The 72,089-nt window shown below is 41.2% G+C and overlaps 2 protein-coding genes and 1 non-coding gene across 3 annotated transcripts; 2 read left to right on the forward strand and 1 right to left on the reverse strand.

The window, feature by feature from the left end:
• Positions 1–505: 505 nt before the first annotated feature.
• On the reverse strand, positions 506–577 carry TRNAT-CGU (transfer RNA threonine (anticodon CGU)). Its single transcript has one exon. It is a non-coding gene; the product is annotated as a tRNA-Thr (tRNA).
• Positions 578–6,569: 5,992 nt separating this feature from the next.
• On the forward strand, positions 6,570–7,334 carry HSPB3 (heat shock protein family B (small) member 3). The gene has a single exon (XM_063456886.1). The coding sequence runs from the start codon at positions 6,578–6,580 to the stop codon at positions 6,995–6,997; it is 420 nt and encodes a 139-aa protein (XP_063312956.1). The 5' UTR covers positions 6,570–6,577; the 3' UTR covers positions 6,998–7,334.
• A 6,627-nt stretch (positions 7,335–13,961) lies between these two features.
• On the forward strand, positions 13,962–47,843 carry SNX18 (sorting nexin 18). The gene is made up of 2 exons (XM_063454033.1): positions 13,962–15,589; positions 45,299–47,843. The coding sequence occupies exons 1-2, from the start codon at positions 14,047–14,049 to the stop codon at positions 45,550–45,552; spliced, it is 1,797 nt and encodes a 598-aa protein (XP_063310103.1). The 5' UTR covers positions 13,962–14,046; the 3' UTR covers positions 45,553–47,843.
• Positions 47,844–72,089: the final 24,246 nt, after the last annotated feature.

A 72,089-nucleotide genomic window follows, 5' to 3' on the forward strand; every position in this document is an offset into this window, starting at 1 on the left:
AGCTTATAAGAATAATTCATAAAGTTAATGGTATTTCATCAAAGTAACACATAATTCATCCTATATACACCAACTATGTACAAATATCTATCTAGACACAGTATCCTCCTATGTGTAATGAGTAGTTCAATAAGCTCAAAAAATGAAAAATAATGAAACGAAATGAACAAAAGAGAAAAAGTGAAAAAATATATTTGAAAAAATATAGAAAATCTATATTGAAAAAATGAGAAAAAGAGAAAAAAAGAAGAAAGGAAAAAAATGAAAAAATGAAAAATATGAAACAAAATACAAAAAATGAGAGAAATGGAAAAAATGTAAAAACTATCTTATAGTTAGGATAGCCTTATGCCTATCCCACGCATGCTTAACCCCTTAAGGACACATGACATGTGGGACATGTCATGATTCCCCTTTATTCCAGAAGTTTGGTCCTTAAGGGGTTAAACTATAAATGAGGTGCTGTTGAGTTAATTACTAAGGACAAATATTTTCCAACTTATTTAGGCCCAGATTGGGATTGAACCCATGATCTTTGGTTTACGAGACCAACGCCTTACCACTTGGCCACTGCGCCTTCTTGGTCAAATAGTCATAAAAACCCACTGAATATAACTTAGCACAATATTTAAGGAATTGCAAAAATACTAATTAGTCTCTTCAGGTGACGTGATGCTTTACCAGAAAAAGGCAGAACTTAATAAAGTTAGAAATATATCACGTGATTTTTATTGTATGCTGCTAATAAAGGTTTGAAAAATATCCAGCTGCTGTCCTGCCTATAATATCGTGGTCCTGCATTCTGATATTTTCTGGGCTATTTCAGTGAGAGCAGACTTCTACTGCTCCACTTTTGTGAGTTGATTGGTTTATTTTTTATACCACTACTTCGCTTTTTTGTCAGTTTTACACTATGTTTCTTTTTCTTATCTCCTCCGTTTTACCTCCTGAGTTATACATCTGGCAAGATATGTCCCCCCTTTTTTTAAAAGTTGTCTATGTAAGTACTTTGTATTTTTTGCACTTTATTGTATCACTTGGTCCCTTTGTTAATACACTATATAGTGTATAAAGTTTTCACATTTGCAAAACTTTTTTGTATGAGTATATGCACATCAATGTATGCACTAATCACTTAAAGGCACAGCGCACTTTTTTTCTTTTCTATTGGTATACAGAGTGTTTTCTTGAGCTATTTTACACTTAATTAGTGCTGCTTGCCTTTTATATTTTTTCACTTGTAATTATTCACTAGCGCCTTTAATTACTTGATATTTTTTTGCACTTAGAACTTAATAAAGGAATATTTATTATTAGCAAAAAAAATAGTCACAGTGCATACAAAAATATAGATGACCAACGATGGTGCGACTACACAGCAAAAATCACACACCCACCGTAGCCTACTTTGCACAAATTTACTACTTTGCACAAGCAGAGGACTACACGATTGTACACAATATATGAGTTGGAGACAGGAAATGAGCAAAAATGTATAAAACTGTGAAGATGAAACACAATATGTTTGTAAATAATGAAATGTTGCTGTCTAGAGAACCATATGATATCTGCATACATTTTTGTACCCCACCCCTTCTTTCCTTCTGTACCCCGCCCCCCCCCCCCCCATAAGGTTAATTTGAAAACTCAATAAAACACGAATTTGAAAAAAAAATAGAGATGACGAGCAAATTACTTACACCAACAACAGATAATAACAAAAGGGATAAAATAACAGAAAGTCCTAATCACTTACTCAGCTCTTCTAAGTAAATGCTTCTGCCCCAGGGGGTCTCTTGTAGGAAAGATGGTGACTCACTTAGAATTAGATTCTGGCACTGAGCAAGTACAATGCACCCTTCAGGATCATCATTACTATGCCTCACCCAGAGGTGCAGTTAAGGCGTATCTATAGAGCCACTAAGTGACCACCCCTTGTGTCCAGACCCACATCAATCCAAATGGAAACATTTGGTTCTATCTTCTCTTATGTACCCACCACAGAAATAATAATTGCACCTACAAATGTATTATTTTCCCATTCCATAGACATGTCACACTTATTTGTGACCCGATATAGCAGACATCACAATACCTTCCAAACGTACCAGGAGATGTATTGTAGGAAAAGCAGATAAAAAGGTGCTAGTGATTATTATGTTCAATAGAATACACAATGTCTCTTAAAATGAGTAGTATGTGTTCACATAATACATCAAAACTCTCAAGAGGTATAGCCAGGAAAAGAATGAAAACAAGTGGGGCACATCAACTAAGTAGTGGATTGAAAATAGAAGCTGAAATAATAAAAACAAGATGCTCTAAAAATATTGCATGCAAGTGTGCTCAAATGATAAATATAAACATGATGTAAATGAATAAATATGCAGTTGAAACACAGTCCATAAAAGATATGAGAAAAAAAACAGTCTTTGGAATGTCTATATTGCAACAATGTCTCAACTGTCTGGATAAAGTAACGTAACATAAATTACAAATCATCCAAAACTGATGTATAATATACTCTGCAATATAGAGTATGCAGTCTATGTCCTGTTCTCAAATGGTATATCTTGCTGGAACAGCTGTACAAAAAAAAATATATTAATCACTTATAGGTCAGAGTAATAGATCTAAAGTGGCTGGATCTTCACTGTAATCTGAAAAATAAATGGGGAAGCCATAGTGCTCTCTGTAAAACAATTGGTTTATTTGAAAAGAATAAAAACACTCATAGAAATTCAAATAAAAAATTGTGGCTGCAGGATATGGAGACACGTTGGTTAGATGGAGTCCCCCTCTGGCCGACTGAGAGGAGGTAATCTGCCGAGATTGGTGTTGCTGATCTTGGCGTGCGTTCCAATTAGTCCCAAGCCTGCATTCTACTCCAACACGAAAAAGACTGCTTTTTTTCTCATATCTTTTATGGACTGTGTTTCAACTGCATATTTATTCATTTACATCATGTTTATATTTATCATTTGAGCACACTTGAATGCAATATTTTTAGAGCATCTTGTTTTTATTATTTCAGTTTCTATTATCAATCCACTACTTAGTTAATGTGCCCAACTTGTTTTCAGCCTAAGGCAGCACTTTTCCTGGCTATACCTCTTGAGAGTTTTGATGTATTATGTGAACACTTACTACTCATTTTAAGAGACATTGTGTATTCTATTGAACATAATAATCACTACTACCTTATTATTATTGAACATAATAATCACTAGTACCTTTTTATCTGCTTTTCCTACAATATATCTCTTGGAACGTTTAGGATTTATCTAAATTCTGTCTTTTACTTGGTTCATTTATAGCTACTATTGCTTAGCTATACCAGTTGAGATATTTTGTGGATTTGCACGCCTCCTTATTCTTGTATCCTACCAATTGCGTAGGGAGTTACCCAAACATTTAGTCTCTATTCTGTTATAATTTTTTCCACTCTATTAGGTCAGTTTTTTTCTGTCCACCTATCACAATACCTATGCCTATACCTATGGTTAAGTTATGCCAGTCATGTTTGGGCTTGTTTAGAAGATGGCGCTTGTCACATTCCAAATATAATAAAAAGGAGGCTTAATTTTTTTATTCTGTGGGTAAATATTAATGTTTTTTTCTTTTTGATATGATACTGGAACAAGGCTAATGGCCATTAACATATCAAAGAAATTGATTTAACAATTAAGAGGTACAGGCCACATGCTTTAAACCAGATCTTCAGGCTTTTCAAGAGTGTAATCTCACACCTTGCATGGTCTTTGATTAACCACATAATGTCTTTTTCTTTTCACAGTCCTATGCAATTTACATTACCCCTTCTGTCATCTTACCTCTGTGGGAGTCCCAGCTTCAAAAGGAATTAAGGCTATAAACCTTCCATGCAATCAAATTAACCCCTTTTGACATTGACAATACCACCTGTACAAGGCAGGCAGATTATATATGCACTACACAAATTACATTACAAAGGACAATATTCCATAGTGCAATTATGAATTATGCACCCTTTCCATGACAGACAGTGCCAGACATACTTAGAAAAACACATAGGCCAATACACGTTGTGACTGCACGTTTGTATGGGGGAGAGGGGAGAAGCAAGCAGGTAAGTTAAACATCATCCAGGAAGAGAAGTTTTATCAGTAAGGGAACGGATAGAGGACCCGTTGTCACGACAGTGACCCCTTCTCGCAGAGTGTAACCTAACTATAGAACGTATACCGGACCTTAGAATGGCCGGACTCACGTTAGAGTAGTCAAATGGGATAGCCAGAGGTCAAGGAATAACAGAAGACGGGATAACGATAAGCAAGCCAAAGTACAGGGAACCAGAGAGTAGAGTAGTCGAATAGAGAAGCCAAAAGTCAAATACCAGGGTAGAATACAAATATCACAGAAAGTAGCACTAGGGGAACCAGGCGAGGGGCGTGAACATCAGAAGCGTTCACCCACGAACGATCCTCAGGACCATAACCCTTCCAGTCTAAAAGGTATTGAAGTTTACCCCTAGAAAAACGAGAACCCAAAATAGACCTCACTTCATATTCGTTTTGTCCCTCCACAACTTCAGGAAGAGGAGGAGAGGTACTACGAGTAAACCGATTACAAATTAATGGCTTGAGAAGTGAGACATGAAACGAATTCGGTATTTTCATATTAGAGGGTAAACGAAGACTGTAACAAACAGGGTTGACACGTTTGAGAACCTGAAACGGGCCAATGAATCTGGGAGCAAATTTCATAGATGGGACCTTAAGTTTAATGTTTCGGGTACTTAACCACACTTTATCCCCGACCATGAACGTGGGGGCAGGTCTCCGATGCCTGTCCATTTAGCTTTGTACACACTAGCCCTTTGAGTCAAGATTTGTTTAACCCCTAGCCAAGTCTCCCTCATATTCCGGACAGTGTCATCCACACTTGGCAGTCCCGTAGAAGGGACGGAACTTGGTAGAGTAGTAGGGTTAAACCCATAATTGATAAAAAAAGGGGCTGTGTAAAGTGGATTCATGGACATGATGGTTGTGAGCAAATTCTGCCCATGGTAACAACTCCACCCAGTCATCTTGATGAACCGAAGTGAAACAGCGGATGTATTGTTCCAGGCATTCATTCATCCTTTCCGTAAGGAGAGGGGAGGAGGCAGGTTGTTAAGCACTTTGTATCTATTTAACTTAATTAAGCTATATTTATGTCAGGATCCCGCGGGCGGCTGCGAGGGGAGGCTGCAGTCCGCTCGCGGCACTCACCCTCCAGCCGTCCGCGGGTCCTTTCCCGGCATACGCTCGCTGGGCGGCATCCTCTCAGTCTCGGATGCCGCCCGCGTCCTCCTCTCCGTCCCCCAGCGGCAGCATGCATGAGGCTGAACGCTGGGGGACCGCCCACTATTATACACGCCGCGGTCAGCCACCTGACCCGGCGTTAAAGACACAGTATGACAATCACAGTGGGAGACATAGCTATCTCCCACGTGTGATTGTTAATTCTGATTGGAAGTTATCCAATCAGAATTAACCACAGGGTTTAAATACATACCTTTCCTGTTCCTCCCTGCCCTGTTGTGGTCTTTGCTTTATAGTATTGATTCTGAACGTGTGATTTCTGGTTACGTACTCTCTGGCTTGTTATACTGACTTTGTGACTTTCTCCTACCCTTTGACCTCGGCTTGTTTCTCGTTATTCTGTTTTCTGGTTCCCCTTACTCGGCTTGTCTCCTGACTATTCTGTGTGTGCTTAGCCCGGCCACTCTAAGGACCGGTACTGCACACTTTCTGTGTGTGTGTCTGTGTTAGCGTGTTGGGTTCCCCGAATCGTGACAATTTAACTGTGGAAGCCCGTTTGTTTTGCAATTTTTAGGTATTTCTACTAAATTGTTTAATATTGGAATGTGATGGACAATACCTGTAACAAGCAGCTTCTGGATCAGTGACTACCTAAGGACATTTGGGTACATATTCTATAGTAGCTTTATACCCACAGTACATTGGACAATTTTAAAGTTTAAAAGTTTAAAAGTCTTTTTTCATTTATCAGTTATATGTTTTTTAATAAATGTTTTCTAAAAGGTTTATATATAATTTGTTAAACATACATATGTTATGTTTTCCTTTGTTTTTTTAACATCGTTCAGGCTCTTTGACCTATTCCGGACACTAATATCATTACCGAAATAGGCCCTAATTAATTTATTAATATCAATGGCAAATAATTTTTTAATTTATTTTTTCTTTTTGATCTTTTTTCTTTTTTTTTTTAACTGGTGGGGAGCTTCCACTACCAAAAGTTATCCAGATAATTTGGATATTTTTTTCTGGCACGGCCATATTGCCATAACTCTTTGTTTATTAAAAAGATCCAGGTGCAGTTCTTCAGTTACCCATCTTCTATAAATGGCCTATTTTTTTTTATTAGCAGAGCTATTTCCAAAGCACTATGATTCATGCCTGAAAAAGACATTGGATTAGCCAGAACAAATATAGATTCTTGTAATACCATCTGACCACAATGCTATACCAGGTTATTTTTAATTTCTGAGCTGAGATGAGCACAATCATTGTCTGCTTTTTTTTGTACCATGGAAGGAGTAACAGTTCGGCACTGGGTAGAAACCCCAGCACGCTATCAAGAAAGGTTTGCAGCAAATGACCTTGATGAATGTGCTCTAGAACATTCACTATATGCACTTCCAGGTCCCCAATTCAATGGAAAATGTTCCAGAAATGAAGAAAAACTGGAGGAAAAACATACAACCGAAGAAGACAAACACTTTAAAGTTATGATGGATGTGGTGCAATTCCGTCCAGAAGATATAATTATCCAGATTTTCGAAGGATGGCTCATAATCAAGGGTGAACATCAACACAGGATGGATGAACATGGCTTCATTTCACGGAGCTTTACAAGAACCTATAAGTTACCATATGGAATTGAGACAAAGGACTTGTCTGCTATCTTCTGTCATGACGGTATCTTGGTTGTTGAGATGCATACATGAGTAAGAAATAACTACTAAGAAATGGTCTGTCTGCTTTTAATTAAGTAGCTTGAAGGATACATGGAAAAATGATAAGGAAAAAAATAAGAATGATAAACCAAATATTCAAGAGTTGCTTTGGTTGATGAAGTGAAGTGATTTGATTGATTTTGACGTTTGAAGAAGACTGCAAAGTCTCAGAACAATATGTTTTTTTTTAGTTTTACATGAAAGAAAGATGTGTTAAATTTTGCTTAGTGATTCTGACACTAAATACTCATACTCTCATATTGCTTACAATAAATGCTTTCAGGATGGAAAACCATCTGCAATAATACATTAAATAAATCGTATACTGAAAACCTTAGTTATGTGAGTATTATGGAAAATTATTCGCCATATATACATTAAATATTGTATGCTGAAAATGGTATATGTGTTTTTATTGAGCCAAGGGTGAGTTATAGTGTAATGCAGTGTTTCTCAACATTTTACAGAAAAGCTCCCCTGCAGGTCTAAAAAAGTATTTGTGCCCCTGACTCAAGAAAGTAATTTCTATTGAGTTAATTTCCAAATGAAACTTGTAGACACTGATATTTAAGTTAATCCCATATTGAGGAACAAGTCTGATTAAAGGTACTAAAGAATACTTTTAAAATAAATGACATAATGTGAATATTGTGTATGTAAGAAGGTGTGTATACCACATACAATATCATAGTTATAGCTGTTGTTTCTATCCCTCTTTATTGATGGCATAAAATACCATTTAAGTAATTTAAAGATTTTGGCAACATACAAGATCCAGTGCACTCTTACTAAACAGCTGCTTCAAAGCTCACAAAATGTGATATATATTATTTTTAAAATATCTATTTTAGGCATAAATAATGGGGCGGGGGGGGGGGGGGGGTTAGTTACAGTATATGACAGTGGTTTCCAAACCATTCCTCAAGGGATGCCTACCAGTCCAGGATTTAGGGATTAGTCAGTTGTGTCAAGACTTTTTTTTTCGTTTCTAAAAACACCTTAGACACAGCTGGGTAATCCCTAAATCCTGGCAGGAGTGCCTAAAGGACTGGTGTGGAAACCATTAGTATAAGATTATACATACCTTAAAAACATTGTCCGCATCTGCCCCTTTCTTACGCTACTAAGGAGCTTATCCATGCTCTAGTACAGTGGTTCCCAAACCAGTCCTCATGACCCACCAACAATCCAGGATTTATGTATTTCCCTGTTTTATTCCAATGGGGATACTAACAAAACCTGCACTGTTGGTGGGTCTTGAGGACTGGTTTGGAAAACGCTGCTCTAGTAATCTCTTGCATTGACTATTGTATCTCTCTCCTAATTCCCAGAAGTCGTACTGCCCCGCTAAGGTCTGTAATGAATGCTGCCGCTAGACTGATTTTCCTCTCCTGTCTCCTCTCACACCTCTCCCCTCTGTCAGTTCTTACATTGGCTTTATGTATCCTATAGGAGTCAATTCAAAGTGCTAATCCGCTTAGTGCAGAGACATTCACCACCATTTCTTCTGTAAAAGATGAAGTCACACTCCCTGGTTTTCCCCCTTTCCTTTACCTGGCACAGCCCTGAAGAGCACCTTCACTCCAACCCACCTGGTAACCGAGCCTCGTATGGAAAGGCGCGAGTCTCCTATTGGTCATTCTGACTAAGACTTTAACCTGCTGGTGATTCAATAATGTGAGTGTGACAATAGCGTTCTTTTGAACGAAGCAGGTGGAACACTACCAGGGGATATAAGACATGTGGGCGCTATGTGTGTCATTTCCTATGTTGCGGGAACCAAAGAAAAGAAAGTTACCTGCACTCTCTCCTTAATCCCTATGTATATTTAGACAAATAGAGGTAATTTAGTTGCTCCAATGGCCATTGGAGGGAATGCCCGCCTGCCAACATCAAGGCAGAGGGGGGACGGGGGCAGTATTATGGAGGCAGGCATGGGCGTAAGAACTCCCACAAATCTATCTGAGGGAAAGCATTTTTACTCGCCGGCCGCCGGGTATATTCTTATTCAGTAAACTGGGAGTTGTTTTGTAATGTTAAATGTTAAGTGTGTGTGTGTGAAATTTCTCACAACAAAAAAATATGCAAAAGGAACTGTTCTTTATTTATCAGGTCACATAAATTAACCAAAAGTTAACCAAGTTTTGTGATTGACTGAGTCAGCCAAAGGCTTCCTGATTCAAGCCTCAATCTGCAGTGGACGTAGTGAAAACCAAAACAAAAGAAAAGGTTCCTTACCTGAAAGAGATGAAATGAAATGAGAGGGACCACACGATTGGGTGTCCAACCAGTCCAGTGTCCATGCAGACAGGAGCAGATTGAAAAGGAGACTGAGAGATGGTTCATTTGTCCATATAATCTGATGGCTACCTTCGTCCTTCACAGGCTTTTTCTATGTGTATGCAGCATGGACGTTCAGCATCTCCATGCTGTACATGGAAATGCAGAACGCTCCTCATTGATTGAGGAGATGCTGATTGGCGCAGGGTGGCATTTTGCCACGCATGTGCAATAGCCTTCCAGTGCTTTCCATGGGAAGGCGAAGCAGGATGAGCCGCAGGGATACCGGTGCTGAAAATAAGGGCAAGACAACTATTTTTACAACTATACTGTCAACAATACATGTTTGTATTCCTGACAGTATAGTGTTCCTTTCAGCAAACTAAAGAACATTCTGGTCACTTTAACAACTGGATCTAAATGAAGATGTTATGGCACCAGGAGGCCCCTGGGCGCTGTCTTTACTTTAACCCCTTAAGGACACATGACATGTGTGACATGTCATGATTCCCTTTTATTCCAGAAGTTTGGTCCTTAATGGGTTAAGGGGTTGAACTGCTCTCAAATGGTTTAATACCAAAGGCGTTTCAGGAAGCACAGATTGCAGGTGAGCAGGGGTGTCATTGATTGGCTAGAGAGGTCACCTGAGGCTCTAAGCCAATCAGTAACGCTTTCCCATACCCAACCTGCGGCGCCATTACACAGCGGCCCTCTGACCTTTCTGAAACTCAGTTTCAGAAGCTGGATCCTGCTGGGGGACCTAAAGATCTAGGATAGGTTTTAACTCATTAAGTTAATAGAGTGCCTGGGGGCCTACTGGCACGACATCAACTTAATTTAAATTGTTATGGTGAACAGTGTTCCTTTAACCCCTTAAGGACACATGACGTGTGTGACATGTCATGATTCCCTTTTATTCCAGAAGTTTGGTCCTTAAGGGGTTAAAATCAACCAATATGTCTACATCTCACATAATCAAAAAAGTAAATACATTGATAGTTTTGTTTTTTTTATTTTACCTGGGATGATGAGAGGGTCCAAAGTCTTCCTGTCAAGTACCAAAGCCTCAGCCCAGTGTCCATGAAGTGGAGGGATCACTTGTCGTCCACGTTGCTCTTTCTGTTCCAATCTCCTTTTCTTTGCCTTCTTCTGACACAGTCTTTTCCTCCTTGACTCCTTCTCTCCCCTTCTTTTCTTCGGGTCTCCAATCTTTTCCGTTTGCTCTCCTTCTGCTCTGCTCTCCTTCTGCTATCCCCTCCTTTTCTTTTGCTCTTCTTCTGCTTTCCCCTCCAGAAGGTTAGAGTGCAGAAGGAGGACCCAGGGGGTATTAGTAGCGCCTGCACCGCAGTAATGCAGAAGCAACATGAAAACAGGGTTCCATGCCCCCAGTTAATTTTGGCATATATCGTTTTACAGAGGCAGCAAAACAATATATGCCAAATTAAACTGGGGGGATTTCTCCATTACCTGTCCCCCCGCATTATTTGCTGGGGGGAATGCGTCTCCCTCATTCCCCCTGGTTCCTACCCCCATTGAGACAGGGGCTGTAGAGCGGGGCAGGGGCTGTATGTAGTGTGCACAGCATCTCATTGAAAATGCAAGGCCCAAAATTGACTGCATCACTTTTGTCTGCATAAACCAAATCAAAGTAGAGATACTCCTGTGTAAATTTACATTTTTTTTTTTTTATGTGGTTGCTTTTTTCTTTTCTATCTTGTATAGTGGTAAACTTTTTTTCATTTCTTTTAAAGAACAAAAGTATTTACATTGCATTACCTGCATAGGTCACCAATGTTAAAAAAATGTTCATTAGGCTTTCAAAGCTCTAACAAATGTTTTATGGACTCGCTTAAGCAGCAGTCCAGACAAAAATTATGAACTATTGATTTAGAATTGTTTTTTTAAATACAAGGAAGAAAAAAAATTGCACATGATGTATATGTGCTTTACTCAAGCATACCCTGTTGTTTACCAAGCGTATGGCTTTATAAAGAAAAAACAGGGAAAAAAAGCAGAAAAAAAACATCTAAAAGGTATGGCCCCCCCCAGCCCACCCAAGGCTTACCTTGGTCCAGGGAGGGTGGATCCTACCCCTGGTGGTCAGGTGGGACCAGACAGGAGCTGGAGGCAGGAGATTCACAAGACCGCTGGGGAGTCTGAGAGCAGTGGAGGTCGGCTGACTTCACTGCCAGTTTCCTGCTCTGTGCTGGCTGCAGAAAGAGCGAGGTGAGTTAAAAAATCTGAGTCCCCAGCCAGTCAGGGGATTCAGATTTTTGCGCCCTATGGCGGCTGCCTGTGCCGCCTTATGGACGCATCAGCCCTGTCTACCAACATAGAATGCCTGTCCTTTTTTGAACTATTTATAATGTAATTTTCCACAGAAATACACTAGGTGTCACTGCATAGTAAAGAAAATGTGTTTGCCTTTATGTAAACACTGAGAGATATGTTGGTTATTTTGCATCTTACTTACCATTTGACTGACGTTTGACTTGCTGGGCTTTACCCATGTGACCCCATGTTCTCAACCCCTGACCCAATGATATGTGATGCCCACTTCAACACCAAACTCCTACAGATTGACATATTTTGCAAAAAAGCAATCACTTTAACCCCTTAAGGACACATGACATGTGTGACATGTCATGATTCCCTTTTATTCCAGAAGTTTGGTCCTTAAGGGGTTAAAGAAGCTTGATTTCACCCCTAAATGCTGTTAAGTAAGGAGAACCCTAGATGACAAGACAATGTGCAGACCTGTCTTTTGAAGGTGTTTGAAATCTGTCAGCCAAATAGAAATTCAAAAAGGGATTAAAAAATCTTGACAGAGCAAATAAAACATGTCTAAGAGGTCTGTACCTAGGCAATGATGGTACTTGGTAGCTACCATTAGCTCTTCTGTGCTTAGCAACACAGCGCAGGGCTAGCTCACTGGATGAGAATGTCGGGCAGGCGGATACATAGTGAGCATCATCATGGGGTTTGATGGAGCAGAGGCCAGTGGATAAGGATCGGGTAGGATTTGCAGCAGATGTGCGAGCCGTAGGTGAGGTGCAGGGCAGACCACGCTGTTTGATCAGCGGGAAGCGTAGCGAGGCATTTTGCGGCAGGAATTTTGGGGTATAAAGGCGCCTAAATTCATTTACCTCAACTTGTGCCAGACAATTAGAAAGGTTAGCTGCTCTAAAGTATATTTGAGCTGCACCGTTCCCACCCCCTCCTTCATTTATAACTTTATGTCATGATCTTCTAATGGGATATAAGTCACACTCCTGGGCATCACAGGAGGGTAGATTGGTTTATTTGGTTTTAATATATATGGTTCCTGGCATTAGGGGGCAGAGCCTGGAAAGGGTTAATGGTTTATTTTGGTTTTGGTCAAAAGTTATGGTTAATCAAAATAAACAACTGAATGAAGGAGTTGTTTGGTGTTTTATTATATTACGTATCATTAAAGAATGCAACATTCAAACCCCATGTCAATTGACTGCTTTCAGCTAACTAGCTAAGCCCTGCACTGCACTTACTGAGCTGTAGTAGAGGCGGGGAGAGGCGCCCATCAGACCCCAGGTAAGAAGTAAGCCTTTTCTAAAATTGTTTGACTACTTACAATGAGGGGTGCCAGGGCTTTTCTGGCACATAACCACTACGGCACGTGAAGTCTCTTCCCGGTTTCCTACAACTACGCTGACATGGTAACCCAGACGACAGTGACATTGGATCCACATAAATACTCAACATATGCACTACCATTATATTCACTAGAACACACATACATACACACACATATAGTGAGATGGCTTATCAATGTGTTGTGTTCTTAAAGTGGTGCAAATATGTAAAAGGGAAGAAGTCCCCAATGAAAAAGTGCATGCTGGTTTCGCTGGTTACCATGTTGATTACTCCCATGGAGAACGTAACGTAAATACACAATAACATACATACATATATACATAGTGACCTTGCACACTCACCTACAGAGAAATACCAATTTATGCATACAGGAAATCTGACACACACCCATACATAAATTATACACATGAATAAACACTGACCCCACATACAAACACACCAGCATAAAAACACAGTCATTTCACACACTGGAAAACCAATCTATATACATGCTGACATTTTACACATACAGAAAGGGACAGTGAAATCCAGATACACCTTGACACTGCGATATACAGTGCAGTGAGAAACAATAACATACATTTACACTACTTCTACACCTAAACCCCCCACATGCACCAACAGTGCACAATCTATAGAAATGGTTCTGTTTATTCATCCATCTAAAGACATTATTATCACACTTTGCTAACCTGGCACGGTGTGTGTGTCAGTGATAGACTGTATGTCTTACTATTCATCATTAATATTAGCAGGTATTCACTAAAGTGAGAACCCAAAATTGAATTTCCAATTTAAGGTAAAAGCAGCCGAACTGGAAACATTTTCCAATTCAGCTTTGCTTTCAGCTCGGCTACTCTGGCCTGGAATGAGACATTCTCTCCGAATTCTCCGTTTAGTGAGCAGCCCTGTGACTGACGGCTCCTGCAGGCGGTGACCCCATCCTGTCTGTCGGTGCTCGGTCTGGGGGTGGGAGGAGGAGGAGGCCGTCCCGGGCTGGCAGAGGAGTTGGAGGCCGTCCCGGGGAGGAGCCAGGGCTGCGGCCAGGGCTGGCTGTGTGCTCTCCCCAGCCCAGATTAGATGATCGCGGAGGCAGCGGCGGGTCGTGCTGCTCCCCGGGTGTCGCCATGTCGCTGCGGGCCCGCGCCCTCTATGACTTCCGAGCGGAGAACCCGGGGGAGGTGTCCCTGCGGGAGGCCGAGGTGCTCAGCCTGTGCAGCGAGCAGGACATCGAGGGCTGGCTGGAGGGGGTGAACAGCCGTGGGGAGCGCGGTCTGTTCCCGGCTTCCTACGTGGAGGTGATCCGCAGCGAGCCGGCTTCCCCCCCTCCGCCGCCGCCGCCGCCCCCCCCGGCCCCGGACTCCCGCTACTCCAACCTGCCGACCGGGGGGTACTCCCCGCCGCAGCCCTCCGCCCAGGCTCCTCCCCAGCTGGCCTTCTCCTTCCCCGCGGGAGCCGCGCAGCCCCGGCCGAGCGCCCTCCACTACCAGCAGAGCCAGCCCAGCGACGACGACTGGGACGACGAGTGGGATGACAGCAGCTCCACGGCGGCCGACGAGCCCGGGGGTACTCCGACTCCCGGTTACTATGGCGGCGGCGGTTTCCATGACTACGACGGGTCCAGCTCCCGCTACCGAATGTCCACCCGCTCCGAGCTGCCCCCGGGCTCCTACTCCACCACCGCCTCCTCGTCCTCCGCCTCCCAGGCCGCCAAGGGCTCGGCCACCGTCAGCCGCAACCTCAACCGCTTCTCCGCCTTCGTCAAGACCGGCGGCGAGGCGTTCGTGCTGGGCGAGGCGGCCGGGTTCGTGCGGGATGGCGACAAGCTGTGCGTGGTGCAGGGCCCGCACGGGCCGGAGTGGCAGGAGAACCCGTACCCGTTCGGCTGCTCCATCGACGAGCCCACCAAGCAGACCAAGTTCAAGGGGATGAAGAGCTACATCTCGTACCGGCTGCTCCCCAGCCACACCGGCCTGCAGGTCTACCGCCGGTACAAGCACTTCGACTGGCTCTACACCCGCCTGCTGGAGAAGTTCCCGGTCATATCGGTACCCCGCATCCCTGAGAAACAGGCCACCGGCCGCTTCGAGGAGGACTTCATCTCCAAGCGGAGGAAGGGTCTGATCTGGTGGATGGACCACATGTGCAGCCACCCGGTGCTCTCACGGTGCGACGCCTTCCAGCACTTCCTGACCTGCACCGACGAGAAGGCCTGGAAACAGGGCAAGAGGAAATGCGAGAAGGATGACATGGTTGGAGCCAACTTCTTCCTCACCCTCAGCACCCCACCAGGGGCCCCAGTGCTGGACCCCCACGATGTGGAAGGCAAGCTGGACTCATTCAAGGCGTTCGCCAAGAGGATGGATGAGGGAGTCCTTCAGCTCAACCAGACAGCCGGAGAGTTTGCCCGAAAACAAGCTTCAGGTTTCAAGAAGGAGTACCAGAAGGTGGGCATGGCCTTCAAAGGCTTGGGACAAGCTTTCGAGATAGACCAGCAGCCCTTCTCGGTGGGATTCAACCGGGCTATGGCCTTCACTGGGGATGCCTATGATGCTATTGGGGAAATGTTTGCAGAGCAGCCTCGACAGGACCTGGATCCCATCATGGACCTGCTGGCAGTCTACCAGGGCCACCTGGCCAACTTCCCAGACATCATCCACGTCCAGAGAGGTAACCACACAAAGGGGGTGCTCTGGTGTATTGGGGGTTGCTGTCACTGAGATGCAGGATACTAAGGCCACAGAGTATGACGGTTTCCCATAAATTAGATTGACATATGTGCATTAATAATACATTACAACATTCCATTATTGTAACAATGGAATATTGTGGACCCTGGATGTAATTACTTGGGAAGACCCCATGTATGTAGGAGGTGAAAGGCAGACAAATGTGTAGAAAACACTTTGACTCAATTAGATTAATTCTTACTCAATATGTAACTGTAAAACCACAAATCCTCTAGCAATCGTTTGATAATTTTATGCCATTATAATAGAAGAAAACTTTTTCATTGTTTCATATTTCATGTTGGTAACAAAACAAGCTTGATCCTTGTGTTTGAAATAGCAATACCTATTTGTAATGCCTTCTAACATAATAGTTTAAGATTATGTCAGAGATCACTCAGTTGGGGAGGGGGTTTCACAGTGACACCATTCTGAACTTTGCATTAGAAATGGAGCATAATATCCAGTCTATTCTAGTCAATTCTTCTGGCAGTCTTAACGTCTTATTGCTATGTGTTTGTCGGAACACCTGATATTGAACTATTCAGAATAGGTATTCGAAGAAATTAGGTATTCCATAAGATATATGTATAAAAATCAGTGCTTTCTATTTTGTGGGCTAGTATCTCCTTAAAACTACAAATGTCTTGGAACAATGCTTTGAAACTTTTATGCCATTGCCTTGGTCTAAGTATTTGAATAAAAAAAAAAAATATTATGGCACTGCTTACACACATCATACAAACTACATAATAATCTCTAATAGTTTTGTCAGCAGCTGTGCACATGCAATCCTATAAGTTTCTTTCATTCATTCATTCATTGGTACACTTGGGGATACTGATTTTGCCTTTTTCCCATAGGCCAACACTGGGCAGGGGTGTATGTAGTGTGCACAGCATCTCATTGAAAATGCATGTCCCAATGTTGACTTCATCACTTTTGTCTGCATAAACCAAATCAAAGTAGAGATACTCCTTTCTAAATTTACATTTTTATGTGGTTGCTTTTTTTTTTCTATCAAGTAGTGGTTAACTTTTTTCATTTCTTTCAAAGAACAAAAGTATTTACATTGCATTACCTGCATAGGCCACCAATGTTAACAAATGTTCATTAGGCTTTCAAAGCTCTAACAAATGTTTTATGGACTCGCTTAAGCAAAAATTATGAACCATTGATTCAGAGATTTTTTGTTCTTTAAATACAAGGAAGAAAAAAATTGCACATGATGATGTATATATGCTTTACTCAAGCATACCCTGTTCCTTACCAAACGTATGGTGGCAAAACATTTTAACCTATTAATTGGAAAGAAGTGTGTATTAAATAAGGAAATGATACAGGAAATTAATTCTATATTTTATTTTAAGGGATGTTCTCAATTTTGACTTTCCTTGTTGGCAATTTTACATTGCGAAATCTCCAGTGACTCACTGTACAAAGCTTTCTTGAGTTGCAATACTTAAAGTATAATATCTCGAAAGCTTACAATGTATAACATCCCAGCACACTGAAGACATTTTGCCAAACCTTAGCACCCTAGATATTAATGTGCCTTTCACGTGATACTCAGCCTGCCAATTGTTTTTGGCTTGCTGAACATGATGGGAAATGTATTTTTCAAACATCTGGGATGCTGGAGTGATTCATCACCATTGTAAAGTGAGCATATGAGGTGTCAAGTATTCAGAATGAAGTACAAAGAGCTGAGAGATTTATGAAAGTGTCTTATTCTGAAAAGTGGTACAAAGTTAAAAGTGGAATCACCAGTGGAATGTGATTTTGGTTTCCGTGGTGATAACACCGCTTTTCTTATACTTTAATAAATCTCTTCCAATGCGACTTCTAGGTAATACATTGCATGCTAGTATTATCCAATCATTTGTTTACTGCAGAAATAAGACGTTTTTCTTGGTAAACTCTGGACACACTTTCTTGAAATAAGCAATCTGGCTTTTTCTTTTTTCAGTAGGGGCTTGTGAGAGATTCAGCACTTGGTCGTAGTTTTGGTTATGGGAAAACCTGAATTATTGATTTTTCTCAACTTTTATTGGCTTACATATTAAATAGTTGAAGAGAGCACACCATGTACGCAAACATATAATAAAGGATCTGTACTGTTGTGGATGAAAACTGATGGGGGCATTTCCAGAATAAATTAACAAGTAATAAATGGTGAAACAGATCAATTTTTTTTTTTAAAAAAGTGCTATCTTATTAAACATTGCAGTTTTAGAAATTAAAACATCTATTTCTAAAGTTGTAGTGTTTATGTTGTAGTCTAGATTTAGAGTAGTCACCCCCCTCCCCCATCAAAACCATAAATAAATGTTAACTCAAATCAAGACTTTCCTTCCGGGAGATTTACTTTAGTGTTGCTAAAGTGCTTTAGTTTGGAGTGTTCCTTTAAACTACACAAAGTACATCACGTTAAATGGTATACTGCCACCACACATTGAAATTATGTAATATTTATATTCACCTTCAATGTGTGATTATAAATATTATCTATGTTCAGGTTATTCTGGTGTCAAGTTATTTGTATTTTACTTATTTATGCTTTGGGTGTAATATAATAAATTACTACTCCTTGTAATTAAATGAGATGCAAAGACTGTAGTGTAATGGAGAATCATAATCAAGCAGGTTTGTGTTACAATGGAAAAAATATTAATTTGTGTGTGCATGTATTCATCAAATCTTATTTTAATTTTTAACTTTATTTGGGCTAACCTCTTCATCAAATCATGAGGCAATACTGAAACTCCAATTATGCTGTAAGCCAATGTTTAATCTATTTATGGAGCACTTTTCTACCCCAAGGGGATGTCAAGCACTTAGCTAAAACTTCATGACCTGCTGACATAGCTGTATCATACGAAGGAGTGCAGTATGGATGCCATATGGAATGGTCTATAAGCCAAAGGGTAGTTTATCTTCTGTGACTGACAATTCTATATGAAAATGTCTTGACATTGCCTTGTCTATTTCAGAATATGGTATTTTAGTTAAATAAAAAATGTGATCATTTAACGCTGCAAAATGGTCTTGTGATGCTGAGATTTCTTCTGTGACAAGCGGGCGATGCGGTCAAAACGCGGCGGAAACATGAAAACGTAGATCCTTCTAGCCTTGTGTTCGTGGTTCAGAGTGGTAGTGTAGTAAATATGTTTTAGCACACATTGGGTCTCTTAATACTACCTGAGCTCTGTATGAATGCTACAACCTTACCCAAAGTATTGTTGTTGTCCACAATTATATTTTTATGGCCACATTCCACCTTATGGCTACCTATGTCTGGATAATGTGTTTTGTCACAAAGCACATGTCCTCTCGAACTGATTTCACTATATTCAAATGAGCTCAGCAGTGACCTGATCACTATCCAGTAGGGCATTGGGATATAATGACATGGGAGATTTGTAGCATGAATGTACAGCTGACATTTGCAACAATGAATTGATGCTGTCATGGCAACCTGGATCTTAATTTCTAAGTAAGGAAATAAAACTAATATTTTTTTTTCATTTTCCGCACCCCCCCCCCCCCCCCGCCCCAAAACCTCGAAATTGTTCAAATAACACTATAGCTTTAGAAAAACATGTTTGTATTCCTTAAGTTATAGTGTATCTTAAATACGTTTCAGTACGTAGTCCTTCACAGTACTAATAGAAATGTTCAAAAATTAGTTTTAGGTGATTAGTCAGAAAATGTTTTTTCTTTGCAGTCATCAAATAAATCAAACCAAGTCAGAATCCTCTGAATTTAGCAGGAACTGTTAGTTTAGCATGACTTGTGTTGATGTTGATAACTTCTAATGACATGGTTTAGCATTAATTCCAAAATGCTTTCCCTTTGACTCCAACTCCAACAACTTTAATTTGCCAACCACAATTGTTAATCTCACTGATTTGTAATTTCAGGGTAGAGATTTTGTTCCTTTGTTAATTATGGGCACCATGTCATTTTCTCCAATCCTCTGATATGATTCCTGCAAAAAAATAAATCCTGTATAATGCGAAACATTGGGAGCTTAGATTAGAAATAGCAAAACCAAAGTACTAGTGATTATATACCACCTGGCCCTTGGGCTTTATCAACTTTATTTACTCGATTGCCCATGGCACTTTGCTGTCACCCCCATCTGCAGTACTGTAAGCAGGACACTTTGTTCCAATGATTGTCCTGCTTACTTAGCTTTTGGCTCTCCATCTATCCCCACAGTTTTACATCATGTAGGCCATTCCATTTTGGAATAGAATATTTAGTTTAAAGGAACACTATAGGGTCTGGAACCCCTGAGTGTTAAAACCCCTGATCTGCCTGCTTGGATGACATCATCATAAGTGGTGTTATGAACCAATCACAATGCTTTCAGATAGGAAAACATTACCTATGGTAATGTTTACCTATTACCTGACCATTTTGTGATTTATCCCCCGCCTCCCTTTCAAAACTAGTAAGAAAAGAAAAAAAAAAAGCAGCTTTAAAGCGTACCTGTGCTGATCTCCACACCCCGTCCAAAGTCATCCCTGCACTTCAAATGAAGAAGCCTTTGATTTGAATGTTTTGCAGGCTTAGAGTGCAGTGAGGAGAGTGAGGAATTTAATTCAATGGAAGGAGGTGGGAGCTTCTCCTTGCTGCCTACATAGGAGAGCTCATTACATCTGTTGCTAGCGCACAGTGTGTGCTTGTCAAGAAGGCAGATCAGGGGCAAAGCCAGCACAAGCCAAACACAGCCCTGGCCAATCGGCAAATCTTCATATAAATGCATTAAATCCATGCATCTCTATGAGGCTTGTTCAGCGTCTCCATGCTGGTGCACACTGTGCAGCACTGACCCAGGAAGCACCTCTAGCAGCCATAGAGGCCAGTGGATGTATCCCTAGGCTGTAATGTAAACATTGCATTTTCCCAGGGTTTACTGCAAAAAGCATTAAGGGAATGATTACACTCACCAGAACAAATCCAATAAGCTGTAGTTGTTCTGGTGACTATAGTGTCCCTTTAACACATTGATTGACCGCATATACCCTAATTGGTCTTTAAAGGATTGATCCTCCCTCGGCTACCATTTGTCACCCATCTTTCTATGGGTTCCTTAAATGGATTATATTCTGCCACAATTATACTCCCTTCATTCATAAAGTCAGGACATTCTCTGATGGCACTAACCTATATTATGACATATACCTATTTCTTCCAGACATTCTGACCCTGTATGAACCTAATATCTTGTTCTACTCTACACTATGTCCAAACTCTTAAATTCTTTTGACCCTTTATTTATTTTGGGAACCTGTCTCTCTGTATAGATTCACTTGACAAGAGTTCTGTGATGACACACAGCACAGTTTATAAGCCCGAGTCATTTGATTCTGGGCTATACAGAACTTATATACATTTGGGGAAATTAACTATGTATGCAATTAAATTTTTTCATATCAACCTCTTTAATACTGGGGTATGCTGTATCAATAGTCATTTGCACTTCAGCAACTTACTTGGTACCTTTCAACTGATATTAATAGTGTAATACTATTTTTTCTGCACTGGTCCATGTTTGTCCAGTAGGTTATAATACCCTGATTCCTACCTATTTCCATATACAGCAATTACAATTAATTTAGAACTAATAAGATCCTCTTTACATTTTGTAATTGACTTTGTATAAATAATGTTTGGATCGTTCCCCAGTATTGAATACTATCGTTGTTATTTCTTGTAAATGAGACATCATCATTGCATTACTATATTGTATCCAGCATTGGCTTCCCCACTATACATTTATTCTCCCAGTTACACGGGTTTCAATATGGGTCTGAACGATATGGAAGGGGTTAACCGGCACATCCGTTCGCCCCTCCCACCAACCAATCAATTTGTTTGGCGCCCTATTTAAATCGAACACACGAGGGCATCATCCACCCCTTGAAATGCCGCTCACAGACGAAACGCGTGTCGGGGCTTTCTTCCGTGTAGCTCTTTGCAAGTTGTGCCACATGATTTAGCTAGACTTAGATATTGGAGCACTAGTTAATTCCTTAGAATCGATTTTGGTTCTTCAGTCTTAGACTTCTCGTAGGTCTGGGATTCGGCAATTGAAGTTATAGACCAGCGTTCTTGGATAGTTAGACGCTATTATCTAGTAAACTCAGTATCTCTAGGACTTTTATTATTTTTGGGATGTTCTAGCTTAGCCACTTGCAACTATCTGACGAATTTCTAGGCTGTAGCAGGGATTCTTTGCCAAGCCAGCTACACTTTCATTGTCAGCCCAGGCTAGTTCAGCTATTTGCTCTGACAGGGCTATATATATTTCTTGCTGTTTCTATCACATACATTTTAACTGTCCTGGGCTACTATCTTACACCTATTCTGTCTCTACTCCTTTTTTGCTCTTGGCATATCGCTGAGGTCTGTTAATATTTTATGTAGCTAATTGTTAGCCAGTTTTTCTATACGATTTTATAGTCAGACCTAGCATTTACCTTTTTATAGTTCTGTCTATGTATCATTATATTTGATACTTTGTACAGATATATATATATATATATATATATATATATTTCTACATTTTTTTTTCTCCTTTCCCTTCAACCACTTGGATACTCTGTGTAGATGACCTATGGTTAGACACATTGTAATCTTGCACCATCTTACAGTTCAGTAATATTGGGCTTGTTTGCACCCAGGAAAGGTGATACTTAACAGTTAGGTAGGGACACTACTAAGTGTATAGTGATTCATAACTTCCCATTTTCCTCCCCCTCTCCGATTTTTTTTTTTTTTTTTTTTTTTTTTATGTGATGTTCGTCTTGAGCTAGGTATCTCTCCAGCTCTTTTTATATTTTGAATCCATTAACCCCTTAATGACACAACTTCTGGAATAAAAGGGAATCATGACGGAATATATCCGTCGTCTGTCCTTAAGGGGTTAAAAGTAAATTTTTATCATACTTTGTGGTCACTGGACAGTCCAGTTTTTTTGTTTATCATTTTGTTCTATGGGTTAACCCCTATTATCTCTGTCCAGTTATTTATTGCTTCATCCCATTTTCTGTATTCATATTCTGCCACATCACTAGTTGTAGCTAAACTCTGGTCAGTGAGCAGCAAAGCAATTTTAAGATGTTCACACTGTCTCAGTGTTGCAATTTGCTTCTCCAGATCTCAAATCTGAACTTCCAGGAAAGCCATTCACCCACACTTTATGCAGAAGTAATACTTCTAAAACGCCTACAAAGTTTGCAGTGCTGTACAATAGGTGGACTAACAGACTAGTATTTGCAATAGGACAAGTTAGACACATCGGAACTAAGAGTGTAGAATATAATTGTGTAAAACAAAATTTACCTGCTTTTCTCGAACTCCTGTTTAAAATATTCTACCTTGCAATACACCTTGAGTAAGCTATTGTGATCAAGCTCTTTTTAAATAGGTACTTGGTTAGAAAGAGTGCACAGAGAAAAAGAAAAGGTATAAACCATTACTTATGGGAAATTGTCAGCAGCACTATAGAAAGTATATAATATGTGTCGTCCACTTCCTGGTCTGTTTAGAGCGTATTGCAAATCCTATTTAGACTGCAGTTTTGCAGTTTCTACTGTGAACGTTTAAAAATGTTTTATATTAATTGAGAGTGACTTGCAAGCTCTGTTTACGTTGAGGTTTAACAGCGGCAACATTTGATAGGTCCTTATTGAAAGGTGAACAAACCGTATTGCAAAGGTTTTTTTTCTTTTATTGTATTCTAAATGTTTACCTATTACTTAACCATTTTGTGATTTATCCCCCGCCTCCCCTTCAAAACTAGTAAAAAACAAACAAAAAAAACAGCTTTAAAGCTTACCTGTGCTGATCTCCACACCCCGTCCAAAGTCATCCCTGCACTTCAAATGAAGAAGCCTTTGATTTGAATGTTTTGCAGGCTTAGAGTGCAGTGAGGAATGTAATTCAATGGAAGGAGGTGGGAGCTTCTCCTTGCTGCCTACATAGGAGAGCTCATTACATGTGTTGCTAGCGCACCGTATGTGCCGACGACAGACGTAAATTTTGCACCAAAGTGACATTTGTCATTCTGAATAGGGCTTGGGGCTGCCAAAGTCATGTGCCCAGGGGTGTAACTTGCCCCCAGCACACCTGCAAATCTCTCTGAATTTGAAGCGCTTGATGCAGAAATGTTGCATGTATAGACTCCTACCACTATAACCAATTCAAATCACTAAAGTGGTGATGGTGGATGGAGTAACACTTTAACGGACCCCTGAATCTACTTCCATAATAACTTTAAGCAAAGGTTCAGACAGTTGATAGATCTTCCTATTTCCATAATTCATTGGGTCAACCCATTTCAAAAAGGAGATATTATACCATCTCAAGACAAGCGTTTAGTGCTTCAGCTACTGATGTCTGGGATTTGTTTAAATCTCGCAACCACAAGATGGATTTGTGGAGGAATCAACTCAGCCTTCTGTTTATAGATAGAGTGATAACCATTCATTTGGTACCTAAGGCTTTTTGGAACAAGGAGTTTTTAAGTTTGGTATATACTTCATGGTAGAAAAGTTGTGATCAATCTGGATCTGCCTGAAAAGGGTGATCTTTGGGAGAACTTTTATGACTGCCCTATGTGTGGAAGTATCCTTTCTGTCAGAGAGACCGTAGAATTTAGTCTGTAATACAGTAGACCGTCTGTGACCAGATTGTCTTCAAAATGCATAGAAATTGTACAGGACATTAAAGAAGCTGTAAAACACCAAAGCCACTAGAGTTTTTTTTTTTTTTTTTTGTGTGACTATTTTGCTAAGAAGTTGAGGGCATTGATTGACTGCATGTGTCAGTTGATGTTTTCAGCCATAAATGGTCATCCAAATTTGGCGGGAAATTACTTTGCTATTCTGGGAGGGAGGGACTGGGGTTCAGTGCTGTGGAGATCCCAAAGTTGCTCAGGTAGTTTGACACAGAAATACAACATAGCACCTGCAGTCTCCTAGCACCATACCCACTACAACTTAGTGTGCCCTTTTATAAAGGTCTAAAAATCACCATAGAAACCAGTAGAATAATGAAAAGTCATTCGTTTGTTTCTGTGCTGTTTGCAAACATTAAAATACTTCGATTTTAATTTATTGAATCTATAAATCTGCCACTGGTTTCTTATGACAAACTCCATTAAATATAATTCATTAGAGGAATATGTAAATTGAAAATAGTGGTTTAAATTGTGCATTACAGTTTGAGAAACCCTGTCTTACTTATGTCTGCATCCTGGTGATGGCTGAATTGTGCAATTTTAAAAATAATTCTGACACATGCAAATTACTTTTTAGTTTGCGTAATTGCAGCTCATAGCTATTGTTTGATGATCTGTTAATGACTTTGCAGTTTCTTTGTCTTTGTGGAAAAGCTGTGCTTTTTATGCAGCTTTGATTGGAGCCAGAATTGTCCAGCATGAGTCCTGTTTCTAAACAGACGGATAAAGGTTTCTAGTGCAACACTAACGGACTACAAAATACTCAGACAGGACACGATTCATACAAGCCAATTATTACATAGAGAATAGAGGAACAGTGACAAATGACACAGGATGGACCTTGAACTATCTGACAGCCTATCAGAGCAGTTCATAAAATAAAAACCTAATAAAACAAAACCTATTGCTGCAATTAAAACAAGAGACTTAAAATTGTTATAAAGAACACATGCTGATAACATTCCTTTGACCTCTACAAAGTAATAAAATAAAATGTTGTTGTTCCTTGTCCCCCGTGTTTGATATATTTGTATTTAATGTATACAAGGAATGGACTACTCAGTCTTCTAAAAATCATTAAATTGTGGGGAGGACAGATATTTAACTGTTTTAGTAGAATATATGTAGAAATAACTGGACATTGCTATTTACTTTAAAGGGTTAATCCAACTCTTTATTGTAGTATGAAATATTGCCATTAATTACTAGGTCCCCCACTGTTATAGGTTTAAAAAAGGGGGGGGGGGGGGAGGTAAAAACGTTTGTGCGATCCAGTGCCTGGCAAAGCTTCCTTGGTTACTTTCCACGCCCTGTGTGACTTCACTCCTTTCCTTTAAGGTCCAATCATATGCTTCTCATATAGAACCCCTCGGAGCATGCGTGCACCTTGAGCCAGGGAGGTGAGGTAGAAGGGGTGGACACGAGGGAAGGAGGAACAAATAAAATAATTGTCAATAGGAGGTGGGGAGGCGACAATTTAGCTTCCCCCTTGCAGGCAAACGCCCAACTTAGTCGCCAGAGTGCAATTGCCTTTTTTGCGCAGAGTTAATATTGGGCCTGCTGCCTAAGTCATGGTTACCTTTGATGTAACTAGCCCCCAGCAAGTGAAAATATCTCTGTATGTGCAGCATTTTAAGCAAAAAGTCTTAACATACAAATCAAGATCATTATGACCACTTCTTTTTTTTTTTTTTTTTATTTTAAATTCTTTATTTTTGTGTGCAAGTAATAACAATGCATCTTACACTGCCACGACAGCATATGCAAGCATAGTTCTGACATAGTTGTACATTTACATGACAGTTTGGTTTCTGCACATTTTTAAGTGATAAAGATAGACAGGCTATTATAACACGTTTGCTGCAGGTCTTGACCATTTCTAGCATTCAGCGTTGCACAAAGAAAAGAGGTAATAGGTGTGACCTGCATAAAGTAATGATTAGCACTCTATTTAAACATTGCTGTAGCAGTGACATTTAAATTAAAGTATCAGAGACACTGGAGCATGAGTCTGGCGTTTAAACTTGAGATGCAGTGACATGCTGCTATCACATGAAAAAGGATACCAAGTTATACCAAAGAGTTAACATTAGTCTGGGTCTGTACCCCAGGATCATATTAACAAAAAACATGCCAGGGCTGATTAGCTAAATTAAGTAGCACATATCATGATATCTGGAAAGTTTACGCAGCTTAAAACATCTAAAGCAGATCATGCTAGTGACATCAATACTGAGGGCAAGTTTCGCTTGTCTGAAATGTCCACCCCATGCTAGCCCAATATCAGCCGGTTGATGGTCCGTAGTGGCTTGTCGGGCGGCCCGTCCGTATGCTGTGCAGTCTGCCAAGATGGGACAGAGGGCATGTTGACTCCGGTAGCAGGCATACTTCCATTCGATATTGGTTTATTGAGGCAGTATTCCCTCTGTGGGGGAGCACTGTCCCCTTGTTTTCCGTCTCAGACGATGGGAGAGTCCCTGTATGGTGACTTTAGGGTGTTTGGCTGTTCGTTTCTGCCCTCCCATAGGAGGTGAAGCGGCACGGCAGGGTAAACCAGGGACTGGTAGTGATGTCCCGTTTTGGGGATCATTACCCTCCAGGACTTCTCGTATGTGCGGGCTTTTGGCGTTAAATCCTTGGAGCCGTGTCATGCAGGGTGCGGCATCATGAGGGGAAGGTATGTCCTGTTGCTTTCGCGCCCGGGCTATTTGCCATGCGGTCTCCGCCATCTTGGGAGCCGGTGCTCGTTGGTGTCGTGGCGCTCCGCGGGATCACAGGGTGGAGGGCCGGGATCACCCCCGCCGGCCTGGGGGGGGGGACAGGGCCGGACCCCCTAGCTTCCCGGTTCAGCCGCTCCGCTGGTGGGCAGGATAGCTGGGCAGCGGCCGTCCACCCCACTCACCGCCCGAGCGGTCCCCATCTTCCTTGACGTGGATCGCCCCACCGAGGGACTAGAACCTCGCGGCAAGCCTCTCCTCGGGACCAGGGCTGCTGCTTGCACCGGTGTTAAGCTTTTAGTCGTCGGGTTATAGTTTTGTAGGCTTATTAAGGGCTTAAAGTTTGTAAATTTTCAGGAGCTCTTCTCCTGTGCGTCCGTTCAGCACGGCGGCCGGCCCCGCCCCCCATGACCACTTCTAAAAACAGACGTAGACATGGTGGTTTGCGTAACTCTAGTAGTTAAAAACTATATAGAACAATGAGAATTCAGCCACTTCTTCAAAATCGTTTGCCAGACATATGTATAGGGTGGAGTGAACACAAGTTCATTCATCATCCTCCTATATATAGATATCCAGGGAAATATAAAATTAAGTGTTACTCACAACAAAATGAATGCGTTGCTTCCCTGACTTCACTGATCTTAACTTAAAAAAAAAAAGTTACTCCACAGAAAGTCTGCTTGCCATGCAACATTCAGGCCTAGGTAGTAGCATAGTAATTGCATTTTTTAGCCCTGTTTGAAACCTATGCAGTTAGTGCCAAATATCACTTAAACCTTGGAGCCAAATGTAAATTTTGAGATGTATATGTGAATGGTGAAAAGTTAATCATACAAAAATAACGCCAATGATTGGATTTCTCAAACATTACTCTAATCTGTGAGGCCGTAATTGGCTAATGTATTTGGATCCCCAAGTTGGTTGGTGGGATTTACACTCCTAGGTAAGCAGATGTCACCTTTTTATTATCCTTTTCCTAGTAGTAATATTTAAGATAAACAATATACACCGTATAGATAGCCCCTCGGACCCGGACTCCTCAAGTCCAAAACCCTTACCACGTAGCCCCGGCCAGAAATATGAGGGGTAATGGGAAGGCACGAGTGACCCAGCGGGAGGGGAAGGAGGACGCGACTCGTATGGGGAGAAGAGGCAGTAGACACCATACTATAAGATGCACTACACAAAAAGCCAGGTTACAAGACCCCCCCTAAGCAGCTTAGTATATATCCCAGATGAGTATGTAAATGAGGTGGAGCGGGAACAAGGAAGGCAAAGCGAGACATATAAGACATACAGCCGTCACATGCATACAGACGGCTAGGCTACAACTAGGATTACAACAGTAGTGTTCATCTACGCGCAAATACCAGAATAGCCCCTAGCAGCGACGGGATATAAGGTATAGAAAACTGACAGCCTAAAGCAGCCACACTATGACTCAAGAAAAACTTGACAGCTTTACCCGCTCACCCACAACCAGGTATCGACTCCCAAACTGACCTTAAGACGCTCAAACCTAAGAAATTATTATTTTCGCATGTTTAAACCATTACTTTAATATACTGACCTATTATGTACGAACGCAGCAGCCTGCATAACAAAGACAACTGTTCACAAAACCACGAGTAGCCGTTTATTACTAACCAATATCTGTAATACAGTATGAGTTGTATCGACTAGATACCATTCTAAAATGTGCAATTTAAACCTATGACATGACATTGTATGCCTTGAACAGCCAGCAGCTGCTGTCGCGGCACTGTGGGCATGTATGTTAACCTTATTGCACTTTCAAAATAAAGAATTAAAAAAAAAAAAAAGATAAGCAATATAGTGCCCCTTTAATGTTGTGTACATTACTGTAACTATTGCCATAAAAATACCCTTTTTCAGGCTGCACTTGTCTATTTGTTTATTTTTTTTCTACTTGTTTATCAGGTTTGTCAGGAGTGTGAAACCTGTATGCAATTAAGAGCCTATGTGTTGATTTATTTATTTTTATTGGTTTTGTGCCCAGGCATTGTAACAAAAGCTCAGGAGGACATTATAAACATCATATGTTGCATTTAGAATCTCCAAATATTTTATAATCTGCTAACCCACTTGACGGTTATTCACAAACTGGTCATTTGAAATTAATACAGCTAAGTTGGAAATCAAAATATCTGTGGAGACTTTAGGCAGGGATAGGCAACTTTCCAGGTGTTGTGGACTACACGTCCCTTCATGCTAGCAAAGCATCAAGGGAGATGTATTCCACGATTTCTGGAGTGCCTAAGGTTCCCTACCCCTGCTTAAGGGTATGTTGGTTTAGAATTTGCAATTCTCTAGTTTATTTCCAGTTTCATGCTTGTAAGAAATCCTGCATGCATGCAATTGTAACTATTTTGTTAATATATAATTATAGAATGTTTTACACTGTAATGATGCAATTCTAGTATAGTCGTGAAATAAAAAAAAAATAGATTCATAAAGAAAAAAGGCTGGCATCAAACTCTAACAGAGAATGTTTAGTTGTGAGTAGATTATACGAAAAGTGAAACCTTTATATATCTAGCATACAGCTGCTATATGAAGCTGTAAGTGTGATTGGTGGCAGTGATGTATTAATTATATTGTGTATAAGACAATTACAGATAAGAAGGCACTTTTAATTGGTGTACAAATAATGAGGCAGCTGTGTTTGTACATCACATGGCGATGATTACTTTTCAGCACGGCCTTCTTCACCTCTTGTTCATATTCTGTATGTCAGTTACTTGTTGCCAAAACCTCCTTTTCTATCATTTCAAAGACCTGTCATATAAACAATAGTACTAGGATTCAGTAACTATCACTATGAATTTACAGTTTAAAAAACAAGATATACACGAAACAAAGTAGCTTATCTTAGTCAGAAGATTTTCACTAAGGCCTTGTTGGCCAAGAAAAGTTATCATTGTGTAAATATACCTCTAAATCTGCATCCTTTTTACCCTATTCCCTTTTATATAACAATACGTACATTTGTGTAGTAGCTGCAGGCTGGGCAAGCCCTCCTATCAGCCTCCGAGAGAATTCAAGGCACCGCGTCCTATCCATTATTCACCATGGGTTTTTGTGGTTCACCATTAGGAATTGACTTAAGATAACTTGTCATGTTTTATCTCATTTGGTGTTTGTGTTTTTTTTTTTTTTTTTTTTTATTGCAATACAAAGCCAACTGTATTAGAATAACCTCTATCTTCAAGGGAAACTATAGTCACCAAAACAACTTTAACTTAATCAGTTTTGGTATATAGATCATGCCCCTGCAGCCTCACTGCTCAATCCTCTGCCATTTAGGAGTTAAATAACTTTGTTAATGAACCCTAGTCACACCTCCCTGCATGTGACTTGCACAACCTTCCTAAACACTTTCTGTAAAGAGTCATCTAAAGTTTATCCTTCCTTTATTGCAAGTTCTGTTTAAATTAGATTTTCTTATCCCCTGCTATGTTAATAGCTTGCTAGACCCTGCAAGAGCCTTCTGTATGTGATTAAAGTTCAATTTACAGAGCAGGAGATTAAATTGTTTAAGGTAAATTAAATCTGATTGAAAGTGAAACCAGTTTTTTTTTTCCATGCAGGCTGTGTCAATCCTAGCCAGGGGAGGTGTGGCTAGTGCTGCATAAACAGAAACAAAGTGAATTAACTCCTAAAGGGTAGTGAATTGAGCAGTAAAACCTGAGGCATGATCTATACGCGAAATCTGCTTCATTCAGCTAAAGTTGTTTAGGTGACTATAGTGTTTCTTTCATGTTCACTGCTGTGCTTTGCCCCTCCCTTTAGCTGACAAATGTCTCCGCAGAGGGGCTGTGAATTATAATTCCTATTACCCTCCTTAACTGTAAAAAGAAACACCCCCCCCCCCCCTCCCCCACATTTCTAGATCACTGCAGTGAAAATCGTCATAATCTTAGGTACTCCCTATGCACCCAAGGTTTCAAATGTTGGGCTACGTTTTTACATGTATTAATTGGCTTAGCTATAGTCAGCATCAGTCATATTGTGCACGTTTATGCTCTGGTATGTCTCTGGTTAAAATTGTAATGCCAACAACTTGAAGAACTGCGTTCTAGATATTTTTCCTCAGTGATGTGATTTTATTTATTTTTTTCTGATTTTTTTTTTTTTCTTTTTTTTTTTTTCACCCTGTTCTACTCAGTGGCAGCTCTTTGCAGCAGCATAGGACAAGTAGGCAGATGCCTAACGGGACACAAGTATATTGTTAAATTGTTTGACTACTCACTCTGGGAGTAAGCGCGTTCCTGGCACTATAACTATTACAGCAGGTTGTAGTGGTTATAGTGCTTGGCATGTTTCTTTAAGTTCTGATCCACTTGACCGATGCCAATCGAGTGTCCAAATTTGGTATTAGAACACTCGATTGAGGTTAGTCTGAGGAGTGAACCAGGCCAGGTTTACAGCTTGATTATTCTGGCAAGCTCCCTCTTGGTATCTTTAGTGACAATAGTAACAAATTCACATTAAAGGATCACTATAGTGTCAGGAAAACAAATCGGTTCTCCTGACACTATAGTACCCTGAGGGTGCCCCCACCCTCAGGGCTCCCCTCCTGTGGTGCTGAAGGGGTTAAAACCCCTTAAGTTACTCATCTTATTCCACCGCCGGGCTCCCTTACCTCTCCTCCCCTGCTAACGTCCGCTCCCTCGTCCCCCGTCTTTTTCAATGCTTTCCTATGGATGCTCTGCGTGATGGAGGCATAATATGCCTCCAGCGTTGCAGATGCGCCTCTAGTGGCTGTCCGGAAGACAGCCACTAGAGGCTGGCATAACCACAAATGTAAACATACCAGTTTCTCTGAAACTGCTATTTTTGCATCTGAAGGGTTACAACCTGAGGGACCTGGCACCCAGACCACTTCATTGAGCTGAAGTGGTCTGGGTGACTATAGTGTCCCTTTAATTGCATGTCTCTATACTTTACTGCTGGTTCTTGCAGAGTTAAGTTAATAATTTTCATCATTATGGCTTTTAAGGTTTTTGATAGAATGGTTTAATATATTCATATAAAAGCTTTAGTTTTTATATGCTTAATGAAGTAGTTTTGCTGCAGAGACCCTGTCCTGTTTGTGCAGAAATGTAAAGCATGGCAGTTTCTCTGAAATGGTAATGTTCCTTTTTAGTCATAACTACACATCTAGAGCTGGACAGAGTGACAGCCAGTAAAGTCATTTCCTAGTGAAGTTTTTACATAATTGAAAGTTTTCTCATTCTGCGTCATTGAGCCCAGCAGGATGCCGATAAACCCTGGGAATGCTTCTTACAGACAAGCTTTGGTTTTAGTGCTTCTCTATGCAAAGTGCTTTGGTACATGCACTTGACTGTTTGTGACTACACAATAGAGCAGGGGTAGGCAACCTACGGCACTAGTGCCATGCACGGCACTCGAGGTGTCTTTCCACGGCACTCAAGGCTGCTAGAGCCAAACAGGGTCTGGCCTATCAGGAGTCTCAGTGAAACTTCAGATATCTGCTAATACAAAGAGGTAGTGAAGGACAATCCTCAATTTATGTATTGCAGCACTAAGAGGAAGTGATCTCAGATCACTTCCTCCCAGCACTTGTGAATGGGAATCCACACTGTAGTAGAGCAGCCCACAGATGTTGCAGCTCCTGTCCTTGACCTGTACCTGCCCAGGCTGGTCCCCACTGGAACCCAGGGAAGCCACCCACACTGCTAGATATACACAGACCTGCAGAATAAGCCTCCCCTCATACAAATAATATGAACAGCCCACACACAAACATACACACAATCCCCACAAACGCAACACCACTAACAATCTACATACATGCACACAATCCCACATGCAGCCTCTCACGTGCAAAACCCCAAACAGCCCCCATACACTACACACAATGTGACATATCCATCTACACACAATTCCACAAGCAGCCCTCATACACAGCCCACATTCATATGTATCATGCACGATACCATAAACTACTAATGAACATATACAATATAATAGCTCATATACGCACAAATACAACGATACAAAGCAATTACAGTATAAATAACACAGGCAGAATACGGCAGCACACACACCTCAATTTAAAAAAATAGGATCGGCAGGGCCGTTTGAAGGAATTTGGGGGCCCCACGCAAAATGGACATGGTACCCCCCCCTCGCACGCAAAGCCTACAGGAACCACAGCCACCGCATAGCCATACAGTTTAAGTTCACCCACACTTTATATAAATAAAGTTTTACAGTGCAAATACTGCTGTGGCATATAATGTGCATAAAACTTGAACATTTTCAACAATTGAAAATTCCATGTGTTCTCCTCATCTCCCCTTCTCCTCACCCCCTCCCTGTGTTCTCCTCACCCCCCCTCCCTGTGTTCTCCTCATCTCCCCTTCTCCTCACCCCCCTCCCTGTGTTCTCCTCATCTCCCCTTCTCCTCACCCCCCTCCCTGTGTTATCCTCATCTCCCCTTCTCCTCACCCCCTCCCTGTGTTCTCCTCACCCCCCCTCCCTGTGTTCTCCTCATCTCCCCTTCTCCTCACCCCCCTCCCTGTGTTCTCCTCATCTCCCCTTCTCCTCACCCCCTTCCCTGTGTTCTCCTCATCTCCCCTTCTCCTCACCCCCCTCCCTGTGTTATCCTCATCTCCCCTTCTCCTCACCCCCTCCCTGTGTTCTCCTCATCTCCCCTTCTCCTCACCCCCCTCCCTGTGTTATCCTCATCTCCCCTTCTCCTCACCCCCTTCCCTGTGTTATCCTCATCTCCCCTTCTCCTCACCCCCTCCCTGTGTTCTCCTCACCCCCCCTCCCTGTGTTCTCCTCATCTCCCCTTCTCCTCACCCCCCTCCCTGTGTTCTCCTCATCTCCCCTTCTCCTCACCCCCCTCCCTGTGTTATCCTCATCTCCCCTTCTCCTCACCCCCTCCCTGTGTTCTCCTCACCCCCCCTCCCTGTGTTCTCCTCATCTCCCCTTCTCCTCACCCCCCTCCCTGTGTTCTCCTCATCTCCCCTTCTCCTCACCCCCCTCCCTGTGTTATCCTCATCTCCCCTTCTCCTCACCCCCTCCCTGTGTTCTCCTCACCCCCCCTCCCTGTGTTCTCCTCATCTCCCCTTCTCCTCACCCCCCTCCCTGTGTTCTCCTCATCTCCCCTTCTCCTCACCCCCTTCCCTGTGTTCTCCTCATCTCCCCTTCTCCTCACCCCCCTCCCTGTGTTATCCTCATCTCCCCTTCTCCTCACCCCCTCCCTGTGTTCTCCTCATCTCCCCTTCTCCTCACCCCCCTCCCTGTGTTATCCTCATCTCCCCTTCTCCTCACCCCCTTCCCTGTGTTCTCCTCATCTCCCCTTCTCCTCACCCCCCTCCCTGTGTTCTCCTCATCTCCCCTTCTCCTCACCCCCCTCCCTGTGTTCTCCTCATCTCCCCTTCTCCTCACCCCCCTCCCTGTGTTCTCCTCATCTCCCCTTCTCCTCACCCCCTCCCTGTGTTCTCCTCATCTCCCCTACTCCTCATCCCCTCCCTGTGTTCTCCTCATCTCCCCTTCTCCTCACCCCCCTCCCTGTGTTCTCCTCATCTCCCCTTCTCCTCACCCCCCCTCCCTGTGTTCTCCTCATCTCCCCTTCTCCTCACCCCCCTCCCTGTGTTCTCCTCATCTCCCCTTCTCCTCACCCCCCTCCCTGTGTTCTCCTCATCTCCCCTTCTCCTCACCCCCCTCCCTGTGTTATCCTCATCTCCCCTTCTCCTCACCCCCTCCCTGTGTTCTCCTCACCCCCCCTCCCTGTGTTCTCCTCATCTCCCCTTCTCCTCACCCCCCCTCCCTGTGTTCTCCTCATCTCCCCTTCTCCTCACCCCCTTCCCTGTGTTCTCCTCATCTCCCCTTCTCCTCACCCCCCTCCCTGTGTTATCCTCATCTCCCCTTCTCCTCACCCCCTCCCTGTGTTCTCCTCATCTCCCCTTCTCCTCACCCCCCTCCCTGTGTTATCCTCATCTCCCCTTCTCCTCACCCCCTCCCTGTGTTCTCCTCATCTCCCCTTCTCCTCACCCCCCTCCCTGTGTTATCCTCATCTCCCCTTCTCCTCACCCCCTTCCCTGTGTTCTCCTCATCTCCCCTTCTCCTCACCCCCCTCCCTGTGTTCTCCTCATCTCCCCTTCTCCTCACCCCCCTCCCTGTGTTCTCCTCATCTCCCCTTCTCCTCACCCCCCTCCCTGTGTTATCCTCATCTCCCCTTCTCCTCACCCCCTCCCTGTGTTCTCCTCATCTCCCCTTCTCCTCACCCCCCTCCCTGTGTTATCCTCATCTCCCCTTCTCCTCACCCCCTTCCCTGTGTTCTCCTCATCTCCCCTTCTCCTCACCCCCCTCCCTGTGTTCTCCTCATCTCCCCTTCTCCTCACCCCCCTCCCTGTGTTCTCCTCATCTCCCCTTCTCCTCACCCCCCTCCCTGTGTTCTCCTCATCTCCCCTTCTCCTCACCCCCTCCCTGTGTTCTCCTCATCTCCCCTACTCCTCATCCCCTCCCTGTGTTCTCCTCATCTCCCCTTCTCCTCACCCCCCTCCCTGTGTTCTCCTCATCTCCCCTTCTCCTCACCCCCTCCCTGTGTTCTCCTCATCTCCCCTTCTCCTCACCCCCCCTCCCTGTGTTCTCCTCATCTCCCCTTCTCCTCACCCCCTCCCTGTGTTCTCTTCATCTCCCCTTCTCCTCACCCCCCTGACTGTGTTCTCCTCCTAACCCCCTCCCTGTATTCCCCTCACCCCCCTCCCTGTGTTCTCCTCATCTCCCCTTCTCCTCACCCCCTCCCTGTGTTCTCCTAATCTCCCCTTCTCCTGACCCCCTCCCTGTGTTCTCTTAATCTCCCCTTCTCCTCACCATCCCCCTCCCTGTGTTCTCCTAATCTCCCCTTCTCCTCACCTCCCCCCTCCCTGTGTTCTCCTAATCTCCCCTTCTCCTCACCTCCCCCTCCCTGTGTTCTCCTCATCTCCTCACCCCCCCCGTGTTCTTCTTACTCCTCCCCCCTCAGTGTTCTTCTTGCTTCTGCCCCGTGTTCTTCTTACTCTTCCCCCCTCCCTATGTTCTTCTTACTACTCCCCCCTATGTCCTTCTTACTCCCCTCCCACCCTCCCTGTGTCCTTCTTATTCCCCTCCCTGTGTCCTTCTTATTCCCCTCCCTGTGTCCTTCTTATTCCCCTCCCCCTGTGTCCTTCTTATTCCCCTCCCCCTGTGTCCTTCTTATTCCCCTCCCCCTGTGTCCTTCTTATTCCCCTCCCCCTGTGTCCTTCTTATTCCCCTCCCCCTGTGTCCTTCTTATTCCCCTCCCCCTGTGTCCTTCTTATTCCCCTCCCCCTGTGTCCTTCTTATTCCCCTCCCCCTGTGTCCTTTTTACTCCCCTCCCCCGTGTCCTTCTTACTCCCCCGCCTATGTTCTTTTTACTCCCCCCCCCCCCTCCCTCCCTATGTTCTTCTCACCTCCCCTTCCCTGTAGCGTGGCCGAGCTCAGGGTGCACTTCCTGTCAGTCCGTCCGGGAACAGGAAACTAAATCTCCTGTACCGCGTGGTACCAGCCGGACTGACAGTAGGAAGAGGAGCTCGGCCACGCTACAGGGAAGGGGAGATGACGAGAGAGGCAGTGCTGCAGCTGCCTGAGGCTCTCTATAGAGCGCTCAGGCGGCTGCAGCCTTATAGAAATGGCCGGCCCTGCTTGGGGGCCCAGGCCAGCTCGGGGCCCCAAGCAATTGCTTGGTTAGCTTGCCTGGTAGCGACGGGCCTGAGGATCGGCACGCTACGGGACATCACAATCCTATATCGGCACAGTGCTGCTAAAAGGTTGCCTACCCCTGCAATAGATCATGAAAGTGCACTGTAGTGGTTATGGTGCCAGGAGTGCTACTTCTATTGTAAGTAGTAAAACTGTTTTAGTACAGTGTGACGTCTTACCTGGGGTCTCCCGGGCACTGCTCTCCATCTCTTCTTAGCCTGCAGGAGAACCAGGAGCTTTCATTAGCTCCTGATCAAAGACCTGCGGTGTAGAACCAGCGCATTGGCTGGGAGTGTCCTGCACTGCACTAGAGGGGCTTGGATCACACAGCTTGCCTGGAGGCTGCATGGGAGGTAATAAGCAGCAGCTGAAGGACTCCAATCAAGAAGACAAACCATTCTAAGAGGTTTGACTTTTTACAAAGAGCACTCCTGGCACCATAACTACTACAGTGCACCAAAGTGTGTATAATGCTTTAAAGGGAAACTCCAGTGCCAGGAAAACAATCAGTTTTCCTGGCACTGCAGGTCCCCTCTCCCTCCCACCCCCCAATCCCCGGTTGCTGAAGGGGTGAAAACCCCTTCAGTAACTTACCAGAGGCGGCAACGATGTCCCACGTCGCTGCTTCTTCCGCCGCTCCTCCCAGGGATTGCGTATCCTGTGGGCGGGATCAGTCTCTCCCACCGGCCGGGGAGACCTAATGCGCGGCATGTGCATTAGAGCTCGCCATAGGAAAGCATTGAAAATGCTTTTCAATGCTTTCCTATGGGGAAATGAGCGACGCTGGAGGTCCTCACACAGCGTGAGGACGTCCAGCGACTCTCTAGCACAGGTTTCCTGTGCTAGGGACACGGACATGCCCTCTAGGGGCTGTCTAGTAGACGGCCAGTAGAGGTGGAGTTAACCCTGCAAGGTAATTATTGCAGTTTATAAAATACTGCAATAATTACACTTGCAGGGTTAAGAGTAGTGGGAGTTGGCACCCAGACCACTCCAATGGGCAGAAGTGGTCTGGGTGCCTGGAGTGTCCTTTTAAGTGTTCGGTTTAATAGAATGGATTTTGGTCTTATAAGCTGCACTTCCAACCTACGAGGATATAATAATAGCTGCCACCCAATAAGCAAGGTTAAGCCATGACCGAAAAGTCATAATACACAGGGTTATTTACTAAATTGTGAATTCAAAATTAATGATATGATGACTGTTTTAATCACAATGTGGTGTATTGGAGTATACCAATCTCCCCATCCATCAAAAAAAAAAAACAAACACTTGTATGAGTAGTTTAGAGGACAGTATTACTAAAGCATGTGTTGATTCCTTTATGTAGAGGGTGTGCTTTGTAGTCATGGGTTCCAGGAAAGAGCGGAGTCAAGCTAATGTCACCTGAGAGGAAAGGACTTGATATGGATGTTTGTGTTATTTATACTTTTGCTCTTTGCTTCCTACATCAGTTTTTAATGCTGTATCACTTGATGCAATGCCAGATGGGGGCCAAGTGCACTCCCAGGGTTTTTTACGAAGTGGGAATTCAAAGTAAAGGCTAGAGTAGTTGAACTGAAAGCATAGCTTACCTACAAGAATCTTTCCAGTTTGGCTATTTTGACCTTAAATTTTAAATTCACTTTGCATCTTCTTTGAATTTTGACTTTTAGTGAATAACCCAGTCCGTATGAATTAGAATGGAGGAATTTGGAAAGATATCAGATTTCTATGGGACTAGCACTGTACTCGCTCAAATAAGATGTTGGTGTTCTTCTTCCATGGTTTTAAATGGAACTTGTGATACACAGGGTATAGTTAAAGTAATGAGATGTAAGTCTCCAGTGAATTCTATGAAAACACTATGTAATAATGCATACACAGACCTCTTATAGACTTTAATGGTAATCTGCCATCTGTACAAAAGATGTCTGACTAAGCTAAGAGGTTATGACCTTAACAAACTTCAAAGGTACTGACTCCCCAAGTTATTCATCCACTATAATGTAAAATTATTTTTCCCCCTTGTTTCCTTCTGTGAGAGTTTGTAGAATACAAGGTGTGAGTTGGGCCCAGGCACCTTGTTAATGAACAATTTAACACCACACTTTGTAAGACGGTGCCTCACCCTTTTCCCCAGCTACTTCCTTTCTTTGTGTGGTGCTGTTGATAGGCTGAGACTTGAGTCAACCTATCACAATATACATACCTTTTGCACTCTGTTTTCTACGTGGGGTGCCAATAAAAAATTGAGAGCACCCGCTGACACTCTCAATGCAAAGGTGTGGATAGAATATATGAATATATATATACACACACACACACACACCCCTATCCAAGAGACTAAATTGGTATCTCAATTGACATGTCCTGACACAAAATTAATAATTAGAACATTTAGAGACCCTGCCTTCACATGCATATTCGCAGGGTTATCTAAACTAAAAAAAAAAAAAAAAAAAAGAGAACAAAATAGATGATCTGGAAAAATACTTCAACCCAACAGGCTGTTTCATTCAGATTTAATCCATTAAGGACACAACTTCTGGAATGAAAGGGAATCATGATGGAATATTTCCATCATATGTCCTTAAGGGGTTACTGTACAAAATGTTGCCGTTTTAACTGTCTTGTCCTCTGTCCTCCCCAACAGTGTGAGGGGGTGGTTACCGTATATACTAGAGTATAAGCCGACCCGAATATAAGCAGAGGCCCCTAATTTTATCCCAAAAAACTGGGAAAACGTATTGACTCGAGTATAAGACTAGGGTGGGAAATGCAGCAGCTACTGGTAAATTTCTAAATAAAATTAGATCCTAAAAAAAATATATTAATTGAATATTTATTTACAGTGTGTGTATAATGAATGCAGTGTGTGCGTATGTGTGTGTATGAGTGCAGTGTGTGTGTGCATGAGTGCAGTGTGTGTGTGTGAATGCAGTGTGTGCAGGGCCGGTGCAAGGATCTTTGCCGCCGTAGGCAAAACATTTTTTGCCGCCCCCTCCCCCCCCCATATGTCCTGACTTCCCCTCCTCCTCCCTCAGTGGTCCTTACCTCCCCACCCCCGTGTTCCTTCACTCCCCCCCCCCCAGTGGTCCTGACTCACCCCTCCCCTAGTGGTCCTTACCCTCCCCTCCCCTAGTGGTCCTTACTTCCCCCTCCCCTCCCATAGTGGTCCTTATCCCACCCCCTCCCTCTCATAGTGGTCCTTATCCCCCTTCTCCCTCCCATAGTGGTCCATATCCCCCCCCATCCCTCCCATAGTGGTCCATATACCCCCCCCTCCCTCCCATAGTGGTCCTTATACCCCCCCTCCCTCCCATAGTGGTCCTTATCCCACCCCCTCCCATAGTGGTCCTTATACCCCCCCTCCCTCCCATAGTGGTCCTTATACCCCCCTCCCTCCCATAGTGGTCCTTATACCCCCCTCCCTCCCATAGTGGTCCTTATCCCCCCCCTCCCTCCCATAGTGGTCCTTATCCCCCCCCTCCCTCCCATAGTGGTCCTTATCCCCCCCCTCCCTCCCATAGTGGTCCTTATCCCCCCCCTCCCTCCCATAGTGGTCCTTATACCCCCCTCCCTCCCATAGTGGTCCTTATACCCCCCTCCCTCCCATAGTGGTCCTTATACCCCCCCTCCCTCCCATAGCGGTCCTTATACCCCCCTCCCTCCCATAGTGGTCCTTAACCCACCCCCTCCCTCCCATAGTGGTCCTTAACCCACCCCCTCCCTCCCATAGTGGTCCTTAACCCACCCCCTCCCTCCCATAGTGGTCCTTAACCCACCCCCCCCCTCCCATAGTGGTCCTTATACCCCCCCCCCCTCCCATAGTGGTCCTTATACCCCCCCCCCCTCCCATAGTGGTCCTTATACCCCCCCCCCCCTCCCATAGTGGTCCTTATACCCCCCTCCCATAGTGGTCCTTATACCCCCCTCCCATAGTGGTCCTTATACCCCCCCTCCCATAGTGGTCCTTATACCCCCCCCCCTCCCATAGTGGTCCTTATACCCCCCCCCCTCCCATAGTGGTCCTTATACCCCTTTTTTTGTTATTATTAATTTTTTTATTATTATTATTTTTATATCATTATTTCTTATTTTATTAATATATTTTTTTTCGTCCCCCCTCCCTGCTTGATATATGGCAGGGAGGGGGGCTCTCCTTCCCTGGTGGTCCATTGGCAGTTCAGTGGGGGGGAGAGGGGGGCTGGCAGAGCTGTAACTTACCTGTTCTGCAGCTCCTGTCAGCTCTCTCCTCCTCTGCGCCGTCCGTTCTGCTCTTCTGTCAGCTCCCAGTGTAAATCTCGCGAGAGCCGCGGCTCTCGCGAGATTTACACTGGGAGCTGACCGAGGTGCTGACCGGACGGCGCAGAGGAGGAGAGAGCTGACAGGAGCTGCAGGAAAGTAAGTTACAGCTCTGCCAGCCCCCCTCTCCCCCCAGTCTGTATTATGGCAATACAAATTGCCATAATACAGACCTTGACTCGAGTATAAGCCGAGTTGGGGTTTTTCAGCCCAAAAAATGGGCTGAAAAACTCGGCTTATACTAGAGTATATACGGTACTTCACAGTGCTTCATAGGAGGTCTATACACAATGCCCTACCAATTTCCTTTGTTGTCTTACTTTCAACCATCTACTTAACATTGACAGCCAGCCTCTTACTAGTCTTTCTCTTTTTGCTGCCACAGTCTAACTGCTTCCTTGATGTCTAGCAAAATGTCCCTTGTGCTTGTGCACACCTGTGTTAATCAATGGTGCCAAAAGGATGTTCAAGCACTTCATACTGAGTCAGTGCAGTGCACAGGGCTGCAAGAGAGTCCTGATGTTGTCGTCGCTGCTATAGTGCACAGTGGCAATGTACAGTAAGGGAAGATCAGGTTTTAGTGCAACAAATTTGCTTTGAATCTAGGAGCCAGCTAAAAATGTTAGAAGACAGGTTTTGTTAAACTAACAAAGCTTCATTTTCAACACCTAAAATACAATTCTTAAAGGGACACAGCTTAACGTAGTGGTTCTGGTGTCTATATCCTGTCCCTGTAGGCTTTTCAGAGAAAAGGCAGTGTTGACATTGCTGCCTAGTGACAACTGTAGTACATTCTCTCAGGTACAGGTACATTCTCTCTCAAATTGGGCAGACTAGATGGGCCGAATGGTTCTTATCTGCCGTCACATTCTATGTTTCTATGTAAATTCACCAATAATTCTTTTTTGATTTTAAATTTATGTCCACCCAGTCTTGGGAGAGCTGAAGTGGATCATTTCCTTTAAGTCCAGTGGGGTTTGTGTAATTTTAAGCTTTTCTTGCTCTGCTCCCTTGCGCACTGTTTAGCGACGTGGGGGCCGGAGTGACATCATATTGCTGCTCCCAGTGTTCTGTCAGATTTCCTTACCCTTCTCATATCCAGTGAGGCGGACCAGCTGTTGCCTGTGCTACACATGCATGCTAGCACTCCTAATGGATAGGAAACTGATGCAGTTTGGAAGAGTGTGCAAGACCACCGCACCACTGCCAATGACAAGGCATCAGCTGGAATGGTAACTTCTCGTCAGCATGGAGGGAAGTTTAGTGTTTGTTTATTTTTTTTTATTTAAGTTTGGAGGGGCGGACCATCTTGAAAGCGTTACTCTAATAAAAATCACTGTTTTCGCTCCCCAAGTGAAAATTTAGTCCAGAGGAATGAGACAATTTACCTCAAGTTACTTTTCAGAAACCAATGATTTACACTGTAGTGAAAAACCAATTATTTACATTTTAACAAGATTACTCTCAAATGTGTAACTAAAAAGTTATTTGCATTTTATTTTTCTGATGTCAAACTCCATTGGTAGGTTTGTGAAGAATTCTGTTATAGAATCTATAGGCGGCTAAGCAACGCATCCTATAATTCTTAGTATGCAGTCAGTGCTCAGAAATGTTTGTGCACAAGTTATTTGAGAGCTGATTGGCTGTGCATGGTACTGCCCTATCTATACACTTTGGTCGTGTTGCAAGAAGAGGTTTGCAGCAGCAAGTACCTTTTTAGTTTGAGACATTAAAGTATTTGTAAAAGCAAAATAAAAGTTTTTTTGCATAATTTTAGGCGTGGGAACTGTTAATATTTATTGTGCTATAGGTTGTTAGAAACCTTCCAGCCATACACAATACATTTTGTATAAAATATGCAAATATATTGTAGGGATAGACTTGTCTGTTCCGCTGGTTAGAGCCGATATTCAGCATCTGATTATTGGTTATCTGCCTTGTAATTTACCGATATTACCAATTCACTCACCTCTCCTATTCACCAAACGTTGTCTTCGGAATCTGGAAACTCTAGCCTCCAGCCATCGAAGTACCATGTAGTGACCTTGCGTCACCCTTTTCTGTGAGTCCCCCACATGCAGTGAATAACCTACTATAATGTACTGGTCAGGCTGACAGAGTGATAGGAGTGTGTGATTACAGCAATTCCACACCTACCTGTAACAGCAGTGTACATGCCAATATCCCACTGACCTCAGCATGTACTGGCTACATGAGTGATAGGAGTTTTATTGCTCACAGTATGTTCAGTTAATGCCAGATTTCAGTAGAAATTGTGTTGCTTTTTCTAAACTTGAAATGTACAGAATATCTGCACCCGTTATCGACAATAGTCTCGAAAGGTGACCACTAATCTCTAATGCATTGTGCTTTTATTTGGTAGAAATATGGAATAAATAATTCACATGTGAAAAATGATATATGCGAATGTGGGTTATTGCTTTACTTGAGGTTGAAGCCTTTTAGTATCCCAGTAGTTAACAAAATACAGGCAAAAATGTATTGTTCCTAAAAATGTCATCTTACCCAACTAGTATCCTCCTTCCAGATAATCTTATAGGAAGAAATGCTACACACAGTGACACTGACTATTTTAAAGCACCTGTCATGACATGTGATGTGTCACATTAAAGGGATCACATTTATGAATTATGTGACATATTTTTCTAGCGCATACATATTTACAGATTATCATTTCTTACTGCAAATCCAAATTATCTATCTTAAAGGGGTACTGCAACTGATTTTGTTTTTCACATTCCGATGTTTGGAGTGCCACGTGATATGAAAATATTGTGGCATATTGAAGCCACCCTTTGCCCTCCTGATATTAGATGGGGGATCTATTCTGTTCTAAATTAATTAAAGGGACACTATAGTCACCTGAACAACTTTAGCTTAATGAAGCAGTTTTGGTGTATAGAACATTCCCCATGCAGCCTCACTGCTCAATCCTCTGCCATTTAGGAGTTAAATCCCTTTGTTTATGAACCCTAGTCACACCTCCCTGCATGTGACTTGCACAGCCTTCCATAAACACTTCCTGTAAAGAGAGCCGAATTTAGGCTTTCTTTATTGCAAGTTCTGTTTAAGATTTTCTTATCCCCTGCCATGTTAATAGCTTGCTAGACCCTGCAAGAGCCTCATGTATGTGATTGAAGTTTAATTTAGAGATTGAGATACAATTATTTAATGTAAATTACATCTGTTTGAAAGTGAAACCAGTTTTTGTTTTTTCATGCAGGCTTTGTCAATCATAGCCAGGGGAGGTGTGGCTAGGGCTGCATAAACAGAAACAAAGTGATTTAACTCCTAAATGACAGTGAATTGAGCAGTGAAATTGCAATGGAATGATCTATACACTAAAACTGCTTTATTTAGCTAAAGTAATTTAGGTGACTCTAGTGTTCCTTTAAATATGCTGTATTCTGGCTAATTTAAAAAGAGCCTTTGTAGTAGTTATATGCACATTCAGATACAAGACACTGTTTTCATTAGTTAGTGATTTCATTGATATTATAAATTGAGAACTCTGAGGTCTTGGCATTTTTTGCCCTGCAGAGTTATGAGGAATTATCTATATTCTGGTGCAGTTTGACATGCAGTGAAATTATCAAATGCTCCATTATTCCTTGCATTTAGTTCATACAGACTATGCCTATGGCCCATGTCGCTCTTCACTAGGATTGCAGTGACAATTCTCCAAACATGTAGTAGAATTGCAAATGTTTCTGCAAATCTCTGCTGCATTCCCTACCCCACTGACTGTGTCCTCCATGTTTGCTAAAGTAAAAACTAAGGAATGTAAAGGTCACCATGATTTAAGAGTCTGTTTTTATTTAAAGTTTTGTTTAGTGATCAGACTATGGTAGACTCGGAGCTACGTGGGAATTTTTATGTTAAATTTAAACTGACCAGGGGGGGGGGAGTAGGCTGCTGCCCTTCTAGAGATTCTTAAAATGATCCCCCATACTTACATCTTCTCCGTTACGTTTTAACCTTCAGTGCCAGCGTACACTATTCAAAAGCTATTTTGAGTATCACGTAGACCAGCTATTTTTAAACTAGATAACAGGAATCTGCTCACTTTCTCGAAGTGATTTAAATTTTCTTTTTTGTTTCTCCGTAGGTGCACTGACCAAAGTACGAGAGAGTAAGAAGCATGTAGAAGAAGGGAAGATGGAGCTTCAGAAAGCAAGTGATATCCAAGAACGCTGTAACATTATTTCCTATGCTAGCCTAGCAGAAATACAGCACTTTCACAAAATCCGAGTGAGAGACTTCAAGTCACAAATGCAACATTTCTTACAACAACAGATCACATTCTTCCAAAAAGTGACGCTAAAACTGGAGGAAGCTCTACAAAAATATGATGCTGCCTAGGAATGACATGGGGAAACCCTCAGCTTATTCTCCTCGTTTTGGGGATGGTATATTAACCCTGGGGAAATATTCACCCCTACAAAATTACAACCTGTTGCCAATAATTGGCGGTGGTACACGAATGGTCGTACATCTACTTTTTTTTTTTTTAGTATACTGTGATGCAGAAATGTGGAACCCTAAGATAGTTCCACATAGTTCCAGCATAGCACATTTGTATTTAAATTATATCAACTATTCCTACACTACCATTGTACCAATTTTTCTGGTGTATCAAGTATGCAAATTGCCTTATTGTTTCCTGAAGTATGTTGTTAAGGTGCATACACAAAAAAACGACTAACACGTTACTTCAGTTGCCTTTTTTTATTCTTACACCTGGATTTAACATATCCTCTGTTTACAAATCTTCTACTTGAGCAACTGTTCAATTTTGTGCCTTCTTAAACTTTTTTTTTTTTCAGTAATAAATTCATATTTTACCATGGAGAAACTGTTGATCCAATGTAAACTTTACAAGTCTGCTAAATATTGTTTTCTCCTCTATTGCCCACAGTGCTCTATTTTACTAGGAAAACATGGGCTTCCGTGACATTCTGTCCTGTAGACAAGGAGACGATGGGATTAACCTATTGTTTGTTTAGGTTACTGTACGCCCATGTCAGGAAAAGATTCACTTGTTACATAGAACTGTAAAACAACGCTGAAGAGGAACTGGCTATTTTAACATCAATTAGTGAAAATTCACAGGACAACGCAATTACGGCTTATTGCCCGGTACAGTCTTATTGGTTTTCAGCAGTTGTTTACTTGTATGATGGTTAGTGGATGGGTTAGTGAAGTGTGCTATTGAAGTGTACCAGCAAGGAGCGGTTAACTATTTGATGTGACTCGAAAAGACACTTTAACTGGGATTTTGGAGACTCTGCAATCATCGATTAAGTAATGAAATAAAATTGCATTGCTGGCAATAAAGCACATATCCTTCTACAGACTAGTTTACACAGCATGTCTGTTCACATCTTATCCATCTAGGGGAGACCAGTAGCATGTTAAAATTAATACTGTGTATGCATACAATTATATTTAATGCACTCATTTTATTTATTATTTTGTAGCCAATCTTTTTCAGTTTTAATATTAACCTTTTCTCTGGAATATTTACATATTGACAATATCTAGTGAAATACTAGCAATTGTGTAATGCTGCATTTTGAGATACTGAAGCAGCTCTGATATATTAGTAACCCCTGATATATCATGGATACTTGTTGGATTTTTTTTAATGCTTTATATTATTGACACTGGTCTTTAAATTCCTGAAGTTAGTGTCACTTCCTTTTCTTAATCATGGAAAGCAAAGCACTTGAGCTCATCTATTTGATTGTTTTTTTTTTATCATATTAAATGCGTCTTTGCTTTGTTACAAGGTTGGACAACCTTTTGGTTTTCTAGCCCATCACCAGAGGCAGAGGATAATGTAACTTGTAGGCAAAAAACATAAAGAAGATTTTCATGTCACTCTTCTCTTGCAAAATATCAAGTCTGCTTTACTTTTTTTTTTTTGCCTTGGGGCACAAGTATTATTTATACATGTGCTGTATGGGACAATTACTGGCCAGTTGCAAGACACATGAGATTTAGCCACATAGACATGCATCTATTTGAAGTTCTAAAATGTACCCGTCTTGATAATGGACTTGTGCACCTTTTTATATGAATTCTGATCCTTAGTATACAAAGACACTTTTCTTCCCCCCTCAAATCCTGTTTATTCTCTGCCACCTCAAACAAACTGGCCTATGTATGGATCTGTGATCTCAGTTTGGAGGCTTTCAGAGGTAGACCGAAGATACATAACTCCAAGGCTAGGAGCTGGTGCTTAACCATTGACGATAAACATATCAATGTTTAGGTCCTGGACTCTTAGCTTTTTCACTTCTACTACTTTGCATCATCATCATCATCGTTCAGCATTTTTAGAAATAAAAAAACCTTGTGGGGTTAGTTGTAGCTTCTGTATCCATTCTTAAATTTCTACAGTATTACCATGCTTTCCTTTTAAAGGTGCCTATTTATGACTTGGTAAAACTACAGGTGCATTTATATAAATTCTGCTGGGAGAAGCTCAAATTAAACCACTGTTATTTCATAGCAATGGAAGGAGTTTTAATGATTACATTAGCATGCACTTACTTTGACTTCTTAACATCTCCAACTCGTTACACTGTGTGATCAATTCAATGTAGTTAAATTATCTGCTGGCAATTAAAAATCCAACATTGCTTGTATCCAAACGTTGCTATGCACGTCTTTATTTATAACTTTGCATATGGTTTTCTTTTGTCTGCTTTTCTAATCATTTTGTTTAAGGTAATGGTAAGCCTTTTTCTGCAAAGCTATTTTTTTTTTTTCCTTGTGTGTTTCTTTATTATGAGTTTGAAGCAGATAAGCTGTCTAAATTCTGTACCTGCATGCAGTTGCATCTTGCGCTGGTAAGTCTAGTTTTACATTGCCTTCCGAATTCTCTTAACCTGCAAACTGTAGCTTCACTGCTCACCATATACACATTCGTATGATCACCTCATCTCAATGTACAACACAGCTGTGACCGAAATAATGTAAAAATATTTATAGTAAATTAATATTTCACATTTATTGTATAACTGCACCAAAACATTTTTAAACTACTAGTAACTGTTTTAGAGGAAAGTATGGAAAGCTGTTATCACAATCTGTGATTGTTAATTCACTATTTATTAACGGCACAAAATTGAGTGGATATTGAGCATTGGTGAAGGATATTGGGAATCTCTCAGACCCCAGAAACCAGCAGTCCCAGCTACCAGTGTACTGCAGCCTGCAAGAGCAGAGCTGATATGTGCTCCTCTCCTCAGCAGCTCACGCTTCACTTTTGGAATGGTTTATAGGCTGAAGTTCTGAGGAGCCACATAACACTGTGCCTTTCACGCTCCCAGCAGCAAATAACCTTAGGGCTCAAAATTGTTATTTACCGCTAGCCATTGTCGAGTTTAGCCCTGGCAAGTAAAAATCAACTGCTGGTTAGTGTGACATAGATCTTCCTGGCTTGCAGTGGTGAGTAAATTGTATCATTGATGATATCTGCCAAAGAGGTGGATCAGCAATGTAGAGTGCAGTGCAGCAAAGGCTGAACGTTTAGTAATACAAAAATACCAATGGATACCGCATTTAAATTGGTAGAAAAGATAATTAAATGAAAATGTATTAACACAGCTTAATAAAATTAGATAAAATATTAGTCTATCCCATACAATGTTAGATATACGTTGCAATGCAATGATTTCCCCACCATAATAGTAGTGCAAAAGAAAACTCCAGTGCCTACTCACCATAGATACAATCAATTATTACAAAAGTCTAAAGTCACCACAATATAGAATATACAACACACTGCCTGCCAATGATCCTTTGTAAGAAGCTAAATCTTTGGGGGGGGGAAATGGAGGGCACACAGAAATCCGTAATCTGTGCAATCAAAGTTCATGAAGAATGATCTAGAAGTCTATTAAATTGTCCCAATCTGTTACCACGTCTGCCCATTGGAGTGGTCTGGATGCCATCTCCCACCACCCTTAACCTTGCAAGTGTAATTATTGCAGTTTTTATAAACTGCAATAATTACCTTGCAGGGTTAAGTCCTCCTCCAGTAGCTGTCTATCAGACAGCCTCTAGAGGGAGTTCCGTGTTTCTAGAACACGAAAAGTGTTTTAAACGACGCTGGATGTCCTCACGCTATGAGAGGACCTCCAGCATCGCCGATATCACCATAGGAAAGGTCTAATTAGGTCTCCCTCGTCAGCTGACGCTGGGGGAGGAGAGTAGGCAGAGCCGGACCCAGCTCCAAAGGGACAGAAGCGCCTGACTAAGCCACTGAAGGAGTTTTGACCCCTTCAGCAACGTGGGATGGTGGGTGGGAGGGATAGGGGTCCTCCAGTTTACTGGCACTGGAGAATCTTTTTTTTTTTTTCTCTTTTCTCTCTTTTTCATCCAATTTTTTTGGGGGGATCTACAGTAACATATAACAGATTGGAACAATTGGATAGACTAGATCACTCTTCATGAGCTTTGCACAGATTACTGATTCCTGTGTGCCCTCCATTTTCCCCCACAAAGATTTAACTTGTTACAAAAGATCAATGGTAGGTATTCATTCTGTGAGTCCCCACATGCAGAGCTCAGCTGAAGGCAGGGAGGCGAGAGAGTGAATACCCTACTATAATGTACTGGTCAGGCTGTATTTATGGTGATTAGGCACTTAGCACTTTAGTTTCCTTTTGCACTACGATTATGGCAGGGAAATCATTGCATTGCATATCTAACATTATATGGGATAGACTAATACTCTAATTTTATTAAGCTGTGTTAATAAATTCTCATTTAATTATCATTCCTACCAATTTGAGTGCGGTATCGTTTGGTATTTTTGTATTATAGGATTGTGGGTCTCTAGCGGTGACCCAGATACCTGCACCTTATGCACTATCTAGATTTTTTTGGTTTGAATGTTAAGTAATACCTTTCAAACCTTCACATGTGGGGTGGGGGGGGGGGGGGGTACTTTTAATCACCCCTCTTCTCCTGTGATCATTGGTTCTACTTGCTGTTCTTCCCTCTGCCCTGTAATCTCGTAGTGCAGAAAGATTAAACAGGGAAAGAGGTTACATCATGTTTCATGGATGCAAGAGAAGAGCCAAGAAAGCTGGAATGTGTCCTCGTCAGTCATCTAACTTTTCAAGTGTAAAGGACTACTCCAGAGTGGGTAGTGTTGATGGTCAATTACTATATGTATATGTGCTTTAAACACACACACTCCACATATAACTACATGCAGGACAATACAGACACCACAACACATTTATATAGAGACACAATTAATTACATGCTTACCTTTATACAGATCCCTTGCCTTCACACGTCTTGTACAGACTGAGCCATCACACATATATGTACACACCAAATGCCTGTCCACTTACATCTAGCTCTTCATTCACACACTGTATTCACACCGCATATACAATGCATTAATGAACACATTGACATTCCATGTAACAGCCCAAACTAAATTTAAATAAGCTTTATGGTGACGAGTAACTTTAAAGTCGGGCTAGTAATTCAGTATGTGACATTTTGAGCTCTAGTTAATGTGTTACCCATATGTTAGTACTCGCTAGAACAGTTATCAAAGCTTAACAAAGTGACACTATGATTTCATACAATTCTGTCTGTTTTATAACAAAAAGTAGCATTTTCTCTAGAAAAATGTCAAGTTGACGTTCTTGCACAGAACCTTCATTAGCTCTATCTAGCCGGTGTGCGAAGCCCTAAAAAGCCAGGCTAGCTCAAGTTCAGCTCTTCTGTAGGTGGTGACTGGTGCCCTTTTGGAACCCAAGCATATTGTAGGTGTTGGGACTCTACTGGCAGCATTACCACTACAACATATTGTAGTGGTTATAGTGCTTGGAGTAATTACTTTTAAGAAAAACCTACAAAGAAAAACTTCTGAAGTTTCAGACCGCAATAAGTTGGGATAATGTTTAAATCGAAACATATTTTTAATTTTGGCTCATCCTACAGTCCCCCACCTTTTCCCATTATATAAATCTCCGCCAACATTTCCAGCAGACTTCAATACTCTGTATGGTAAAAATTTAGCTTTCTGTTAGATACAGATGAGAAATGTAAATGTATCCAATTGCTGCTTGTTTTTTTTCCGAACAGCTTGGTGTACACACCTTGGAAATTTTTTATGACATTCAGACATTTATTTTTTTGTCATTTGTTAAATAGTTGTACAGATTGAGAAACAGACTGATCGCAACATATCCTGCTTTCTGGTTAGTATATAGTTAAGCATCCCTGCTTGTGCACTACAAGGCAGGGTGGCAAGCTGTTTCTCTTCCAAAACCACAAGCAGGAATTTTATGTGCCTGCCAGTAAATAACCTTTGAAAACCTAGAAACGCTTACGGAATGTTTCAGATTTAGTGTTTGTTTCTTCCACGTTTATAATACAGGATATTTCAGGCTAAATGCATGGAGTGTTATTCTGTTTTTTTTTTTTTAAAAGCATCATGGAAAAAGTAACGGCTATTTTTGTTAGTTTATATACCAAATAGCTCATGTTATCACATTAAAGGGTCACTCCAAGCACCATGGCCGCTTAAGTGATCTAAAGTGGTCATGGTGTCTGCAGTCTGAATGTATGGAGTTTCACCACTCTGCGGCAAGAGGTGTAACTCCATCTCCGATGGCGTCATTGGGGTCTCATCAGCCAGCCTCAAACTAGAATTAATTGCACAGAATGGCATTCATTGTCTGAAAGTGATCATCTGATTCTCTCAGGCAGTTAATGGCAGCGGCATCAGCTTCAAAGCCTGAAATTTGGAAAACACACTCATTCACTAGCGTGAGAATTCAAAGTGAATTTCACATTTAAGTCCTGAGTAGCCAAACTGGAAGCATAGCTGGTTTAGAGAAGTTTTCCAGTTTGGCTATTTTGACCTTAAATTTGAAATGCAATTTAGATTCTCACTTTAGTGAATAAGCCTAAATGTGACAGTGCAGCTTCACATTCAGCCTTTGTGAAACTCGAGGGAGGCGGAATGTAAGGTTGAAACGTTCACATTGTGTTTGCCTAATAATTACTAAGGGGTGCTGAACCTCACTTTCTTTTACACAAATAATGTTGATGTATATAACAGAAGACTGAGTGAAAAGACAAAAGACAGCTTTGATTTCAAAAAAGTGTCCTGTCTCTCCATGGCACCTTTCTGTAAAAAGTTAGGCAAAGTTGCAGATGTCAAATACTTAACAAGGTGATATCACAATTTCTACATGTTCTGCACAAATCCATAAATGGTCAGTCTGCATTTATGGTTCCTAATGGTTCTAGGACCATTTACGTGATATAATTAACACAATTTGGATCTGTTGAATTGTTCCCTAGCTCTATTGACTTTTCTAGCCATGGAGATTGTATTTGTCATATTTACTTTATTTATTTATCTTTTTAAACCTATTTTTCCCAATAATTTTAAACCAGAACTGTTATTTTCTTGGAAGTGGGATACTTGCTCTGTCACCCCAATAAATGTTGTTGCATGTATACTGTGTTCAACAAAGCAATAGAGGTAAGATTGAAGAAAAACTGTGATTTAAATGTGATTTAGAAAAAAAAAATGTAAACCTATTTAGTTTAGAACAACGTCGCCTGAGAGGGGATATGATAACATTATACAAATATATGCGGGGCCAATACAAACCATTGTGTGGAAATCTATTCCCAAACCGGACTTTACATAGGACACAAGGCCATGCGTTTAGACTGGAAGAAAGAAGATTTCGTCTAAGGCAAAGGAAAGGTTTTTTTACTGTAAGAACAATCAGGATGTGGAATTCTCTGCCTGAAGAAGTGGTTTTATCAGAGTCCATACAGATGTTCAAACAGCTACTAGATGCATACTTGCAAAAACAGAATATTCAAGGATATAATCTTTCAATGTAGGGTAATAACTGCTTGATCCAAGGATAAATCTAACTGCCATTCTGGGGTCAAGAAGGAAGTTTTTTTTTCTAGCTTATTGCAAAATTGTGCTTCAAACTTTTTTTTTTTTTGCCTTTTGGATCAACAGCAAAAAACAAATGTGAGGAAGGCTGAACTTGATGGACGCAAGTTTCTTTTCAGCTATGTAACTAACTCCACTTAACTTCTGTGTTATGGATGTCTTTACTTTACTGTGCCGTGATGCCTAGGGTGTGCGCTAAACATACTCTTCCGAAGAACCAGACATTCCTTTAGTAGGACTGTTCCTATGATAGGCTGCAGGTAGAGCACTGCAGGAAATAAACATTTCTACCTTCTGTGCTCATCAGGGAATTTAAATTAAAAGAAAGGGAAAAAAAATGGGATAAGTGTGTTTGTTTTAAAAATAACACAAATAATAGCTAGCATTTTAGCTGGCTATTTCATTGTTCAGAGACTTCACAACACATTACACGTAACACATTCACCTTAAAGGACCACTCTAGTGCCAGGAAAACATACTCGTTTTCCTGGCACTAGAGTACCCTGAGGGTGCCCCCACCCTCAGGGACCCCCTCCCGCCGGGCTCTGGAGAGAGGAAGGGGTTAAACTTACCTCTTTTTCCAGCGCCGGGCGGGGAGCTTTCCTCCTCCTCTCCATCTTGATCGCAACGTCATCGGCTGAATGCGCATGCGCGGCAGGAGCCGCGCTCGCATTCAGCCGGTCGCATAGGAAAGCATTTACAATGCTTTCCTATGGACGCTTGCGTGCTCTCACTGTGATTTTCACAGTGAGAAGCACGCAAGCGCCTCTAGCGGCTGTCAATGAGACAGCCACTAGAGGATTTAGAGGCTGGATTAACCCTCATTATAAACATAGCAGTTTCTCTGAAACTGCTATGTTTATAAAAAAAAAAGGGTTAATCCTAGAGGTACCTGGCACCCAGACCACTTCATTAAGCTAAAGTCGTCTGGGTGCCTAGAGTGGTCCTTTAAAGCTTAAGGTTTATGGGACTAGGCAGATGTTATTAGACCGGATACAGCAGGGCCGGATTACATAGGGGCTGATGGTGCTGCAGGTCCAGGCCGATGCCCACGGAATAGGCCCATTGCTAAATAATAAATATATATATATATATCTTTTTTTTTTAAACTATTCTTCACATGTGGATGTAGGGAAACAAAATTAGGGTTGACTGGCTGACGTTACGCTTTATGCAAATGCAAATGCTGCTTCAGTCTCTCTAACACTGGCATGTTACCGTTCTTCAACACTCACTACATACACATTTTCTCTTTCCCAGACTGTATAACAGGAGCTTCTGCCTGCTAGTAAGAAGTTTGGAAGAGGAAGGGACCAGCGTGTGATAGTGGACAGTTCTTAAAAAGTGTGGAACAAGCGCATCATTAGACGCATTTATGCCAAGCTCAGGGCACTGTGCATAGCATGCCCTTAGTTGGTCATCCTGCATGATTGGCAGATAGCCTGACACACATTCATACCAGGCTGACTTTCTAATTCCTTGCGCAGATTTTTTTTGGGCATGATTGCCCCTTTGGGCGGTTCTTAGTTACGTGATTTGTGTCAATGGCCCACTCTTTTACCCTGCTCACCGAAATCCCCCTTCACCGGACACTGCTGTTAGTGGGTATTAATTGACTTGAAAGATTAAAGCGAGACATTAGCATCGGGTATGTATTTTCTTAACGCTATGTCCTTTGAGTTTCCCTCGAGCACCACCACTACCACATACATGATGATTGGGAGGTATGACTGTTTTAGTGTTTTCTGTTGATACGATTCTATAATTAGGCCCATCATAATTGTCAACACTAGGCCTACTGGGCTCTTAATATGGGCCTGGGATACAGCAACATGTTGGCTCTAATAGAGTTAAATATCGATATGTATAGTGTGTAGATAGATTTATATATCTATATATAGCTCTCTCTCTCTCTCTATATATATATATATATATATATCTATTACAATGTTAAACACAAATCTGCTCACAAGTCAAGCCATAAGACCTGCTTTTCCCACAGAAATTACAAATTTGTAGTGATGTTACTACCGCAACGGATTCTGGGTGGTCACATGCAAATTAGTTCAACAAAGAATCACATTTTTGACTCATTCCATTTAAAACATATATATCTACACACTCTCTCCCTACAGAATTTCAAAACACATTGCAATCCCACCCCGCATTGTTACCACAATGTTTAGTTCAAGTTGTGCTCTAGACTCTAGATACAGTTAGAGCTCGGTTTTGTTATAGATTTATTTTATTCACAGCTACGTAAGTGCCATATCAAGGATTCGGATATGCAAACCCTATCTCCAGAGGAATGATGTACTGTGCAAAACAAGAAGATATTCCGGGAGTGGTTATTGGATTAAAATTACATACATGGTATAAGTGCATATTTAGGTAAATTGGATCAGAATTTGAATGTAATGGAAAATGTGACTGTTCTTTGCCAATAATAGCCCAGCCACGTTGCTAGATGCAGTATGTCAGAGTTTCTGAAATAAAAAGGCTTAAATTCCATAGTGTCCCAGTGCTTGAATAGGGAAAACAAAGAAGGGTGTAGGTTTTCCTTCAGTTTATGATAACAAGCAGGAAATAACAAGATAAAAATGTGCTTGGTAGTGCCGACCTTCTCATGACAAGGCCATTGCAAGCTAATGATATGGTTTCCTTGGACCCAGTCTGCTGTTCGGCCATAAACACTGGTTGCTTAACTTCCAGCTGCCCAGAACAATTGTAAATATATGAAATTAGAATTTTCATGCAAGAAAAAGTGACAGTGGTGCTTTCATAGCTCCTGGACGCCTCTAGGAATAACTAGTACTAGTAGGCTGCCTCCCAAACATATGTCCTCCAAAATGTAACAATTTGAAAAAAATATTGTGACTTATGGGAAAATTCAGAGAAGTAAGTAACTCATGCAGCAAAACATGAGAAATGTGAGCGAATGTGTTCAAAGTTTTGCCAATCATTAAATTACGCCCTTAATGTTTCACACTAGAAACGCACCTAGCCTGTCTAATGGCAATGTTTGCCTTGCTTCTTTTAGAAACATACATCACTTTGAAACAACTGTATTTTTTTCCATATATTTATCTGCTTATTCTCTCTCATGCTTTCCACACCCACTCCAGGTGCGACACTGATCTTACAATCAGTGTTCTATCCCTAGGAATGCTGGAAAGTGAACTGGGCATGTCTGACAGTTACACATCTGTAGATGGAAGAGCTCTTCACATTGCAACATCCTGAAAGGGGTAGAAGAGAGCGAGTCTGCTCGGTCTGACCATGCAAAACAGGCTCTGGTGTCTCTCCCTTAACCCCTTAAGACCGCAGGGCGTTCTACGCCGTCCCCATTTTGGTGGCTCTAAACGCCGCAGGGTGGCATAGAACGCCCTGCGATCTTTTCTACTTACCCGGTCGCCGGCGATCGTGGTATGGGGGACTTACCTGGGAGCCCAGGGAGTCCCCCTCCGTCCTCTTCGGCCCCCCAGGGCCATGTGATCGTAAGGTCCTTGCGAGGACCCTGCGATCACATGGACGGCATAGCCATCCATGTCAATGCCAGCAGGGGGACTGCCTGTAATGACAGGTACTCCCCCTGCTGCCTGAAAAAAAAAATATATGTTAAAACAGTGTAAAAATAAGATTATATATACTTAGATCATATATATATATATATATATATATATACATATATTTATTATATATATGATCTAAGTATATATATACACATAAATATACATACACTGTCTACGTGTATTTTAATATTAATATATACATAATTATATATATTAATATCAAAATACACGTACAATGATATTGATTAAATATATATATAATTTTCATTATATATTTATATATAATAAAAAATAAATAAATATATAAATACGTTAAAAAATAAAATACAAAAATAATAAAAAATAAATAGATAAAAAATATATAAACATGCGTAATTTCGTTCTAACTGTATTTTAAAATTAATATATATATTGATATCAAAATACATGTAGAACGAAATAATATATATATCTATATACATAAGTATATACGTATATATCACTATATATATATATATATATATATATATATATACCTATATATAAATAAAAATAATAAAAAAATGATATACATATATATATTTATATATACACACATACATATAATAATTTAATTTTACATAATTAGGTCATTTTATTAATTACAATTTGCAGGACCTGCCTGACAACCCAGGCCGAAAGTTCAGGGAATTAAATTTTCTAGCACTATATTTAACCCTGTAACTTTCCAAGACAGTAAAATATATTACAACGACGATATCGTCAGTGACAGTGACATTTTTTGAATTTTTCACACACAAATGGCACTTACACTGACGATATAATTGCTGTGATAAGTTTTACTGTTTTGAAACACTAATATTTGTGTTCAGCGAAGTCTCCTGAGTATAACAGTACCCCTCATTTACAGGTTTTATGGTGTTTTCAAAAGTTATAGAGTCAAATATAAGGTTTGCGTTTCAGTTTTTTCACATTAAAATTCGCCAGGTTGCCTTTGAGACTGTATGGTAGCCCAGGAATGAAAATTATCCCCATGATGGCATACCATTTGCAATAGTAGACAACCCAGAGTATTGCAAATAGGGTATGTTCAGTTTTTTTAGTAGCCACTTGGTCACAAACACTGGCCCAAATTTGCGTTCAAATTAGTTTTTTGCATTTTCAAATATTAACACTAACTTTGGCCAGTGTTTGTGACCAAGGGGCTACTAAAAAAGACTGGACATACTCCATTTGCAATACCTTGGGTTGTCTACTTTTGCAAATGGTATGCCATCATGGGGGTAATTCTTATTCCTGGGCTACCATATGGTCTCAAAGGCAACGTAACCAATCTGGCGAATTTCAATGTGAAAAAACTGAAATATGTAACACGCTATATTTGACCCTGTAACTTCCCAAAACACCATAAAACCTGTACATAGGGGGTACTGTTTTACACGTGAGACATCGCTGAATACGAATATGTGTATTGTATTGCAGTAAAAGCAAACAGTATTTTGACATTCACAGTTAAAATGTCACGTAGAACTATCTTATTTTCTCCCATTTTTTTAATATTATTTTCATATTAAATTATGTTCCATACCTAAATATTTGATGTTAAACGAAAGCCCTGTTTCCCTTGAATAAAATTATATAAAATAAGTGTAGGTGCATTTAATATGAAAGAGGTGAATTACGGTTGGACAGACATATAGCGCAAATGCCAGGTTTTGTTTATGGTTTTTTGGGATCACAACTTGTACATTTGGCTGCGGTCTTAAGGGGTTAAAGCTGCTCAATGATGCCCTGTTTTTATCATTAGTGGGCTGGTCTTAAACTGATATGAGGAGAGTGGGAAGGGGGCTAGGGGTTGGGCTAAATAAACTCTCCTAGCAAGTGGTGTGGCCATTAAAGGACCACTCTAGTGCCAGGAAAACATACTCGTTTTCCTGGCACTAGAGTGCCCTGAGGGTGCCCCCACACTCAGGGACCCCCTCCCGCCCGGCTCTGGAAAGGGGAAAGGGGTTAAATCTTACCTTTTTCCAGCGCTGGGCAGAGAGCTCTCCTCCTCCGATCCGCCTCTTCTCCTCCCCGTCGGCTGAATGCGCACGCGCGGCAAGAGCTGCGCGCGCATTCAGCCGGTCACATAGGAAAGCATTCATAATGCTTTCCTATGGACGCTGGCGTGCTCTCAATGTGAAAATCACAGTGAGAAGCACGCAAGCGCCTCTAGCGGCTGTCAATGAGACAGCCACTAGAGGACATAGGGGGAAGGCTTAACCCATTCATAAACATAGCAGTTTCTCTGAAACTGCTATGTTTATGAAAAAATGGGTTAACCCTAGAAGGACCTGGCACCCAGACCACCTCATTGAGCTGAAGTGGTCTGGGTGCCTAGAGTGGTCCTTTAATGCAATTTGACTACATTTATAGTATGTTTACATACATTTATTACATACTTTTAAGTTTTTATTGATTTATTTTGGTTTGTATATATATACATATATATATATATATATATATATATATATATATATATATATATATATATATATATATAAATATATATACATATATATATAAAAGTATTGCTTGCTGGTTTAAAAAAAAATAGTTGTCAAGTGATGCATGTTCCTTATTGTAAATTAATTGGGAATGATAAATGGAAGAGGTTGGTTATTTTACATGGAATTCTTTATTTTTTCCGACATTTTATTCTTCAATTCATCACTTTTGTATTTTTTCTTACCATATTCTTTAGAATAAAACAATTTTGAAAAAAAAAAAATAAAAGTTGATGACTCTTTATGAACGGAACCACATATCCCACAAACCCATTCTGTGCAGGGAATTGGAAAACCCCTCATAGACCAGAACGAGGTGTTCCTGATTTATAGAGCCTCATCCTTGCGTTGGAGGGTTTCTTTTACTGCTGCTTCTAGCAATGTATCAACAAAATCAGTAGGAATGCAAACAATCACTATTGCTTATTTTTTTTTTTTTTTACCTTCTTGTTTTGTGTATCTATTTTGTAACTGCATCATCTATTCTATATAATGGATTAAAAGTGCGTCCTCTAAAGACGTGGTTTCCAGCTCAGTTCTCAAGGTGCACTAGTAGTTCAAAATGTTTGTCTTTTTCCCTTAATCAGTATTAAACGAGCATGTTACCCAGCACAGTTGCTGTAAGAAATGTACGCTCTCTGTGTCTGGTTATTAATGGGTGAGAACCTGCAATCCAATCTCGAGTGAGCAGAGACGGTGGTAGATGGCAGGAATTAGCAACAGTAGTGATCATACCCATCTTACATGGACAGAGACTGTCCCACAGAACTTCAAGGACGTTCTACTTTAGTCAAAATCCTAAATGTGACAGATATATCTTCAAGGGATACTTTAAGTGCCAAAACAACTATCGTTTTGGTGCATTGATCATGCTCCTTCAGTCTCACAGCTCAATTCTCTGCCATTTAGGAGTTAATTTATTTTATTTATTTTTATGCAGCCCTAGCCACACCCTGACTGTAACTCTAACAGCCAACATGAAAAAATTATTTCATTTTCAATCCGCTCTTACAGGACAGTATGTTTACTTTAGATGTTCTTGTCTCCTACTCTGTTGATTTAACTTTGAACACACACAAGAATGTTGCAGGCTATTAACAGAGATACAAAATTCTAGATTAAACACACTGTGCAGTATGGTATCTTAAAACAATGTAGGCCCCTTTAAAGGAAATGTGTAAGGAGTCAGCCAGGAGATGTGTCTAGGGCTGCATAAACAAACATATACACCAAAACCTATTCAAAAAGCTTATTTTTTCCAGTGCTTATAATATCCCTTTAACTGTTGGGTCAGGAGTGAAAATTTAGTCCTCAATGATTGGAATAGGCTAATCATATTCATCTAACTACAAGTAACAGCTGACTATTTTGACCTTTATGATACATTTTAGCACATTCGGTGCGGACTTTGTTAATTTTACATTTTTAATAGCCAGTTAGTTGATTTTTGCACTCCTCTTTTATATATCTTCTAGTACTATACAGTATACTTTTACTTCTGTTTCTCAAATGCAACACCAAATACCATGCTTAGATGTGTTGAAATCAATATATTAATTAAGCACGCTAATGAGAACATAAGGCCAGTCTGGTTTAGCTGGGATTAGTATAACCAAACTGAGCAGGTTTTCCTCCTTGACGATTTAGCTGCTAAAATGCCAAAATTCCTCTCTGCATGAGGAGTTTGACATTCACTGTTTCCAACCACAGGCTGTTAAAGTAATGTTTATGCAGAGTTTAAGGGCTTGATGAAAATCATTTGACGTTGGGATGTAAGATGTTTAACAAAAGCTTTTGTTAAAAAGAGTAATAAATCAAAAGCCAAAACCCAGTGCTTGCGATAGCAACAGCAATAACCATATTTTTTTTCAGTTCAGAAACATTTGTGGAGTCTTTTTAGAAATTGTTCATAAAACAATTTATAGTAGCACCAATGCAAAGTAAAAAAAAACAAAAAACAGTGAACTAACATATTCCCTCTCTTTATTCAATCTTTTTTTCCGCCAAGCTCTTAACTCTTGCATCATTTTGAAGTTATAGATTTGAATAATTTTCAAAATCTATGCAGACATAGCAAAACTCTGACTATAGCTGAGGTGTAGATTATTTCCAAATCAGTTATTTTGCCTACATTTTCTGATTTGGTTTACAATTAATAACAATTTGTAGTTTAGCACTGTATCTTCCCTTCTTTTTTTGGTCTGGGTGCAATGGCCCTTTAGTTTTAACCCTTCGATCTATAACTTTGCCATTTTGCAGATACGGGCAGATATTATGTTTGTAGAGTTAACACACCTCTAGTGGCTGTCCTTCTGCAATTTGAAGTAAATCAAACTTTGTTTTCAGTCAAACGCTGATGCTAGAGCAACATTTGTCTGGCACAACATTCTGAATTGCAGCTGGTATGGAGCAGGGTCCCAATGTTCCTCTATGGATTAGCTGAGATTATCATAATTGGTGGTCACAGCCAAGAAGGTGAAGTGACCGCTGTGAGACCAGCACACCACGTGCTATAAGGTAAATTCAAATAGCTTATTTAAACCCTTACTAGAGAGTTGTAAAACATTAGGAGTACATGTTTGTATAACTAATGCTACAGTGTTCCTTTAAGAATGATCATTGTGTAAAAGAAAAATATTAAATATATGAACAATATTTCCTTGTTGGACACAGGAACAGGTGGGGATGGGGCAGAAACTTACCTTCCTTTGTGTAAGAACCAAGTTGTAAGCATTCTGTCCTGCAGTCTCCCTGAAATATCAATAATTAACCCTTAATAAAGCAGGTTTACCAGTGATACATACATATGGGTCTGCTGAGGGTATAAATTACACAGCCTGCTTTGCCTTAGTTTAAAAAACTGATATCAGTAAAAGAAATACAGAGTTATTGACTGAAGTGAGAATTCAAAGGTGCCAGTTACAGCCGCAAGGAGCTCCTGCATGGAGCTTACATTAGCTCCCTTGAGCTAAACCTTGCAGTGCAGGACTGGCTTATTGCAAGCCAAGGTAAGTTCTCAAATTGTTTGAACACTTACCCTTTGAAAGGGTGCTTCAACAGCTCTGGCACCATAACCCTACAGCACAGTGTAGTGGTTATGGTGCTTGGAGTGTTCTTTTACAGATTAATTTTCCGTGCTCCACAAAATAAGTCTTATTTGGTAAACATAAAACCAATGCCATCTCCAAATAATTGCTATTGAGTTTTGTGTGTTCAAATTGAATTATCATAGAGCACTAAATTCAGTATACCATTCTTTACTCATTGGTTGGGATTCTGATTATTAGCCACATCGAGCTAATTCTAGATACGTTTCAGGATTATGGCAGGAGCTTAGCACTTGGGTCCTGCAGATACCAATAACAATCTTATATTTAATGGTTTGGAGCATCTAAAGATCCATTCAGTATTCTCAAAATCTGAACGCAGGATCTGATGTACGCTCACACTCTTTTGTACCAGATAAAAATTAAATAGCACAATAAGCTGACTGTAGTCATTCTATGTATTTGGAGCTTTTTGTGATAGCCGCCCCTTATTTGACTTACATGTCTTCAGATTATGGAGATAAAAAAAAAATAGGTAGCAAGAGCGGTGAGAACGGGCAACAGCTCAATTAGCCTGCCCTTCAGTGGGTCCCCGCTCAGATCTCAAGCTGGTTTTAGCTCAACTTGTGCCATTACAGAGAGAACATATCTGGAGCATATCAGACTGGTCCCACCCCATACGGGCAGTCCAGGTCCGAAATGCCAGCAAGTTCCCTCTGCACTAGAGATAAGGCAACCTCAGACGATCGTTTCAACCTTGTAAGGTATCATCAGTGAGGTATAGCCAATATCCCTCTAGGCACCGTGAGCAAGGGGTCCACGTCTGGATTACCCTTTACCCGAAGGGCAGGCTAATTGAGCTGTTGCCCGTTCTCACCTCTCTTGCTATCTATTTTTCTTTCCTTATGGAGATATATAGATGATATTTTTATGTATTGGTTTTTGCAATGTGACATGAAAGAGATTACTTACCTAGATGCCCAAGTAATTTAAATAAAATAAGGTAAACTGCTTACAGACCTTTATTCACATGATACCGATATGAATAATCTACTACTTTTTCAGAATGCCCATTCCTGAAAGTAAATCTTATTGTCACAGGCGAAGATAAAGCCCAGATCCGTCAACTAGAAAAAGTGACTAAGATCTCTACAGGAAGATATCCGTCCAATGTTATCAGTTCGAATCGTGCTATGAATCTTGATAGAAAGGACTTACTTTTACTCAAAACTGGACCTATATTTAAAAGAATGCACTTTATGACACATTATAGGACCCATAATAATAGATTCCAACATATCTCTGGAACTATATATAGAAAAGTGGAACCCACCCAGAATACGTGAAATATTGTACAAAACAGAATAACCTGTATAGGCAGATATTCCGGTATGTGTTCTGTATAAATAAATCAAAAGGCTAACATAGCGTAAAAAATATAATAAATATTAGGTTTCAATATATGTGATATAGGTACACTCACAAACGAATGAGAAAAACGAGCCTTTCACCCACTCAGGGGTACTTTGACGAAAATGAGGGGTAGTCTTCAAACCAGATATGTAAATAAAGAATAAAAATATAGTGAAGCACGTATGTAAAAAAGTATAACAAATTTATTGGTCGCACTTACACTTATGTAGTAAAAAAGAGGCATGTCTCCAAATAATTATGGACCTCCTGATGTCTGGAAATCCAAAGTTCCGTAGTAGGAGTCTTGGAACAATAATGCAATAGTAACAATACATAAAATAAACAATGTAAAATAAAAGTCCACAGGGAATAAAATCCAACGCGTTTCGTCCGTTATAAAATGCTCGACTTCTTCAGGGATCCCTGAAGAAGTCCAGCATTTTATAACAGACGAAAGGCGTTGGATTTTATTCCCTGTGGACTTTTATTTTACATTGTTTATTTTATGTATTGTTACTATTGCATTATTGCTCCAAGACTCCTACTACGGAACTTTGGATTTCCAGACATCAGGAGGTCCATAATTATTTGGAGACATGCCTCTTTTTTACTACTGAAGTGTAAGTGCGACCAATAAATTTGTTATACTTTTTTACATACGTGCTTCACTATATTTTTATTCTTTATTTACATATCTGGTTGGAAGACTACCCCTCATTTTCGTCAAAGTACCCCTGAGTGGGTGAAAGGCTCGTTTTTCTCATTCGTTTGTGAGTGTACCTATATCACATATATTGAAACCTAATATTTATTATATTTTTTACGCTATGTTAGCCTTTTGATTTATTTATACAGAACACATACCGGAATATCTGCCTATACAGGTTATTCTGTTTTGTACAATATTTCACGTATTCTGGGTGGGTTCCACTTTTCTATATATGGTTATATTTACTTAGGTGGCTGTGGAGTACACCTGGGATCACTTCCAGTAATACGTTTCCTCACCTTTAGTGTATATACTTTCTTTTGTTTTTACATATCTCTGGAACTGCCTGAAGACCCCAGAATAGCGGTGGACACAATTGAGCACCAGAACTGAGACAGGGAAGCATCCAAGTTGGCACTGAGTCCCTGGGCTTCATTTATGTTCATCTCCTGGACTCTACTTACAGGTAAGAACTGGTTATGTGACCCTATTATAACTAATGTGAAGGTGAAGCGCTATATTATGTATGGGTGAAACAATTCAGTGCAGTGGAGAACAGGACTACAGGTTAATATACCTTAGGTATTCTCTTATATCAGATCACAGTGGTTAATATGTTGTTCCTTAACCCCTTAAGGACCAAACTTCTGGAATAAAAGGGAATCATGACATGTCACACGTCATGTGTCCTTAAGGTGTTAAATATATAAGCACAAAAACCAAAACATAGTTTAAACCCTAGTGACCCTATTAGCTTACAAAGCCAAAATGTGCACCACAGCAGTTGCTTGGTTATTTTACAACTTGCTGTGACTCATGGTGTTTCTTGCTAGTGTCCTGCTGTCCTGTTATGTCTTGTTTCTATCCAATCCATGTTGTTGTCGTCCTTGGCTTATTGACATTGGCTTTTTCACTGACTGCCCATTGGCTTCTACGGACGTCCTGACTATAATAAAGCCCCCACACCACTGCAGACCTACCCTGTCTCCACCTTCAGGTCTCTCTTGAGAGATGTGTAAGTAAAATTGTGCTATCCACCACTTCAGCCAGACCTGGACTGGTTGTCACGCACTGAGAAGTAGTATGTAAATGTATTCATTACAAAATAATACACACAAGGGCTAAAATGCATGATTGTTATAAATAAAATCACAAAGGCTAAAATGCATGATTGTTATAAATAATAATACATGTAATGTAAGGGTCTAGGGGCAGTGATTATTAATAGTACCATAATTTTGTGTTGTACAACTCAGCATTCTTACCAACAAAAACAAACAGTTTTTACCTCAAGAAAACATACGGCAAAAGGTCCCGTTCTTGCTTCAGAAGTCTTTTTATAAGCATGTTTTACATTCTTTGCAATCATTTGCTTTAGTGAAGAAAGAAATTGCTGATCATTATGTGTGCAGTCTTGTAAAGGTGATTTCAATCTGTTTGTGTGTAGCAGTGATCAATCAAATATGTCTCATACAGGGAATGAATATAAATATATATATATATATATATATATATATGTATATATATATATATACAGTGCCTTGCAAAAGTATTCACCCCCTTGACTTTTTACCTATTTTGTTACATTACAGCCTGAAGTTTAATGTTTTATTAATCTGAATTTTATGTGATGGGTCAGAACACAATAGTCTACGTTGGTGAAGTGAGATGAGAAAAATATATACATAAAACTATTTTTTAGAAATAGAAAACAGAAAATTGGCATGTGCGTATGTATTCACCCCGTTTGTTATGAAGCCCATAAAAAGCTCTGGTGCAACCAATTACCTTCAGAAGTCACATAATTAGTGAAATGATGTCCACCTGTGTGCAATCTAAGTGTCACATGATCTGTCATTACATATACACACTTTTTTTGAAAGGCCCCAGAGGCTGCAACACCTAAGCAAGAGGCACCACTAACCAAACACTGCCATGAAGACCAAGGAACTCTCCAAACAAGTAAGGGACAATGTTGTTGAGAAGTACAAGTCAGGGTTAGGTTATAAAAAAATATCCAAATCTTTGATGATCCCCAAGAGCACCATCAAATATATCCTAACCAAATGGAAAGAACATTTCACAACAGCAAACCTGTCAAGAGACGGCCGCCCACCAAAACTCATGGACCGGGCAAGGAGGGCATTAAACAGAGAGGCAGAACAGAGACCTAAGGTAACCCTGGAGGATCTGCAGAGTTCCACAGCAGAGACCAGAGTATCTGTACATAGGACGACAATAATCTGTACGCTCCATAGAGTTGGGATTTATGGCAGAGTGGCCAGAAGAAAGCCATTACTTTCAGCAAAAAAACAAAATGGCATGTTTTGAGTTTGCGAAAAGGCATTCGGGAGACTTCAAAAATGTATGGAGGAAGGTGCTCTGGTCTGATGAGACTAAAATTGAAATTTTCTGCCATCAGAGAAAACGCTATGTCGGGCGCACACCCAACACATCACATCACCCAAAGAACACCATCCCCACAGTGAAACATGGTGGTGGCAGCATCATGCTGTGGATATGTTTTTCAGCAGCCAAGACTGGGAAACTGGTCAGAGTTGAGGGAAAGATGGATGGTGCAAAATACCGATATATTCTTGAGCAAAACCTGTATTACTCTGTGCGTGACTAGGATGGAGGCTAGGCTAGACTAGGCTAGGACGGAGGTTCACCTTCCAGCAGGACAATGACCCCAAACACACTGCTAAAGCAACACTTGAGTGGTTTAAGGGGAAACATGTAAATGTGTTGGAATGGCCTAGTCAAAGCCCAGACCTCAATCCAATAGAAAATCTGTGGTCAGACTTAAAGATTGCTGCTCACAAGTGCAAACCATCCAACTTGAAGGAGCTGGAGCAGTTTTGCAAGGAGGAATGGGCAAAAATCCTAGTGGTAAGATGTGGCAAGCTCATAGAGACTTATCCAAAGCGACTTGGTGCTGTGATTGCCACAAAAGGTGGCTCTACAAAGTATTGACTTTAGAGGTGTAAATAGTTATGCACATTGACATTTACTGTTGTTTTGTCCTATTTGTTGTTTCCTTCACAATAAAAAACATCTTCAAAGTTGTGGGCATGTTCTGTAAATTATATGATGCAAATCCTCAAACAATCCATGTTAATTCCAGGTTGTGAGGCAACAAAACACGAAAAAATGCCAAGGGGGTGAATACTTTTGCAAGGCGCTGTATATATATATATGCACTATATGCACTAACACACACTGCATCCACAAAACACACCCTCTGTATCCACTCTACAAACACTACTTCTTTTGGGCGGAATTGGAGGCGGGTCCTGTGGGCAGGATTTGGAGGCGGGCACTGAGGGCAGGTTTGGAGGCAGTCTTCCGGGGGGCCCAGACCTTGAGTTATGTTAGGGGCCCCAAAATCTCTGAAGGTGGCCCTGCTCCTGCTACTGAAGTCCAAGTATCTTTACACATATTAAAAAAAAACTGAAGACTTAAAACTCTTTCATGTAGTTCAGTAACCCCTGTAATACTCATATAAACTGCAAAGAGAACTCAAAAATAATAGAAATTCGTGTAAATTACTCATCTCAAATAGTTTGCATTTTTCATTAAGGAGGGTTTCTAGCAGTGCAACTCTTACCCGTTATACTAATATATAAATATTAGACTTGTGCATTTGGTTTCAGCCAATTCCATATCTCCAAAGCGCGATATGGACGTATAACCGATCAAACAACTACTGCTATGGCATAACATGTTCGTTTGATTCGCTAAAAGGGGGGGGCCCGAAAGGTGGAGCAGTAAAAAAATATCTATATATATTTAATGAATATATAAACATAGATTTTTTATTTATTTACTTCTCCTCCTCTTTGTCCCTCTGTTCGTTACTTTTTCTCACTTGATCTGTGAAACAAATGGTAGGAAAATGCACCAATCAGTGTACTGAAAAAAAAATGTAAGAAAGAATATTGATTTATTTAGCAGTATATTAATTGGTGCATTTTCCTCCCATTTGTTCATCCATATAATTAATTTTCTCAAATAGTTTTCATAAACGTTATTTGGCTGAGCCAAACCATCAACTGAACGAGTGTCGGGGTTCCCAAACTAAATTTCATTTTCTCTCCAGGCACAAGTCTAGTAAATAAGAATTCACATAATATCTTTGAAATCTGTTTTATTTAGAAATTCTTTTACATGGTGTTTACATTGTATTTTTTTTTTATCTTGCTTTGGATTCTGAGACGTGTAAATTTGTTCTCTCATCCCATGGGGACATTATATTTAAACAAAACCATGCACGTCTGAGAAATAAATCACTACTTGTTCATAGAAAACAGAATTTTTTTCAAGTGCTAATGGAAGTTCTGTAAGCCGCTTGCCTACATTAGAGGTGTTGTTTTGCTAAAACCAGGGCTGTCTTTCCCCATGGGCATGCTGGGCAGTTGCCTGGGGGCCCCACAGGCATAGGGGCCCCACCGCGCTGCCCAGGCCAACAGGGGAGATCCTTTGATCTCCCCTGCCGGCCCATGGAGAGCCGGCCCTGCTCTCTTGCCGTGGCCTCTCTCAGGTTGGTGGGGAGATCAAAGATCTCCCTCACCGGCCCAAAGGCCCTTCGAGATAGTGGAAAGAGAGGACGGGAGGACCCGGATCACCACCGGACCACCAGGGCTGGCTGTCCCCCCACTTCACTAAAGGTAAAAAAAAAATGGTTTGGGGGGCATACAGATTTTTTATATTTAGTTTTTTTTTTTTTTTAAAACAAGAAAACATTTGCACCCCTCACACCCTGCAACACACAAACACCACCCACCCATTGACACACAAACACACACCCTTCACACACACAGCACCTCTCTCACACACAGCACCCCTCACACACACAACACCTCTCTCACACAGCAACTCTCTCTCACACACAGCACCTCTCTCACACACACAGCACCCCTCACTGACAGCACGTCACACACAGCACCCCTCACACACAGCACCTCACAAACACAACACACAACTTCTCTCACACACAGCACCTCTTACATACACAGCACACCTCGCTTACACCACCTCTCACATGCAACACCCCACACACACTGCACCTTCCACACACACAGCACCCCTCGTACACATCACACACACACAGCACCCCTCGTATACATCACACACCCACACACACAGAGCACCCCTACACACAAACACATACACTGCACCCCTCACTGCAGTCTGTGTGTATTTAGCAGTCTGTGTGTGTGTGTTTATTCAGCCGTCTGTATGTATTCAGCAGTCTGTGTGTGTATATTCAGCAGCCTGTGTGTGTATATTCAGCAGCCTGTGTGTGTTCAGCAGTGTGTGTTTGTGTGTGTGTGTATTCAGCGGACTGTGTATGTGTGCGTATTCAGCAGTCTGCATGTATTGCATTTGTTGGAGGTGCCAATAAATATAAGCTTAATTTTATCGATAATTTACATTTTTATTCCTGTGAGTTGTTGTGTAGGCAGGGCCCCAGTGCACTGCTTTGCCCGGGCTCCCATAATGCTGTTAAGATGGCACTGGCTGAAACTACATTTTCTCAGGAGAAGCTCTGAAAATAATCAGTGTTATTGTCACTGCGTGTCGAGATACATTTAATGGAGTGCTGGCCATCTTGCACACACTCCTAGCACACATAGCTAATATATTACAGTTTACTACATAACAAAGATCTCAAGATCATGCATGTTTGCACCAGATGTCAGAATTTTTTTTATAAACAATATACATTAAAAAGTAGAAAATGTATGGAATTTAAATTATAAAGGGCATCTGCTCTTATCTTCAAGTAAATTTAAAGTAACAATCCAAGCACCATACCTATTGCAGCCCACTTGAGTGAGCATTCAAAACGAATGAGAAAGGTACCCCGACCGGCTGTTAACTATACAGAAGTGTCACCAAGTGGAGTTGTAAAAGTGCTGATTTCTCTTGAAGTGACACTCTGTTAACCTCTAAGTTAACAGGTAATTGGAGTGTTTCAGGGTTTATTTCAATGTAACAGAACTTTTATTTTGTTTTAACAAACCAAACATTAGCTTTAAACACTTAAATTCTCTTCTGTACCGTTCTCTATTTTTCACATGCACATGTGCAAAAATACTTGATAAAAAAAAAAAAGCAGATTTAAACCATTAGGTCCAATATGGCATATTTTGTTCTAGTAATAACAAGGCATATACACAGATAAAGTCATACCCATTGTCTTAATTTTCAGCTATATATTCTGTAACTCAAAATGAAACAAATAAGACTTAAATGGCCGACAAGAAGTTGTACAGACATTGAGACATGGTATATTTCTTGGCATACTTACGCAGCTCAAGCTCTTGTTGCTGGGCCCAGAATTTAAGAAGGCTGTGCTTCTGGCTTGCTCCCTAAAAGTTAATGAAACACTATATTTGATTTAATTTGCCACAGGGCCGGACTGGGAACAGAAAGCAGCCCTGGAAAAAAAATTATTCCAGCCTTATAATTCATCGTGCCACAGAGTGTTTATGTTTTTTATCTCAATGTGCTTTGGGAGCTGTTATATTGTTTCTTACCTGCAGTCCCTCACTCCATATGACCCATGGGTATTACAGTGCTGTAATACCCACCCTCCAGGCTGACACACACAAGCTCCACAACGCACACAAGTTCTCTTACTCATACACATGCTCACTACAGACAAGCTTACTGATACACACAAGCTCACTACAGACAAGCTCGCTGACACACACAAGCTAACTCAAGTCAAGATCACTGATACACACAAGCTCACTACAGACAAGCTCAGTGACACACACACGAGCTCACTACAGACAAGCTCAATGACACACACACAAGCACGCTACAGACATGCTCACTGACACAAATACAGACAAGCTCATTTGACACACACAAGCTCACTACAGACATGCTCACTGACATACACAATGTCCCTATAATCTCACTAACACACACTCAATCACAGTACAGACATGCTCACTGACGCTCACACACACATAAGCTCACTACAAGCTTACTGACACACACATAAGCTCACTACAAATGCACTGAAACACAAGCTCACTACAGACATGCTCACTACAAGCTCACTGACACACACACAGGCTCACACACACATATACAAAGGCAAAGGAGAAATGAGATACGGCTGTATACAATCTAAAATAGGAACAGAAAAAGATACATAGTGTAATACAGTAAAACACAAAAATGATGCGCCAAGATAATATTGCACTCACGAGATTGAAGTGAATAATGCGCCTGAACAGGTGCCTGCCCCAATACGTTTGGGCGGCTGGGTGTCTCCACTTTCCACTGGAACTCCAAGCGGACCAAGAAATGGACTGAGACTTCAGTAGAGGTAAGTAAAATAAATATGCAGATTTATTGTAGAAAAAGGCTACAAATAATAGCCGTATTCAATAAAAGTATAAATAAAAGAGAGGTCCTACGCGTTTCGTTCCTATGCAAAGGAACTTCCTCAGGGACCGAAATTCAAGTAAAATCAATCAATACATGAAAAAATGCATTTTTTCATGTATTGATTGATTTTACTTGAATTTCGGTCCCTGAGGAAGTTCCTTTGCATAGGAACGAAACGCGTAGGACCTCTCTTTTATTTATACTTTTATTGAATACGGCTATTATTTGTAGCCTTTTTCTACAATAAAT

The sequence above is a fragment of the Pelobates fuscus genome, chromosome 5 (genome assembly GCF_036172605.1).
Source record: "Pelobates fuscus isolate aPelFus1 chromosome 5, aPelFus1.pri, whole genome shotgun sequence".
Classification (NCBI taxonomy): Eukaryota; Metazoa; Chordata; class Amphibia; order Anura; family Pelobatidae; genus Pelobates; species Pelobates fuscus.

Coding starts and splice junctions, on each gene's coding strand:
- HSPB3 (XM_063456886.1), top strand. CDS start 6,578: ATGGAAGGAGTAACAGTTCGGCACTGGGTAGAAACCCCAGCACGCTAT.
- SNX18 (XM_063454033.1), top strand. CDS start 14,047: ATGTCGCTGCGGGCCCGCGCCCTCTATGACTTCCGAGCGGAGAACCCG. Junction 15,590..45,298: donor CATCATCCACGTCCAGAGAG/GTAACCACACAA, acceptor GTTTCTCCGTAG/GTGCACTGACCAAAGTACGA.